The following is a 72,089-nucleotide window of genomic DNA, read 5'->3' as shown; positions in this document are numbered from 1 at the left end:
TGGGGTGCCCCCTTGCCCCCGTATATAAAGGAGCAAGGGAGAGGCCGCCGGCCTAGGAGGAGGGCGCGCCAAGGGGGGAGTCCTACTCCCACCGGGAGTAGGACTCCTCCTTTCCTTGTTGGAGTAGGAGAAGGGAAGGGAGGAGGAGAAGGAAGGAAGGGGGCGCCCCCCTTCCCTAGTACAATTCGGACTAGTCCATGGGGAGGGGTGCGGCCAACCTTTGGGGCCTTTCTCTCCTTTCCCGTATGGCCCATTAAGGCCCAATACGACTTCCCGTAACTCTCCGGTACTCCGAAAAATACCCGAATCACTCGGAACCTTTCCGATGTCCGAATATAGTCGTCCAATATATCGATCTTTACGTCTCGACCATTTCGAGACTCCTCGTCATGTCCCTGATCTCATCCGGGACTCCGAACTCCTTCGGTACATCAAAACTCATAAACTCATAATAAACTGTCATCGTAACGTTAAGCGTGCGGACCCTACGGGTTCGAGAACTATGTAGACATGACCGAGACACGTCTCCGGTCAATAACCAATAGCGGGAACCTGGATGCTCATATTGGCTCCCACATATTCTACGAAGATCTTTATCGGTCAAACCGCATAACAACATACGTTGTTCCCTTTGTCATCGGTATGTTACTTGCCCGAGATTCGATCGTCGGTATCTCGATACCTAGTTCAATCTCGTTACCGGCAAGTCTCTTTACTCGTTCCGTAATACATCATCCCGCAACTAACTCATTAGTTACAATGCTTGCAAGGCTTATAGTGATGTGTATTACTGAGTGGGCCCAGAGATACCTCTCCGACAATCGGAGTGACAAATCCTAATCTCGAAATACGCCAACCCAACAAGTACCTTTCATAATCACCCAGTTACGTTGTGACGTTTGGTAGCACACAAAGTGTTCCTCCGGTAAACGGGAGTTGCATAATCTCATAGTCATAGGAACATGTATAAGTCATGTAGAAAGCAATAGCAACATACTAAACGATCGAGTGCTAAGCTAACGTAATGGGTCAAGTCAATCACATCATTCTCCTAATGATGTGATCCCGTTAATCAAAGGACAACTCATGTCTATGGCTAGGAAACATAACCATCTTTGATCAACGAGCTAGTCAAGTAGAGGCATACTAGTGACACTCTGTTTGTCTATGTATTCACACATGTATCAAGTTTCCGGTTAATAAAATTCTAGCATGAATAATAAACATTTATTATGATATAAGGAAATAAATAATAACTTTATTATTGCCTCTAGGGCATATTTCCTTCAGCCATAACCACGAATCATCATCACTCTTGGTGAGCCAACACTCCGATTGAGATTGATCAAGGTTGAGGGTATGGAGCCTGTTCCGCGTGCGATTCACACGCGCTAGCACATTTCGGAGGTTGTCGAAGATCGTCATCACTCCATTCTCAATATGCACCTTCCATCCATTCTCGTCAAGTTTTCCGACAAAGATGATGTTGCGAAGCCATGGGATGTAGTATACTCCGGTGAGTATGCGATGTTCTCCTCTGAGACCCTCGAAGAGGACAGAACCTTGCCCGCAAATCTCCATATTTGAACCATCACCGAACTTGAGCGAGCCTTGAACATCATATTCCAGCTCGAGGAACTTCTCCTTGCACCCCGTCATGTGGTTACTGGCACCCGTGTCTAGATACCATGACACGTTCTGGTTTCCGGATAACTTTGGTATTACTTTTTTCTCATGAAGTAACACCTTCCGGTTTGGTTTCACAACCACTGTTTGGACGAGATCACAAACTTCGGCCATCAGAAGACCTAGACCTTCGTCTTCCCGCTTCGCCAAATTTGCCTTGATATCCCGCTTGTTAGGCTCCACAAGATCACAAACTTAGGCCATCAGAAGACCTGGACTTTTGTCTTCCTCCTTCGCCAAATTTGCGTTGATCTCCCGCTTGTTAGGCTCCGGACAATCCTTCGCAAAGTGACCCATCTCGTTGCAGTTATATCACTTGACCTCGGACATATCCAAGTTCCGTGGCTTCCGCTCTTTAGATCGGTCCGCCTTACCATGACCTTGTGGCTTGCCTTTTCCTTTGCCTTTTCCGGTTTGTCCGCCGCTCTTTGTGTTGCTTGAGCCTTCGCCAACGTTGCGCCTTCCTTTGCTACTTGGGGACTTCCAATCTGCGCGTGAGTACATGAGTTGGTCACCACCTCCTCCTTTGCCTTTCTGACAACCACGAGCATTCTCTTCCCATGTCCGCAAGCGTCTGATCGCCTCCGTTATGGTCATGTCGTCGATGTCGTAAAGCTGCTCGAGCGTGCCGATGATGTACGTGAATTTATCAGTCATCGAACTGAAAAACTTCTCCACAATCTCGGTTTCGTCGAGGTTTGCACCAAGCGCGTGGATCTCTCCCACCAAAGTAGTCAGACGCATAGCATAGTCGTTCACCGATTCAGTTTCCTCCATCTGCAAGTTGTGACGCGGTTATTCACCGATTCAACACTTGTGCCCGAGCCTTTGTGACGCGATCTTCTCCGATCCTCATCTCCTTGAGCGTGTTCCACGCCTCTCTTGCCGTTTGGAACTCCGCCAATGTCATCAGCACGGAACCCGGCACAGACTGGGCTATGACGGCCATGGCACCTTCGTCGCACTCCTCGTCGACGTCGTCGTCCATGATGGCCTCCCACACTCGAAGGGTTCGGAGAATAATCTTCATCTTCACTGCCCACACGCCGTAGTTGGCGTCGGTGAGCATCGGCTACTGGATGGGGATGTTGCGATTCACGAGTATGTTGGTGCCGCCATTTCCGCCACCACTGGTTGCTGACTTGCCGCCCTTCTTCACCTTGTCACCGTTCTTGTTCGCCTTGGAACCGCCGTTGCTGGACTTGACTGACTCAGCGTCGCTGTCCCCTATCGTAGATCGTCGAGGCTCTAGATATCAATTGTTGGCTTTTGATCGCTAGACCAATATACCCGAGGCGTATGTGCAAGCTAGCCTCAACCAAGCAACCAAGTAGGCAGCTGGATTGATGAACAATAGCCACACTCGCTGTTTTCCTCTCGTCCGTGCGGCTGGAACCCTAGCCGCCGCCAGGGAGGCCGATCTTCGGGGGTCGCCGGATCCACGCGTGTGGATTGTTTTTTACTTCCTCGTAGTATAGGTTTTTAGGTTGTTCATTGTTTTTGCTTTGACGGCAACGATGACAGCGCTGAATAAAGATTCTTCGGATCCTTCCCTGACGAGGCCATCGGTCCTATGGTTGGGGATGGATTTGGAAACCGGTCTGTTCAAGCAAGGATGGCGTGGCGGCGGCGACATCCTCGTGGTGGACCAGTGTCCTCGGGCTCCACCGTCGCGACAGCGTTTGCTCCAGCGTCGGTGCGGAGCTTGGGAGGTAGTCAAGGAGCGGATGCAGATTGTGGTCTCCATCGACGAAATTTGGATGACGGAGCATGTGCTGGGCTCGTGGTTCGTGGATGGCAGGTATGGTTTCCTCCTTCGGCGTTTTAGTCGTGGTGGGGTGCCAGATCTGGAGTTCGATGGCGCGTCCGGGGTGTTGCCCCGGTCTGATTCGTTCAACGGCAAGGGCTTCACTTTTGGTGAGCCACCTTGGAGGTCCGCAAAGCTGCATATCAGCGATGGAGCTTCGTCGAGATCGGGTGAGGAGGCAGGTGACGGGCGTTGGTGTCAAGCTCAGAGATGTTCTACTATCTTTTCAGTTTTGTCATGTCGGTCTTTATGTGACTTGTACTTTGTTCGTTATGATATGAATGAGACACGTATTATCATGCAAAAAAAACAATAGCCACACACACATATAAGTTCACGGCTTGGGCTAGCTTTAGCTGATCGAGTCGATCGTCTCGACGGAACACTCGTAAACTCAGCGAACAGAAAAAACTGATCGGGAGATTTTGTTGATGGCCACAAGTGCCTGTCGCACCCGTTGGTTTTCTTTATTGCTTCGGTTGTACAGATTACAGGGGTTGGGTGCACTTATATACACGTACAAGCCCAAGGGATCAATTCTACTCGGTATGCTATTCATATTCTACTCGGACATGTATACCTTCTGTGCACACGGACATCGGGTTTACTCCTAATACTGCCTTGAATACAAACAGTTCTCAGGTTCTTCGTTTCAGCATTCACCTATGGTTACCAGATGCAAATATCCATCCTTTTTCTATGAATTACTCCCAAAATTGCAATTTGCAGTCCGCAACTTGAGCTATTATTTGTTTATTTTTTACTGCTTGCTTCCTAGCTATTGATCAGTACATGAATATCGTCATGCTATCATTCAGCAGCCGGCTCAGTAACACCATATATGTATTCTTTCTTGATCAAGTAACTTCATATTTGTACTCATCTTCGATAGGTAACATCATTCTGCGGCCGCTTGAAGATAAACAAGCATTTAACTCTTTATCCAGTTAATAAACTATTGTTTGTTTGTTTTTTCTTGCACAAAGCTCTACATAGGAGGTGCATTGAAAAACTATATGATGATGATCCTGAGCGTGATGATCTGTTGGTGAGTTAGAATAATTCTTACAGATCGAAGTTAGCACCTATCATATGTGGGTTTAAACAAATATGAAATTATGAGAAAAGACAAAAATGCTCATTGTTAAAAATTATTTGTGTATTTTTAAGTAATATGATTGGTGTCGCGGATATAAATTGTCTTCTTAGGCTGAGTTGAGTTGTCGAATTTCATTCCAGGCGCTTCTTCTCATAAGTTTACGCTTTCAGTTCGAATTTAAAACATATACATGAGGTGGTACTAAAGCATTGGTCGCTTCTGGTCATACGTCAATTTTCGTTCAGATTGTTGGGCACCGAGAAAGGGAACGAAACAGCCCATCCAGAAAAGGCCAAGCGAACGAAACAGCCCATGAGCCGTCCCTTACACCCACGTAAAAACGTTTCGTAACCCTCAAAAAGAAAACGTAAAAATGTTTCGTTTTGTATAAGAACCGGAAACACCTACGGTCCACGCACCGGTTGGATCCTGCCTTTTCGATTGGCTTGATTCACATAACATTGGATCGATTGTGATCTCTCGTCTTAGGTCCACTGCAACCGAGGTGAGAGCGCTCGCAATCGTCGGCAAGACTGGCAGCGGCGGACAAGGAGCTATTTAATGGATTCATCACCTGCCGCAGCACGGCCGTACGTGGAGACGGACATGGAGCAGGACGAGGGCCATCGAGATTGAGGCGTCGACTAGCACAGCAGAACCTGCCACCATGGTTGAAGTTGACGATGATAATGGCAAGGATGTAGATGCAGGTGGGACTGGACGCGGAGAACGAGCTCTGTGCAAGCTGCCCACATGGATTAGCATCTAGCATGACGATGACCTGCCGCTGGGACCAGTCGGGACCGGACCGAAGTGCCCAGCGGGCCTGTCCCCCTGAACCGGACCGGCGAGGCGAAAGCTCGGTCAGGGTGAGGGATCTAGCGACAGCGAGGGAGCGCTAGCTGCGTGTGTGTAGCTCGGTCAGGGTGAGGGATCTAGCGATGGCGAGGGAGCGCTAGCTGCGTGCGTGTGTGTGCGCCTTTGTGCGTGCTTGCGTGCGTTTGTGCCATGCCCTGTCCTAAAGAGCAACTCCTCCGGATGCTTGCTGCAGACAAAGAGGCAGTCCATCTATGGTAGCGTCTCATCCTGTGGAACTCCGCCGCCCGGCGGCACCGTCACCACATACTATGTACGTACATCGTTGCTTCAAATTTCAGATTACTAATCAGCTTGTACTGCAATACCAACTGTACGTACATCATTGCAAATTTAGACATCATCTGTGGGGGACGACCATGACGAGATCAACTTATTGTTCCTGCGGGAACAAGACGGGGCACACCAACGTATATGTGCTCACTGATGTGTTTGTCGGCACCCGAGATGCCCTTGGAACGAACACATGTGAACTGAGAGATTGCTTTAGGAAGAAGGAAGAAGCAGTTGTTTTGCCTGCACAAACTTCACAACTTTTCTGTTCTATTTCTCTGCTATTTATTCAGACTCGCAGAACAGGAACCGAGCTTCATGGCTTCTGACTCTGCGTCGTCGTGATCAACAACGCCGATGGCTTCTGACGGTGCTCGGGTATGCGGTGGTTCACTCAGGGGGTTGCCGGTGGTCGCAACGACGAGGAACGGCAGCCGCGGCGACTGTGCTTTGTCGGACCTGCTTGGAGACTCGGTCAAAAACCGGATCGGACCGAGAGTTTGTCGGGCCTAATTTTCATAACCAGACCGACCAGTTTTCTCATCAGTCAAGGATGCCATCGAGTGCATGCCATCGACGGCTAGCTGTGGACGACCGCCTCACCGCCTCCAGAAAAATATGGATGCAAGGGATTCCGCTACAAACATTGCGGAGTCTGTGCGGTTGCGGTGCCATGACATCTACAATACGTGGAAGAAGCTCTCGGTGTTATTTACAGATGATGTTAGAGGTTTACAGACCGGAAGTTTCAACCTCCTTTTTAAAAAAGAAAAAAAATCTACTTTTGACTGGTCAATCTGGTTTGTTGACCACTAGGCGGCTTCATGTTGTGCTACAGTGCACTACAGAGGTACATAGGTTCATCTTTATATTTTGAAGTTCAATATTGACTCCTTGATCCCGTTCTTAGGGTTCACGACTGACAATTGATTTTAGGCTATGGAACTAAAATGCCTACTCTGTGACTGAATATTTATTAATATCTTAAAAAGAGAACAATTCAGAACTTAGATTTACAATATATTTGATGAATCTGTCTTCTATACTTGAAATTACAGTGTATAATTCGTTTGGATACTATATATTTGATGGAGCCGTCTAAGTTGGATCGTTGGATTTGAAATACAGTGTATGGTTTCCTTCCAACTTGCTAATTCAAATTTACTTATTTTAAACTCTATAATAATAACAATTATAAACATCATAATAATTTAGACAATATCTTCCAAGGTATGTTTTTTTAATCTTCTTATGTTAGTTTGATGTGAGATGGGATGTAAATACAGGCCTCTAAATAATTTAGCAGAGTTGTTATTTACACATCCGTAGGATATCATTGTCAAGGGTGGGATGAAGTATAAGCGGTGCCAATGTAGGATCCATTTTTAAATTGAGGACGTGGACCGATGGAGAGGGTTCTTCAGGGTAAGGGTGCTTGATATTTTTTGGAAAAAGATATGGCGTCGGCAATCGGCGCATTGTGCAACCACACAAGTGTCATCTATTCTCGTCAAGGAGTGAAGATGTACAACCCACTGCTTATGTAGTGATGACATCATAAATGTGCCGTATGCTCGTCTTGTTGTAGAGTTGTTCTATTTTTTTCTCCGTTGCAACGCACGGGCATTTGTGCTAGTCATATATATATATATATATATATATATATATATATATATATATATATATATATATATATATATATATAGGACGGCAGTATGGGACCCCTAGGTGCCCAGGCACCTTGCGTAGATGCCGTTGGATCGTATCATGTTTTTGTTATTGAGATGGCTGGCGAATTACTGGGTTTAACCCGTTAATAAATGAGGCTATATTTGGAAAAGATACCTCCATTGATATGAAAAACTTTCCTTAGTTTTGTTGCTGCTTCATACCTACGTACGCCAATCAAGAACATTCCAAAAAAGAACGCATGCATACCTCCATATGGGAAGAATCATACCCGTGTAGGTGACTTTATTACCTTCCAATTGTTTAGTCATGGCGTTCCTTGTATGGAAAGGATTAAAGCAGCCACATTTATACGTGTCATCAATTGTCCGTTCGTGAAATAATTTAGTAGCAAAATGGTACCTTATTTTTTATTCGTCACCCTAAAAAAAAGTAGTAAAAGAGGGAGTGATTTTAGCGTTAGGTATATTATGGATTATGGAACAATATACTCAGTACAATATTGCCGATGGGGGTATGCAAAAAAAATGTGTACAATTAGTCAACTTTATTTGTGAACGTGATTTAAAGTATGCTTCCAAAGTTTTTTTTTGTTTTCTCTCAAGATCTAATTCATGATCGATAACTGTATCCACACACACACACACACACACACACACACACACACACACACACACTCAGTCAGGTATTGCGCTTTGTATTGAGTATATTTTTACTAACTAGATGTCCACCAATTCTTAGTTATGGGTATATTTTTATCATTTTTCACAAAAAGTTGTACCTTGTCACATGTTTATGTGTCCATTAATTTATATGGGTATATTTTTACTAACTAGATGTCCATCAATTCTTAGTTATGGGTAGCTTATACATAAGATTTTTAAATAGCCATGCATGACAACATTTTTACATAGGCAAAGCAAATAACGACAGTCTTACATGGCAACGTTTGTTTTTAGCACAATCTAAAATTCTTGTACCTTAATTTGTAGACGTGGATTTGTTTAGGTATATGAAGACTTTTTCTTTTGCCATTGTTGTCCAATTTAGAAGAGTGGTAATAATTTAGTGAATGTGACTACTTCATAAATTTCACGTACCAAATAAAACAATAAATCTCACTGAGTAACTCCTAAATTTCAAAGTTCATAGACCCGCAAATAACCCACATATATATACATACCTTTTCGGTTTACTTATTTGTGATTTCACATACTATGTACATACCTAGGAATATCTAGAAATGTAGTTCATAGACCCGCAAATAACCCACATATATATACATACCTTTTTGGTTTACTTATTTGTGATTTCACATACTATGTACATACCTAGGAATATCTAGAAATGAATATCTAGAAATGTGGGTATTCTATACCTATGAAAGTGTAAGGTATCGTGAGATAATCAGGCTGATAAATGTGGGTTCAGTGTGTACATACTCACAATACCATATGTCCTAATTAATATGCATCTTTTATGGTTAAGCATGTATGTAAGTGTATCGCTGAGCTTCTACCAAGAATTAGAGTTTAAAAAAAACGACCATACTATTCGATTCTCATGTATCTTTTTAATTTGGCCATTTATATACACAACCATATTACATTCCAATAATTCGCAAAAAAAGAGGTATTACATTCCAATTTACACGAAATAAGAAGGCATTTGCTACTGTATTTGTAAATACACATACAAGATCCACAAAGAGAAACAAAATTTATTAAATCACATGTATCTCCATGTAGTTCTCTTGCATGTTGTTTTAGTCCTTGGCGTCGTCACATTAAGCCTTCGCCGTCAACCACAACATCTTTTAAATATGTGTGGTGGCTCAATGTGCTGCAGAACATTCTTCGTGTCGATCTATCCGAAAAGAACCACAAAAAATCAACTAAGGATCAAACGGCATGCATAAATAAAGTATCCAATTGATGAACGGAAGGAAGCCTTGAACACAATGGTAAAAACAAGAGACAATATCGTGATATATTGAAGTAGTCTGGCCATCATAGGCATGAGAAGAAATGAGACATATATTGATGGCTACATGAAATCGTGATCATTGTGGTCTGCACAGGAAGCCATCTTGCCACGACCAACCCTGGTAATTTTTTCTTCTAGTAGCACACTTTTGTAACCTTGGCATGGATATACCTACAGTTGCAAAAGAAAACAATCGGCAACCACGATGGTGACAACAGCTACCACGGCCAAGATAAACGATGGAAGGATCAAATCACCTGGCTATGCTCATGTCGAAGAAGCGCGATGGATCGATGATGACCTGGGTATGCTCTTGGAGAAGATGAAAGAAGGAGTGGAGAAATCACATGGGTATGCTCATGATGAATGAGGGAGAGTGAATCACATATAGTCACGTATAGGTATGTAAAATGCGAGCTAGTGATATGATTTCGTCCAGCTTTAATTCCTCGGCCAAATTATGGCAAGTGCATGGGCCCCTTTTTTTGGCATTTGATTTCGTCCAACTTTTATTCCTCGGCCAAATTATGGCAAGTGCATGGGTCCTTATTTTTGGTAAACATTCAAATTCGAGTGCATATGTATTTTTGGAAACAATCGAATTATATAGAAACAGAGTAATGAGAAATATTATGGAAGGTCCTAATTCATGCGCATGCAATATACTTGGAGGGTGAGAATCGTGCCTGGATGATGGTTTTAACGGGTACGGGCAATTGTAAACCCGACATGCATTGATAGGATGATGAGTTGATCGAACGGCTGATGTCCTAGGTGCCCCAGTTATTTTACCTATATATATATATATATATATATATATATATATATATATATATATATATATAGCACGGATTGACTTTGTCGGGTTCACCGTCACAATGCGCTTTCTTCTCATATTATAATACGCTTTTACGATTTGTATGGACAAAATTGTAATATAAACGAGGTGGTACTAATAGTTCGTCCGTCCGTCCTCGTTTTAAGTGGTCAACAGAGAAAAACGTTTCGTTCTTGGGCTGGGCTTGACGTTTTCATAAGCAGCCCGGACTCAACCGTCGTTGGAATTTCTGCCCCGCACGAGAACGCGAGGGTTTCCTCCGCCGCTGCCGCGGCTCTATATCCCTCCACTCCACGGCGCCCGTCCTCGCTCCGCAGTCGCCAAATTCGGACGAGATCGGCAGAATCCACTCTCGGGCGATGTTTCTCTCTCTGTAAGTCGCTGCCGCGACCCATGGAAACTCCGACGAACGGAGTACATGCCGGCAGCCTGCGGGCCGGCGGATCAGCGCCGGCCGCCTCCACCTTCACCTCCTCCTCCATGACCTACGCAGCCGGACGCCCGAGGTGATCGCGTGCTATGAGTGCGTGTTGGTGTGTGCTTAGCCTGCTGCTGCGTGCGTACCGGCTCGCGTGCGTGTGCCTGTGTGCTGATGGAAAGTATGGCTTGCTAGCCAGAACATCTTCGTGACACTGATTGTTTTGCCGCTGCTTAGTACTTCCCTATACAGTAGATAAAAGATGATTTGTGTGTTCTAAATTCTTGCAAAGTGAACTGACTATTTGTTATCTCTTCTCTCTAGATCAGAGAAGATGTTATTGTTTTTTCAGAAAAAGGAAATTAGTATTTGAACGCCATCCTACAACATGAGTACTAGATTTTGTATGAACAGATCATAAATAACCTGGAAGTAGCACGCTCCCTTGCTGTTGTAATTCTCAGCGTGTACTTTTGCTACTGTACTATTGCTTGACAATCTGGTCTGGATTTATGATAGGTAGTAACTATGTGATTTGTATTTATATGTTGTTAGTTTGATCCAACTGGAACTTCTTACTGTTCAAGAATGATGCTTCGTGATGTAAAGATGTTCTGTTTAAGTGGGAGCCGTGAAGGGCCTAATCTGTGCAATCTTAAGTTTCAGAAATATGGTAGTAGTCCATATAGAGTACAAGAGCTGACCAATGTGGTGGTGTGGAGCAGACTGACAATGGAAATACCCAGGCTCATGCTTTTATTCTCTGTCCAGTAGATGAAATTATCACATGATGGTTGATGCAGAGGAGTGGAAGGTGTATGGAGTTTCAATTAGATTGGGTGGCCACCGGCGTCCATGAGACTCCAGAGCAACATGGCAGACTGTTAGCACATCTGCTCACATCATTGACATTCGTCATGAGTCACCCATAGGCCCACTCAGAGTAACTCCATATCCTTAAATTCCAAGCCTCAGATGATTTGCATTAATATATTATCTCTAATACCTTGGCCCAAACATTGATGGTACATGCAAAATTTATAAAGCTAGATTTGTTGTGAGTGCATAGCATATTGAAATAAATTTGGATGAACTAACTTGAGTTCTTCCATCAAGTTTTATTATATCAAATCTTCAATAAAAAATTTACAACAAAAACGACATGTAAATATTGACAAGCCTGATGTTGTGTGCCCGCAACACTTCTGCCGCTGATTATGATGATGAATTCTTCGCTTAAATGGAAGTTTTTCAGTGTGAACTTTTGATGAACTATCTTCATGATGATGATGCTAGATGTTATATGATTTGTTATGTTAATGAAAATCTTTTATACCTAGCTGACTACCCATTATGTTATACTCCCTCCATTCCTTTATATAAGGTGTATTTGTTTTTTCAAAAGTCAAACGAGTGCATGTTTGACCAAGCTTTTAGAAAAATATATACATATTCACAATATGAAATTTATATAATTTGATCCATCATGAAAAGTAGTTTCATGTTTTATCTATTAGGTATAGCAGATGTTATTATTTTATTCTATAATCTTGGTCAAACATTTAAATGGTTGACTTCCACGGAAATCAATACACCTTATATTCTGGAACGGACTATGATTTATTTATTTTCTCCAGTTGCAATGCACGGGCTATTACCAATAATTTTCATTATCAAATGCAGTGTTAATGAAAGGGTGTTCCTTTATCATGGTTAAAGGTTGCATGTCTTCTGATAAGTGCCTTGATATCTTTTCGGTCTCTACTTGAATGTTGCGTAATTAATTTTTTAGTGCCCAACAATCTTTGCACTGATTCTTGCAAGGGATCCTCGAGGAAGCTAAGTAAATGACTATTCTCAGTGGAGACGACACCATAGATGTTGTTTTGAAGTAAGCTCCTGCTCACCATTCTTTTGTAGTTCCTTCAGAAGAAATGATTCCATTCTTTTACTTGAGACTGCAAGAGTTGTTTTTACCCATTCATCTTAGTTTAATACAAAGTAGATGCCAGGACAGAAATATATACTTGAAACCCAATGAGGTCAATGATGTGCGAGATTCTTTGTTCAGAGGATGGCTCAAAGACCAATTACATCAAACTAAGAAGGTTTAACCAAAATGATGCAAGTTTGAATTGCCTCTCGCTTAAACTTTCTTAATTATGCATTCATCATTTTTGAGATGTTAAGCTCTGATGATCACACTACTTGATTATCCTATTCCAGGATCCGTTGAGGAAGCCATTAAGAAATTAAGGGAGAACAATATAAAGGCCTTTGTGTTCGATCTACAGATTAACAGATTTTTACCTGTAGAATTCGTGGTAGATTTTCACCTAATGTTGTTGAAAAATCTAAATCTTTACATGGTTGTTTTGATGCAGTGGTCGGCTTTTTCCTGAAGGGATTGAGATTACCAAGATTCGGATCAGATCCCTGCTTTGTCAGCGCAGGAGAACTGCTCAAGCACGTAGGCACGGCGTGCCTGACGCGAATTACACCCGAACTGCCCTCCTTTGACATAAAAGGTACCCGATTCCCTCGACAAAAATCCTGACTAAATCGCAAGTTTCCTTGCTTGAAAATTGATGCATCTGAGGTTTTCAATCTCGCCGACTTCGCTGGAGTGGCGTGCGCCCATGCTCAAGTAGAGGTACGAATTTGCAATATTAATTGTTTTTAGGTGCTTCTACATGAATCCACCATTAGTACCAACTTAGCCACCACACTTTCCCTACTGTAGCAGCCTTCAAAGCACCACTGTATGTGGGCTCTCTCAATGTCATTTCATTGGCTGAGTTGATCTCACAGGCTAACATCAATTTAGATTGCACATTTATCAGTTGGATTATATCATAGACTGAAGTTCAGACCATTATAATGTATGTTGCTTCTTTGAAAGTTAGACTTCATAAAGAAGCAATTTCATCCGACCACAGTAGCTCTGAAAAAATGCATAACGGATTTGTGGGTTCACCTTCATGGATGGTGCTTTTCTTGTGATAGTGTCATAACTGATAAATAAATAAATCTACATTGCTTCACATGCTAGATGATTTTGGTGGCCTACTGTGTGACGTATACTTGACTGGTGAGGGCTTAAAATGGGGCCTTGGTTTCAAAACTCTGTTTGTGCACAATCTATATCCTCTATTGTGAAGGAACTGGATGGAGCAAGGTCCACATGCCTTAAATTTCTTAAAGATCTCCTGCACTTGCTTAATTTACCCAGTGGAGTAAACAAAAGCTGGGTCCAGTACTACTGCATGCCTAATGCAGAACTTCTTTTATGCACAACCCCAGTGCGGGAGTGTGAATTGGTGATCCCACTACATTGGTTAACTGAGTGCAATGGTAATACCGTCTGAATTGCCTCACCCTCTTTATACTGTCTGATTTCACTTAGTCATTGTTGCATTTACCATAAGATTAACTTCTTATACTGATATGCTATTTTTTCTTCCTTAAGAAATATTGTAACGGCCATATCTTTTCTTATGTTCCATTGTTATTGATCTGTTTTTCATAATTTTAATTCTTATTTTTCAATTATTATCTCTATGTATGCCAAAAGCTGGATTCGTGACAAGTTTATTTGGGAGAATAGTTATGCCCAAATTTAATAAAGTTTTGCTGAACATACAGTATCACATAAATCCTTCTATCATCTTATTTCCAAATGTTCAATTTTATGAGAGGAATTAGCACGGCGGCCAAGTTAAGGCGTATTTCCATGCCGGTGGGCCGAGCTCGACGGCAATCCGGCACAGGCGGTGTCCACCAACAGCTCCTCTTCCAAGGACAAAGTGGGCCACGCACAACAGACCTGCATGCAGATTTTCGTTTTCATGTCATTTATTTGCTTATAATTTATACTTGGTCTTAATACTAGCTTTTTGTTTGTAATAGTTCATGGGGTAAAATTTCTTCATGACGTTGGTTCGTTTGCATAGCCAAATTATTATGATTATATTTTATTACTCTCTGTCGTCGGATAGAAATATATTACTTTAATGTCTTTGTCCTCATTTTGCTCTCTTGAACCAGAGTTTCTTCACATCATGTACCTCTTTGGTGAAGCTTTCCCTTCTTTTACTCTTACATAAGCTATGGAACTGAGCTACCTACGCATAGAAACCAAACGTTACGGCTAGGAATATTGCTGAAGAGTCGTGTATATGGAGTGTTGTAGGTGCCATGGGATAGATGCGTATAGTTGGTTCTCATTTTGTTTCAATCAAGTGGCATCACATAGTGTATGTCCTTGCATGCTATATAATGTTTAGTCACAACAAGTGGGGTAATGTTTTGTTCATATCTAATGTAGAAATGTAGAATCGTGCTATTTGAGAGGTATAAATAGATTGTTTTATACTCCCTCTGTTTGGAATTACTTATCGCAGAAATGAATGTATCTAGACGTATTTTAGTTCTAGATACATCCATTTTCGAGACAAGTAATTCCGAACGGAGGGAGTAGGTGTTAAGTACATATTTAATTATTTCCTATATGTTGCAATGCAGCCCATCTGATATGATGATTTTTAGGTTGTATGTTTTTTTTCCCGTTGCAACGCACGGGCATATTTACTAGGTTAAAGATAAAGTTGTTCACCCGGTTAGTTGACTAGGATTGACGTTGCATGTTTCGAACTAGCACCACAAAGAATTATATTGTTAATTGAACCATCATTTTGGTCATCAGCAAACTTATTCTCTAATTGGCATTTGTGCCACAATGAATCATATATATGTATATATAATATAATAATAATAAAGCACGGGTTGAGCATGGCGGGTTCACCGTCGCGGCGTTTTTGCAAAGAAGTCCCTGTTTTTTTTTATAATTAACCCGCGCTATAGTTTTAAGTGGTGAACAGAGGGAAAACGTTTCGTGTGTTGGCTTGGGACTCGGCTTGGCCTTCAGGGAAAAAATATAGCACGGCGGCCTGTCCTCTATGAGTACGCACAACAGCACGGGTCCTCTTCCCGGGGACGGCACGGCAGCGCCGCCATGAATCAAGCCGCCACGCGCGGCCGGTCTACCTCTCCCGCTACTCTCCAGCAGCGCGGCCGTTGCCCTTTTCTTCCCCTCCTCACCCGCCCCAACTCCTCACCCCCAGCCTCCTCGGCCTCAACGCGGACGTCTCCGATTTGGATAGGATTCGATGGCGTGTTCACACCGCCACGCGCGGCCGGTGCCCTGTTCTTCGCCTCCTCACCCCCGGCCTCCTCCGCCTCGAGGAGGACGGCTCCGATTTGGAGCTCAAGTACTGCCTCCCCGACACCTCCGTCCCCAACTACGTCGTCCCGTCAGACGAGGACGAGGTGCGTACTCTGCTTTTTTCTATTGGCTACAAGGACAAATTTAAGATCTCGAATTAAAGGATTCTAAGGTTGAATAGAAGGGGGAACAGAAAGAATGGGTAGCAATTTGTTCGGGGATTTTATTTTTTGTGCCAACCTCTAATATCCCCTTCTCTGCCATGGATTTGGATGCTTTGCAGATTTGGATTGGGGCGCAACAGAGATGAGGAAGGACAAAGCAAGAATAGCTCCAGTGAGAGTGAACGAATATGAACACCACAACCCTCTCAGGTGGGATTGCCATATTCTATGCTCATATTCAAAGTATCATCTAATGTTTGGCCAAAGGCTCCATATATAATTTGATCTTTGATTTCTAGATCGCTAACCACATGTGCCATTTAATTTCCGAGTATCTATTATTTTTTCCTGTTCTTCAGATCTTTGAGAGGTAGTCTGATTTGCCGTGGTTTTTGCAGGGGATGTTGGCTGATCAGGATACCCAATTCTCAAACAAGCATGCTGAGATGCTCAAGATATGGAAGTTCGTCCACAAGCTCGACCACCAGGTTTTTTTGGTTCATGTTCAATGGGAGGCGAATAGTGTAGAGAGGGTATCTGATGCAAGTCCAAGGTAAACATTTGTTTCTTTTATTGTGTTTAGGTGAACATGTAAAAGGTGCAGATGGACATGATGAAGCCGTGAATTGTCACACAAGTCACTGAGCTTCTTGGGTTCGAAAAACTACCTAACTGCTATTATCCTGAATTTAGTTTTATCTGAACTAAGAGGACCACCTGTGCTTCTCTAACAAAGAATTACTCATTTGGTATTCTTTTGCACTGTTGATTTTAGTTCAAATTGGTGTGAGTGCGACCTCTTTGTCATGTTGGATAAGGCTTTCTGTATCACATGGATGTGACCTGTAGTATGGTGTAGAAAAGTGATGAAAGGTATTAGTTGGAATTAATTTGGCAGCAATAGTTTATCAAGTTTTTGCCAAGCCAGCTATTTGTGGAATTTCTGCAGCTGTACTTTGTGCCATCTCCCTCATGCAGATATATATACTAGCAGACTAGCACGTAAATTATTTACATCAAAACTGAGACATATCTATATATGATGGAGGCATTTCTTTCTTTATATTCAGCAGTACCTCTTGCTACTATAAAGAAAGTAGAAACATGGTTGATAAATAATCACATTGTTCTGCCCATTTTTCATTTCACAATCCATTACAATTGTTATGTCCTTGCAATCATACCACTACACATGACGCTTCCTAGATCTGGAACCCAACCAAAGAACAATCAAGTTTGATTCGTGCTGTTATTGGGCCTCGCTGCGACCCTGATGTTTTTGGGCCAAGTTGGGCAGAATCTACTCATGCTTATAAAACAAGTTTGTTAACAGATTAAACAGTCCCACCTAGCTTCTTACAGCTAATTCTATCAAGTTTAAAAAAAATAATTCTATCAATTTATATATGCCTATAAGTATGAGAATTAACAAGCAGCTTGAGAATAAACTAACGGAGGGTGAGCTGTGTTTAGGAAAAAGTATCACCTGGTTGGCGTAATAAATAAAAGGAGTTGGGGATTGTTGGCTGCCAAATGAAAAATCTCAGGAGGCCTAAATAAAAGGGATCGTGGGCTGCGAATCAAAAAACCCTGGTTAGTATAAATAAAGGAAATTGTGGGCTCTGAAATGAAAAATTCCGGTTGACATAAATAAAGGGATTGTGGGCTACGAAACGAATAATCTCAATTGAGCACGATTGTTGTATGCTACACGAAAAATAAAAGCGACTATGGTCTGTGAAACAAAAAATAAGCAAAGGCCTCCCGGTTGGCATAAATAAAATGCTATGAAACGAAGAAAATAAATAAATGGGCATGGTTGAACAATTTCAGTATTTTATACTAATACTATTTTCATTTAAAGGCTGAATTTTGTCACCCCGTTGCAACACACGGGCATATGTCCTAGAAGATATTTGGAATGCAGAGTTCATGAAAACAAATGTTAGTCCTTTTTCTTCTTCTGAAAAGCTCTCTTCATTCTTTTTCTCGTCTATTCTTACTGCTTGAGAATTGTTGCAGTCCGTACCATGTATCCACCGTTTCCTAAGGAGAGTGTTCCTATGCTAAAAGTTGTTGTTTTGTCATTGCAGATTTGTGCGGTCTAAATAGTACTGTATTTTAGTTTTCTGGAAGGATGCAAAAGTCATACTGGGCTTCCTGTGTATACTGATTGCTAAATGATGCAATAGTATTTGTGCGGTGGGGGAGTGTCATTCCCTGTGTTTACCAATTGGTCTCACCCTCTTAAGAGATCTAACCCTTGTCACCGTAAGGAAAAAAGCAAAGAGTATTATGACGCCATAAAGTTTGAATTCAGAGAAGTATATGCTGAAGAACACCAGAATTAGTCTTCATGAACCATCATCGCCTTGTTGATGATGCTTCACATGTAAGTTTTCTGGTCCTTTGACAAGGTCTTCCAATTATTCAGAAGCGATGTCAAATGGTATGTACCATTTTTATTTTAATTTTCTTGATGAATTGTTAAGTTGAGCACGGATGCTTGCGTTTCCATTTGGGAAAAAGAGAGGAGAAAGTGATGGATTGGAGCTTTGGCGGAACAATATTACTATCTAGAAAATTCATGGCAACTGGGCCAATGGTTGAACATATAAATCGTTTTGAAGTGAATTATTTTGTGACTCTCAGCCTCAGTACTACCTTGTCGATTTATACTTAGAGGACCAGAGAGCAAAATCCAAAGCAAAGCCCTACACATGCCTGCCCATCTGGCGCATGGCTGTGATTTGAGCAATTTTAGGCCATTAAGCATTCATGCAGCACCTGCTCAAAAGGAGCAACTGCATTTTGTCTATAATGCATGTTTGACTGAAATTCCTGTTTCTATTTTATTCAGAGCGCCCACAAATTAAACAACCTATGAAATGGCCAGAAGGGACCGGATATCCTACTTGGTATGTGGTTTTAGAAGCGACTTAGGTTCCAGCTTGCTGTGAACTTTATAATTTATCACTGCTATAATGCTAACTACTTGACTCGATACTGAAAGATTGGAGCTGTAGTATTTGCAGAGGAATTCCGAACAGGCTTCATTAATTCAGTAAAGGCCTATGTAGAAACATCTATGACTTCACTAGAGAGTGGATCTGCACTCGAGGAGCAGCTCGAGCAGCTCTGCGCACATGCCTAGACCTACTTTCCTGTCGGCGTTGTTGATATGTGTGTTCTGTATCATTCTTTACGTCTAGCGTGTGATGTAATCCATTTTCAGACTTTTCACCAGTGGAAGCATATATTTTACGAGCTGAATCAATAGATGTTCATTGAGCTTATTTTCATGTAAAAGCGCATGTACATTCTCAGCAAAAACAAGAAAGTGTGTGTGTGCCCGACCTTCTCCCGCTGCGACCTGGACCAGGAAGCACGTCAAACAGAAATGTCAATCTTTACACCAGCATTAAGCCCCTAGAAAAAGTCTATCACCTGTATCTTTGCATATCACCGAGACGGAGCCAGAAGACAATTTTTTTAATCTTTAGGTGTTATAACTCCTTGTGACAAGTATATGCGAGTATCATCGTTGTGTAGAGATAGAAATATTCACATTAGCAAACCTTTAACTTAAGGTGTGACTGGTACCCAATTACTCTTGGTCTCACTATTTTATATTTTTGCTGGACATTTTACATCTCTTTTGATTACTAAACTTCTTATTTTCTACTCTCTGTTCTGGTGTCAGCTGAAACAAGAACACGAGGTACATCATTTTGCTTCTAACCTCACGCAATTAAGGGAATTTCTTTCTTTCTTTAAGCATCACCAGATTTTCGCTCTTTGTTTCAAGAATATGGTCCTCGGTACTTGTGATTATGTTAAATATTGTTTTGCTACTTGCGAAGTTGTTTAAGTGGTCAATTGTTTTTCAGGTTTCTAGGCATTTTTCTTTAGTACCCGTTGCAACGCACGGGCATTTGTGCTAATATATATATATATATATATATATATATATATATATATATATATAAAATAAAGCACGGATTGACTCCGTGGGTTCACCGTGACAATGCGCTTTTTTCCTGTGAGTTTACGCTTTCAGTTTGAATTTAAAACATATACACGAGGTGGTACTAAAGCGTAAGGAAAAAACGAACCTTTTTCGTCGTTCGAGGCAGGCTGTATTATTGTTTTGCTACTTGCGAAGTTGTTTAAGTGGTCAATTGTTTTTCAGGTTTCTAGGCATTTTTCTTTAGTAGCCGTTGCAACGCACGGACATTTGTACTAGTCTATCCCTAATATATATATATATATATATATATATATATATATATATATATATATATATATATATATATATATAATAAAGCACGGATTGACTCCGTGGGTTCACCGTCACAATACGCTTTTTTCTGTGAATTTACGCTTTCAGTTTGAATTTAAAACATATACACGAGGTGGTACTAAAGCGTAAGCAAAAAAACGAACCGGTTTTTCGTCGTTCGAGGCAGGCTGTATTATTTCCGCCCGGAATTCGTAGCGACAACCTGCGTGGCCCATCTAGTCTGGCAAAGACCAAAAAAATTGTGCGGTACGTGGGGATCGAAGCTAAATCCTATATATATCTCCCTAATAATAAAGCACGGATTGACTTTGTCGGGTTCACCGTCACAATACGCTTCTTCCCGTAAGTTTACGCTTTCATCGCTTGAGATTTTTTAATATCCAATGTGATACTAATTCGCTGATCATCAATAGATTTAAGGGTGACGCGTCTGGCCCGGCTGGGCCAAATTCGACCGCGTCCTGTTCGTAAAAGTGTGGATTTTTTGTCTATCCTCGAACTGACGGAAGCCTCGGCAGCCAACAAAAGACTCCCGGCCCAAACCGTGTCCCTCTCCCAAGTGCCAACATGTCGCCCAATCATCCTCTGATTGCTGCCTCCGCGTGCGCTCCAGGCGATGCAGGCCGAGGCAGCCGTCGCCTCCTTCATGCTCCCCTCCGGCCCACGCCCGCTCCTCACTCCGGCAAGTACTCCTCAGCCCCCGTTCCCCCGCCACCTCGCCATCCAGGTTTCCGAGATCGAGGCGACCGTGGTGTCCCGTGCCGCCAAGTCCGAGTTGATCTCTGACCGGGAGTCGGAGACCTCCGTGCTCCGGGATAAGGTTGCCGCCCTCGAGGCCACGCTTAGCGGTTCTTCCTTGCCGAGCTGCCGGAAGCTTTGACGGATGCTGCAGTTGCTGCCACTGGCTAGTCACGTCTCCAACACCGCTGCCGTGGCATATCCTGAGATTCCCGACGAATAGGACTTGGCGAAAGTCCTGGCCTCGGGTCGGTGACTCGCTGGTACTTGGCACAAGGTCGAGGGCCCGTGGCCGTGGAGCAGCAAGGGGGCTTCGGTGGACTTGAAGGTTTTGCTAGAAGGCACAGCACGCGGGCAGCCGAGGTCATGGTGATGGTCGGAGCAGCAGCAAGGTGGAGGGAAGCAGCTGACAAAGGTGGCAGGGGACTCATGGCAGAGGCCGGTCGCAGTGGAGGCCTCTGGCAGGAAGACTCAAGGCGAGCTCGGGCGTGGCAATAGAAAAAGGACCAGCGTCCATGGTGGACACAGGAGCAGGGAGGAAGGAGGAGGCTCGTCGGATTGAGGCCGGGGTCCACGGCAAGGTGCAGGCTACGGCGTGGGGCTTGACAGCTGCAGCCATGGTCCAGGCTCGGGAGCAAGGGCACGACGACGCGTCTGGGCATGGCGCAGGCGAGGAGAGAAGGATGGAGAGGAGCCTTCAGTGTTCATCTGAATCATCTCGGCAGCAAAGCTCACATGGCGACGGAGGCGCACGTGGTGTTTGCATGTTGCTCATCCCATGGCCTCGAGTTAATTGCACAGAAGTACCACAATTCGGGCATCACATGCAGATTGGTACCACGATTGCTAATTTTTGCATGTCAGTACCACGATTGCTTCAGGGTTTTTCAAATAAGGCTAAAACGCGTATTTATACGTATTGACGCTCGATCCGACAGCTCAGGCCCACCCGTCAGGTGCCACGCTGGCCAATCGGCGCGTGCCCGCGCGCTGACTAGGACGAGCCGGTGCGCTGCTGGCCTCGAACCCGGTCCGGTCGCACCAGCTCGCCCCCGCCGCACCATTCCCCTCCCCTTCTCCTCTCCTCACTCGTTTCTCCGTCGCCGCCGCCTGCGTCCCGACTGCCGGCCGCCGCACCGCCCCGCCGACGCCATGGTTTTGGAGGACGAAAGCAGCGACGACCAGTCTAGCCTCCCATACATGCATTCTTCCTCCACAAACGGTCTCAACGAGGTCAGTACAGTGAGTTTAGGGTTAGGGTTACAGATTTGGGATTTCTTGATTTGGTTGATTTTGGTAGGTTTTGATTTGCCCATTGTCTTTGTGTGAGCTTCTGCAGGTCCCTTTCAGCATTGAAGATCCAGATTACAAGGGGCTTGAGCTGGATGTGATGTCTCCATGTGAGAAGCACGGCATGGCATCTGAGAGGCTTGTTGCCTTTGAAGGAACAGACACAGGCAGGCGGTTTTTAGCATGTGCACAACCGGTATGGATTGTAGGCATAGTGATTTTTTTTCTTACTTTGTCAGTGCCATATTGAACTCTGTTTGCTGGAGTACTCTCCTTGCTGTCAACATTTTGGTTCATAGTGGCATTAGAGTAGCTTATTTAGGTCAAGCATGAGTATATTTTGCTGGAGTACAATGGCATAGTAATTTTGATTAATAGTGGTACTAGAGTAGCTTAAAAATGATAACTAACCTAGGCATAGTGATTTTTTTTCTGTTTGCTGGAGTACTCTGTTTGCTGGAGCCATATTGAACTCTATTTGCTGGAGTACTCTCCTTGCTGTCAACATTTTGGTTCATAGTGGCATTAGAGTAGCTTATTTAGGTCAAGCATGAGCCATATTGAACTGTGTTGGTGTTGTTCTTGTTTTTGCAGGCAGGTAGCAATTGTGGCTTTGTTGAATGGGTTGATCACCAGTGGCCCCCAACAATGCAGTATGCATTGTTGAAGCTATGGGCAATGGTTGAAGATGCCAAAACTGCTAGGGTGAATGACAATCTTGAAAGTTCTTTCACTATCCACCATCTGACAGAAGAGAAGAACAAGCTGGATGCCAACTATGACAAGCTAGTCCAAGATGTGCATGAGCTGATGAACTTCCAGGAAGATAAGGTGGTGGATTTCAGACATCTGCAGTCTGCCATTACATATCAGCAGGAGGTAAGAAAAGAACTGATTGATGATATGAAGGCACAGATGGCAAGTGAGATGGCAAAGAAAGATGAAGAGACCCAGAAACTTACTCTCAAGTATGAGCTGCTGCTCAACCTGACAAGAGCTCAAGCAACAGTCATTCAGAACTTGAAGCTGAACAAAATGAAAGAGAAGCAAGTGCTTACTGAAGCTAGTATGAATTTGGAGCTGAAGAATGCAAAGCTAACAAAGTGTCAGGAGAAGCTCACCCAAGAGAAGCTAGAGTTGAAGCTTGAGGTTGCTGATCTGCTTAAGGGAAATGAAAAGCATATTGAAGAGAAGTGGCAGTTAGAGTTTCAGAATGAAAAGTTGAAGGAGAAGTTCAGGGAGATTCAGGCCATCTTGGAGAAGTGAAGAAGATGAAAATGAGATTAGTGGCATTGCTGACCTTTTGGGAATGATGGTTGTGTAATGACCTAGCATCTAGGAACTAAGGTTGTGTACTGTATGCTTGTACTAATGGTGAACTATGGCTGTGTATGTATGTAGTAGTTATGCTATTCATCCTTTTGTGAGAAAAGGATGAACTATGCATTTGAAGTTGAACTCCTCTATGTATTGTGAACAATGGTTATGTATGGCTATAATGAGTTGAACTCCAGTTTCTTATTATGTATGGATATGCTGATTATGTAGAAGGATATGTTGATGATGATACATTATGACAATGTTGCAGCAAACCACTCATGTCATACAAAATAAAAGAGGAACAAGACTGACTAAATCTCATTGCATCAGAAGATAACTTCACCGATCCATTACAACTTGGCTTAAACTAGAGCAACTAAACCAGACAGGACATTGCATTTATATTGGCTACAACTAAACCAACTAACTAACTTAATATCTTGCCTGCAACTAACCCAAGCACAAATATAGTGAAAAGAAACAACACATTGTGAAATTTGGCCCTAATCCCTACAATCTCTGCATTCTTCTCTCTGAGTTGAGTTTGCAGAGACAGAAACATGGCCTCCCTTGTGCCATCATCTTCACTTGGAGTCAGCATTGGAAATTGATCTTCCTCTCTGGCAACAGTTGCACCTTTAAGCCTCCATACTTCATCACGTAGATCCCCAATGAGCTCACTCCAGAATGTGGGCAATGGATCATCATGCCATTGCACAAATCCACAGCCACCGTGCTATTAAGATGCAGAAACAAATTTCCAAAAATATATCATTTCACATACTATTGCACAGAAGAAAAAGGAAGGAAATTAGGCAAAAAAACAACACTCACCATAGCATCCACGCAGCTATAGTACCTCCTACCAGGGTTCTGCCTGCTCCAGGAGATCCATCTTGGCGCCTTCCTCGGAGGTGAGCAGTGGCACATCACTGGAGGCTCGTATGCCATTGGGAGCTCGCGGTAGCGCACCGGCGAGCGCGCCTCCTCCCCCCTCCTCCCTGCAGCTCGACGAAATCCGGGAGCGGACCCGGCACTGGACAACCACGACATCTCTCTCTCCACCGCCGGCCCCTCAGCGCCTCCACGCTGAGATTTCTCCTTCTTCTCCTTTGCTGCGCTCCAAATGGACACTGCGTGGACGAACCCTAGTTTCGTTCCCAAATCTGAGATCTTGTGCTGTCACTTTAATAGTAGGAGAGGTACCTGTCCCACATGTCAGAATCCCCAAATGTGGTACTGCATGTTATGTGATGCCCCAATATTGGTACTGGCATGCAACAAATAGCAGCAGTATTGGTACTGACATGCAACAAATAGCAGCATGTTATGTGTCAAATGCATGCCTTGCCCATGTTTTTTTTGGTATTGCAGTAAGCCACTCCCAAGCTTCCTCACTTTCAGCTCTAAGATCATTCATTGCAATATTAAATTTGTGTTCATTGTAGGCATAGCTAGCATTATCCATGCACTTCTTAAGATCTTCACCCCTAAACCCAGCATTTTGGAAATTTGCATATAAATGCCTAAGGCAGAATCTTTGGTTGCAATTTGGAAAGACAGCATTCACTGCATTCAATAACCCCTGACACAAACAATTTAACAAGTCTAAGCTACAAGGTAAATAAATATGTGTTGGAAATATGCCCTAGAGGCAATAATAAATGGTTATTATTATATTTCTTGGTTCATGGTAATTGTCTATTATTCATGCTATAATTGTATTGTCCGGAAATCGTAATACATGTGTGAATACATAGACCACAACCTGTCCCTAGTAAGCCTCTAGTTGACTAGCTCGTTGATCAACAGATAGTCATAGTTTCCTGACTATGGACATTGGATGTCATTGATAACGGGATCACATCATTAGGAGAATGATGTGATGGACAAGACCCAACTTAAGCATAGCATAAAAGATCGTGTAGTTTCGTTTGCTAGAGCTTTCCAATGTCAAGTATCTTTTCCTTAGACCATGAGATCGTGCAACTCCCGGATACCGTAGGAGTGCTTTGGGTGTGCCAAACATCACAACGTAACTGGGTGACTATAAAGGTGCATTACGGGTATCTCCGAAAGTGTCTGTTGGGTTGGCACGGATCGAGACTGGGATTTGTCACTCCGTGTGACGGAGAGGTATCTCTGGGCCCACTCGGTAATGCATCATCATAATGAGCTCAATGTGACTAAGGCGTTAGTCACGGGATCATGCATTGCGGTACGAGTAAAGAGACTTGCCGGTAACGAGATTGAACAAGGTATTGGGATACCGACGATCGAATCTCGGGCAAGTAACATACCGATTGACAAAGGGAATTGCATACGGATTGATTGAATCCTCGACACCGTGGTTCATCCGATGATATCATCGTGGAACATGTGGGAGCCAACATGGGTATCCAGATCCCGCTGTTGGTTATTGACCGGAGAGGCGTCTCGGTCATGTCTGCATGTCTCCCGAACCCGTAGGGTCTACACACTTAAGGTCCGGTGACGCTAGGGTTGTAGAGATATATGTATGCGGAAACCCGAAAGTTGTTCGGAGTCCCGGATGAGATCCCGGACGTCACGAGAGGTTCCGGAATGGTCCGGAGGTAAAGATTTATATATGGGAAGTCTTATTTTGGTCGCCGGAAAAGTTTCGCGCTTTATCGGTATTGTACCGGGAGTGCCGAAAGGGGTCCGGGGGTCCACCAGCCCCGGGGGGCCACATGGGCTGTAAGGGGTGCGCCTTTGCCTATATGGGCCAAGGGCACCAGCCCCAAGAGGCCCATGCGCAAGAGATAAGAAAAAAAGGGAGAGTCCTAAAGGGGGAAGGCACCTCCGAGGTGCCTTGGGGGGGAAGGACTCCCCCCTGGCCGCACCCTTCCTTGGAGGAAGGGGCAAGGCTGCGCCCCCCCCCCTCTCCCTTGGCCCTATATATAGTGGGGGGAAGGGAGGGCAGCAACATCTAAGCCTTGGGCGCCTCCCTCCTCCCCTGCAACACCTCTCTCTCTCTCTCTCTCGCAGAAGCTTGGCGAAGCCCTGCCGGAGACCCGCTACATCCACCACCACGCCGTCGTGCTGTTGGATCTCCATCAACCTCTCCTCCCCCCTTGCTGGATCAAGAAGGAGGAGACGTCGCTGCACCGTACGTGTGTTGAACGCGGAGGTGCCGTCCGTTCGGCACTCGGTCATCGGTGATTTGGATCACGGCGAGTACGACTCCGTCATCCACGTTCATTGGAACGCTTCCGCTCGCGATCTACAAGGGTATGTAGATGCACTCCTTTCCCCTCGTTGCTAGTAGACTCCATAGATGCATCTTGGTGAGCGTAGGAAAATTTTAAATTATGCTACGATTCCCAACAGTGGCATCATGAGTCAGGTCTATGCGTAGTTACTATGCACGAGTAGAACACAAAGTAGTTGTGGGCGTTGAGTTTGCCAATTCTTCTTGCCGCTACTAGTCTTTTCTTGTTTCGGCGGCATTGTAGGATGAAGCGGCCCGGACCGACCTTACACGTACTCTTACGTGAGACAGGTTCCACCGACTGACATGCACTAGATGCATAAGGTGGCTAGCGGGTGTCTGTCTCTCCTACTTTAGTCGGAACAGATTCGATGAAAAGGGTCCTTATGAAGGGTAAATAGAAATTGGCAAATCACGTTGTGGTCATACGTAGGTAAGAAACGTTCTTGCTAGAAACCTACAAACCACGTAAAAAGTTGCAACAACAATTAAAGGACGTCTAACTTGTTTTTGCAGCAAGTGCTATGTGATGTGATATGGCCAGAAGATGTGATGAATGATATATGTGATGTATGAGATTGATCATATTCTTGTAAGGAATCACGACTTGCATGTCGATGAGTATGACAACCGGCAGGAGCCATAGGAGTTGTCTTTATTATTTTGCATGACCTGCGAGTCATTGAATAACGCCATGTAAATTACTTTACTTTGTTGCTAAACGAGTTGGCCATAGAAGTAGAAGTAATCGTTGGCGTGACAACTTCATGAAGACACAATGATGGAGATCATGATGATGGAGATCATGGTATCATGCCGGTGACAAAGATGATCATGGTGCCCCGAAGATGGAGATCAAAGGAGCATGATGATATTGGCCATATCATGTCACTATTTGATTGCATGTGATGTTTATCATGTTTTTGCATCTTATTTGCTTAGAACGACGGTAGCAAGTAGGATGATCCCTTATAATAATTTCAAGAAAGTGTTCACCCTAACTGTGCACCGTTGCGAAGGTTCGTCGTTTCGAAGCACCACGTGATGATCGGGTGTGATAGATTCTTACGTTCGAATACAACGGGTGTTGACGAGCCTAGCATGTACAGACATGGCCTCGGAACACACGCAATACACTTAGGTTGACTTGACGAGCCTAGCATGTACAGACATGGCCTCGGAACACGGAGGACCGAAAGGTCGAGCATGAGTCGTATAGAAGATACGATCAACATGGAGATGTTCACCGATCTTGACTAGTCCGTCTCACGTGATGATCGGACACGGCCTAGTTGAACTCGGATCATGTTTCACTTAGATGACTAGAGGGATGTCTATCTGAGTGGGAGTTCATAATCAGATGAACTTCATTATCATGAACATAGTCAAAAAGTATTTGCAAATTATGTCATGGCTTGCGCTTTAGTTCTACTGGTTAAGATATGTTCCTAGAGAAAATTTAGTTGAAAGTTGGTAGTAGCAATTATGCGGACTGGGTCCGTAAACTGAGGATTGTCCTCATTGCTGCACAGAAGGCTTATGTCCTTAATGCACCGCTCGGTGTGCTGAACCTCAGCGTCGTCTGTAGATGTTACAGAACATCTGACATACACGTTTTGATAACTACGTGATAGTTCGGTGCGGTTTAGAATTGTGGCACCAAAGACGTTTCTGAAACGTCGCAGAACATGTGAGATGTTCTGAAGACTGAAATTGGGATTTCAGACTAGTGCCCACGTCAAGAGGTATGAGACCTCTGACAAGTTTCTTAAGCCTGCAAACTAAGGGAGAAAAGCTCAATCGTTGAGCGTGTGCTCAGATTGTCTGAGTGCCACAATCGCTTGAATCGAGTGGGAGTTAATCTCCCAGATGAGATAGTGATAGTTCTCCATAGTCACTGCCACCAAGCTAGTAGAGCTTCGTGATGAACTATAACATATCAAGGATAGTTATGATGATCCTTGAGCTATTCGCGATGTTTGACACCGCGAGAGTAGAAATCAAGAAGGAGCATCAATTGTTGATGGTTAGTAAAACCACTAGTTTAAGAAGGGCAAGGGCAAAAGGGATACTTCATGAAACAGCAAGTCGTTTGCTGCTCTAGTGAAGAATCCCAAGGTTGAACCCAAACCCGAGACTAAGTGCTTCTGTAATGAGAGGAACGGTCACTGAAGCAGTACTACCCTAGATACTTGGTAGATGAGAAGGCAGGCAAGGTCGACAAAGTATATTGGATATACGTTATATGAATGTGTACTTTACTAGTACTCCTAGCAGCACCAGGGTATTAGATACTGGTTCGGTTGCTAAGTGTTAGTAACTCGAAATAAAAGCTGCGGAATAAATGGAGACTAGCTAAAGGTGAGATGACGATATGTGTTGGAAGTGTTTCCAAGGTTGATTTGATCAAGCATCGCATGCTCCCTCTACCATCGAGATTTGGTGTTTGCGTTGAACATGATTGGATTATGTTTACCGCAAAACGGTTATTCATTAAGGAGAATAATGGTTACTCTGTTTATTTGAATAATACCTTCAATGGTCTTGCACCTAAAATGAATCTCGATCGTAGTGATACACATGTTCATGCCAAAAAGATATAAGATAGTAATGATAGTACCACATACTTGTGGCACTGCCACTTGAGTCATATTGGTGTAGAACGCATGAAGAAGCTCCATGTAGGTGGATCTTTGGACTCACTCATTTTTGAAAAGATTGAGACATGCGAACCATGTCTATTGGTATATATGCATGAAGAAACTCCATGCAGATGGATCGTTTGGACTCACTTGATTTTGAATCACTTGAGACATGCAAATCATACCACATGGGCAAGATGACTGAAAGTCCTCGTTTTCAGTAAGATGGAACAAGAGAGCAACTTATTGGAAGTAATACATTTTGATGTATGCAGACCAATGAGTGCTGAGGCATGCAGTGGATATCGTTATGTTCTTACTTCACAGATGATTTGAGTAGATGCTGAGTGTATTTACTTGATGAAACACAAGTCTGAATTATTGAAAGGTTCAAGTAATTTCAGAGTGAAGTTGAAGATCGTCGTGACAAGAGGATAAAATGTCTGTGATATGATCATAGAGATGAGTATCTGAGTTACGAGTTTGGCACACAATTGAGACATTGTGGAAAGTGTTTTCACAATTAATACCGCCTGGAACACCATAGTGTGATGGTGTGTCCGAACATCATAACTGCACCCTATTGGATATGGTGCATACCATGATGTCTCTTATCGAATTACCACTATCGTTTATGGGTTAGGCATTAGAGACAACCGCATTCACTTTAAATAGGGCACCACACAATTCCGTTGAGACGACACCGTTTAGAGAAACCTAAATTGTCGTTTGTTAAAAAATTTGGGGTTGCGATGCTTATGTGAAAAAGTTTCAGGCTGATAAGCTCGAACCCAAAGCGGATAAATGCGTCTTCATAGAATACCCAAAAACAGTTGGGTATACCTCCTATTTCAGATCTGGAAGCAAAAGTAATTGCTTCTAGAAACAGGTCCTTTCTCGAGGAAAAGTTTCTCTCGAAAGAATTGAGTGGGAGGATGGTGGAGACTTGATAAGGTTATTGAACCGTCGCTTCAACTAGTGTGTAGCAGGGCACAGGAAGTTGTTCCTGTGGCACCTACACCAATTGAAGTGGAAGCTTATGATAGTGATCATGAAACTTCGGATCAAGTCACTACCAAACCTCGTAGGATGACGAGGATGCGCACTACTTCAGAGTAATGCGTGATCCTGTCTTGGAAGTCATGTTGCTAGACAACTATGAACCTACGAGCTATGGAGAAGCGATGGTGGGCCCATATTCCGACGAATGGCTCGAGGCCATGAAATCCGAGATAGAATCCATGTATCAGAACAAAGCATGGACTTTGGTGAACTTGCCCGATGATTGGCAAGCCATTGAGATAAATGGATCTTTAAGAAGAAGACGGACGTGGACGGTAATGTTACCGTCTATGAAGCTCGACTTGTGGCAAAGAGTATTTTCACAAGTTCAAGGAGTTGACTACGATGAGTTTTTCTCATCTGTAGCGATGCTTAGGTCCGTCGGAATCATGTTAGCATTAGCTACATTTATGAAATCTGGCAGATGGATGTCAAAACAAGTTTCCTTACCAGTTTTCGTAAGGAAAGGTTGTATGTGATACAATCAGAAAGGTTTTGTCGATCCTAAGGATGCTAAAAGGTATGCTAGCTCCAGCGATCCTTCCATGGATCAGAGCAAGCATCTCGGAGTCAGAATATACGCTTTGATGGGGTGATCAAAGTTTTTGGGTTTATACAAAGTTTGTTAGAAATTTGTATTTACAATAAAGTGAGTGGGAGCGCTACAACATTTCTGATAAGTATATGTGAATGACATATTGATGATCCGAAATGATGGAAAGCATAAAGGGTTGTTTGAAAGGAGTTTTTCAAAGGAAGACCTGGATAAAGCTACTTACATATTGGGCATCAAGATCCATAGAGATAGATCAAGACGCCCGATGATACTTTCAAAAGACAGCACACCTTGACATGATTTTGAAAGAGTTCAAAATAGATCAGCAAAGAAGGAGTTCTTGGCTGTGTTACAAGGTGTGAGTATTGAGTGAGACTCAAGACCTAACCACAGCAGAAGATAGAGAAAGGACGAAGGTCGTCCCCTATGCTTTAGACATAGGCTCTATAGTATGCTATGTTGTGTACCGCACATGTAGTGTGCCTTGCCATGAGTTGGTCAAGAGGGTACAATGGTGATCCGGGAAAGGATCTCATGACAACGGTCGAACTTATCCTTAGTACCTAGTGGATTAAGGAATTTTCTCGATTATGGAGGTGGAAAGGAGTTTGTCATAAAGGGTTACGTCGATGCGAACTTTGACACTAATCTGGATGACTCTGAGTAGTAAACCGGATTCGTATAGTAGAGCAATTATTTGAAATGGCTCCAAATAGCGCGTGGTAGCATCCACAAGATGACATAGATATTCGTAAAGCACACGGTTCTGAAAGGTTCAGACCCGTTGACTAATAACCTCTCTCACAAGCATAACATGACCAAACCAGAACACATTGAGTGATAATCACATAGTGATGTGAACTAGATCGTTGACTCTAGTAAACTCTTTAGATGTTGGTCACATGGTGATGTGACCAGTGAGTGTTAATCACATGGTGATGTGAACTAGATTATTGACTCTAGTGCAAGTGGGAGACTGTTGGAAATATGCCCTAGAGGCAATAATAAATGGTTATTATTATATTTCTTTGTTCATGGTAATTGTCTATTATTCATGCTATAATTGTATTGTCCGGAAATCGTAATACATGTGTGAATACATAGACCACAACCTGTCCCTAGTAAGCCTCTAGTTGACTAGCTCGTTGATCAACAGATAGTCATGGTTTCCTGACTATGGACATTGGATGTCATTGATAACGGGATCACATCATTAGGAGAATGATGTGATGGACAAGACCCAACTTAAGCATAGCATAAAAGATCGTGTAGTTTCGTTTGCTAGAGCTTTTCCAATGTCAAGTATCTTTTCCTTAGACCATGAGATCGTGCAACTCCCGGATACCGTAGGAGTGCTTTGGGTGTGCCAAACGTCACAACGTAACTGGGTGACTATAAAGGTGCATTACGGGTATCTCCGAAAGTGTCTGTTGGGTTGGCACGGATCGAGACTGGGATTTGTCACTCCGTGTGACGGAGAGGTATCTCTGGGCCCACTCGGTAATGCATCATCATAATGAGCTCAATGTGACTAAGGCGTTAGTCACGGGATCATGCATTGCGGTACGAGTAAAGAGACTTGCCGGTAACGAGATTGAACAAGGTATTGGGATACCGACGATCGAATCTCGGGCAAGTAACATACCGATTGACAAAGGGAATTGCATACGGATTGATTGAATCCTCGACACCGTGGTTCATCCGATGATATCATCGTGGAACATGTGGGAGCCAACATGGGTATCCAGATCCCGCTGTTGGTTATTGACCGGAGAGGCGTCTCGGTCATGTCTGCATGTCTCCCGAACCCGTAGGGTCTACACACTTAAGGTCCGGTGATGCTAGGGTTGTAGAGATATATGTATGCGGAAACCCGAAAGTTGTTCGGAGTCCCGGATGAGATCCCGGACGTCACGAGAGGTTCCGGAATGGTCCGGAGGTAAAGATTTATATATGGGAAGTCTTATTTTGGTCGCCGGAAAAGTTTCGCGCTTTATCGGTATTGTACCGGGAGTGCCGAAAGGGGTCCGGGGGTCCACCAAGGGGGTCCACCAGCCCCGGGGGGGCCACATGGGCTGTAAGGGGTGCGCCTTGGCCTATATGGGCCAAGGGCACCAGCCCCAAGAGGCCCATGCGCAAGAGATAAGAAAAAAAGGGAGAGTCCTAAAGGGGGAAGGCACCTCCGAGGTGCCTTGGGGGGGAAGGACTCCCCCCTGGCCGCACCCTTCCTTGGAGGAAGGGGCAAGGCTGCGCCCCCCTCTCCCTTGGCCCTATATATAGTGGGGGGAAGGGAGGGCAGCAACATCTAAGCCTTGGGCGCCTCCCTCCTCCCCTGCAACACCTCCCTCTCTCTCGCAGAAGCTTGGCGAAGCCCTGCCGGAGACCCGCTACATCCACCACCACGCCGTCGTGCTGTTGGATCTCCATCAACCTCTCCTCCCCCCTTGCTGGATCAAGAAGGAGGAGACGTTGCTGCACCGTACGTGTGTTGAACGCGGAGGTGCCGTCCGTTCGGCACTCGGTCATCGGTGATTTGGATCACGGCGAGTACGACTCCGTCATCCACGTTCATTGGAACGCTTCCGCTCGCGATCTACAAGGGTATGTAGATGCACTCCTTTCCCCTCATTGCTAGTAGACTCCATAGATGCATCTTGGTGAGTGTAGAAAAATTTTAAATTATGCTACGATTCCCAACAATATGCACCAATGAAACTCTTAGCTACTATTAACACTTGTGCAAAACAAAATGAAATGTGCAAACACATACCTTTTGTCTATCTGACATTATAGTATAAGGTCCAAACTTGCCCACTTCTCCACCTAGGAAATTTTTCAGTTGGTGTAGAAACCAACACCAACTAGGTGTGTCCTCTTGTCCAACTATGCCAAATGCCAGTGGATATATGTTGTTGTTGCCATCTCTACCAGTGGCAGCAAGGAGTTGAGCTCCTGTAGTGAGCTTAATGAAGCATCCATCAACACCTGCATAATCAACATTTCCAAACATTAAATACATTCAAGTGATATACAATATGGAGTACTCTACAATATGTAAATGGTGCACAAGGTTCAGGAACTAACCAATGAATGGCCTACACCCATTGAGAAACCCCTCCCTTGCTCCATTCAGGCAAAAGAACATGGCATGGAATCTTGGGCCTGGGTGGGGTATTTTTGCATTTGGTACTGGAGTAACAGTAGTGACTATTACTCTACTCCCAGGGTTTGTATCCATGACAGTCTGAGCATAGTCTTTAAGCCTAGGATATTGCTTCTTGTGATCTCCTAAGACAGCTTCAATAGCTATGTTCTTTGCCCTATATGCCATGCACTTGGGCACATCTACACCATATTTTTCCATGCATGCATCAATTATTGTCTGAATACCAGTAGTTATATCAGATCTGAAGAGATGCTCATATTTCTGTGCTAGCCACTTAGCACTAACCCTGGTGGTCTCAGTGGTACTAGGGCAAGTGTGCTCTAGTCTCATCTTCTTAATTACAAAGGTTTTCTCCCCTTTTATAACTGTTGCCACCATAAAGAACTGGCAATGTTTATCTGGACACTGAACAATTATCCTCTGATCTGAATTCCTGTGATACTTAAAATTCCTGGCCTGACTGATGTGCAAATTCAACAAAGCATCTCTGAATTGATGCTGATCCCTAAAACACAACTTCATACACAGTTGCTCATGTGGTTGCTCCATTTTCTCATTGTACCACTTCCTAGCAGGCCTTTTCTTTGCCCTACTTTTCTTTGGTAGGACAAAAGAGGCTGGCTCAAAACCATCATCATCACTCTCCCTCAACAACCCCTTCTCTTCTTCATCTGATGAGGATGGTCTGAAATCAGGTTCAACCTCTGGTAGCTTACTAGAATGTGACCTAGTTGTTGGTCCTCTTCTAACTGGTAGCTTCTGCTTCTTCTTCACAGGTTCAACTATAGTTTCTTTTTCTTCTTCTTCAAAAGTCCTATCTTCCTCTACCTCAAATGGTTCCTCAACTTTAGTGTCACCCTCATAATGCAGCATTTCTTCCTCTTCTGATTGCTCATCATCTGATTCTTCCTCTTGTACTTCTAGCTCTCTCTGTCTCTTTCCCTCTTCCACCTCTACATCTTCATCATCATCCATGTAATGATGGTCATTTCCAATTTGAGCATCCTCATCAGAGGCATTAGCATCACTGTCCTCATATGCCTCAAATCCTTAATATCCCTCTTCTTCTTCTTCCAAAACTGCTTTCAACTTGGCTGTTGCATTCTTGCTTTCTTGTGTGCAAACACCAGCAGGATGAGGTGTGCTAGAGTTGCTACATTGACTCTCAAAAACTACTCCTTGCTGATCAATAGCTAAGATAGGAGGCTCACTCAGATCGAAAACAACAGGCTCTTGGTACACCGCAGTGGACAACTCTGGCATTTGACATTTCTGCAACTCAAAATCAGTAACAGGGGGTGGACAAGCCCTGACTAGCAAATCAAGCACCAATTTGTCCTGGATCTTCCTCTTTATCTTCGGTAATTCTGCATGACTGTCTACCAAATCCAGCCCTTTCTCTCCTAAAGATGGATTTTCAATGTGAAACAAACAATCATATGCATTAAATCCTTGGGTTTCCATCACTGCAACCAAATTCAGATAAGTAATATCTGAACCACACAGCTTCATCTCCAATGGTTCTCTTGCATCAAAATGGATCCTTACTTGCCAAATGTCTTCATCCAAACTACAGAACAAATTAAATTTCATGTATTCATTATAATTACTCTTAATTTGGAGAGCAACTGTACAGTATAGAACAATTTAGAGTAACCTGTAAGTCTAATATTTACAGTACAGAACAATGTACTTTACTATTTCAGCACAATAGCAAAATCAAGGAAAAAGAAAAGGTCATAATCCCAAATTGTTACTGTAATTGAACTAATTTGAGAGTGCAATACACTGAGTTACTAGTTACTGTAATTGTCCTATACTAGTCACTACAATTGGACAAACCCTAATCCCCAACTGGATAAACAAGAAGATGAACAAACCCTAAAAATCCCCAATTGGATAAACCAGAGCAGGAGGAGGACAAGGTTACTTACAACACGCCGCCAAGTCCATGAGTCAACTCATGGCTGCTGCTAGGGTTCGCCACCCACTGCTGCGCCAACCGCAACCGCTGCTCCATGCTGAGTAACATCGACTCCTCCTCGTCGTCGGTCGAGTACGCGGAGCTGGAGTCGTCGCCGCCATCGCCGTCGACGCCAGCCATTCCGCTAGGAGGCCAGAACGGCATCTCGCCGCCGCCGTGGACGCCCTCGCCGCCGCCTGCCGGAGTCGCCGACGCCATAGACTACGGTTCGAGCGAGTGAGGAGAGGAGGTGCGGCGGGGGCGAGCTGGTGCGACCGGCCCGGGTTCGAGGCCAGCAGCGCACCGGCTCGTCCTAGTCAGCGCGCGGGCACGCGCCGATTGGCCAGCGTGGCACCTGACGGGCGGGCCCGAGCTGTCGGATCGAGCGTCAATACGTATAAATACGCGTTTTAGCCTTATTTGAAAAAACCTGAAGCAATCGTGGTACTGACATGCAAAAATTAGCAATCGTGGTACCAATCTGCATGTGATGCCCGAATTATGGTACTTCTGTGCAATTAACTCCATGGCCTCCCTCCAGGCATATGCTCTCGTGGCCACATGAGCCCCTGGGCGGCGTAAATACACGGCGTGCGTGCATGGAGTATGCACCAAGTACAAGTTTGATGGAGTAGCAGCTCCTTGACTAATCTTTGTCCAAAGTTTCAAAGCAATGATCGGTACGGCAGATAAAATTTGAAGCACAATGCTAAAGTTTCAAATTTTCAATGATCAGTATGGTAGGCGGACAGGCTTTATGAGTGCAAGTGGGCTGGAAAAACACAAAACGGTGTGCTAAATATAGTCCCGTGGAGCAGATGAATATTTTGCATCCCATGGTTTGCCTCCTAGCTACATCATGTGCGACGCACCCATCCCCGCGTCGCCAACCCTAGGCGACACGGGGGGCGACCACGCCACCGGCCCTAGGCCCCCTCCCCTTGCCTCCTCCGTCCTGCCACCGCCCGAGGTCTCACCGACGAAGCCTGGCTTATGATGGCGGCGGCGGGGCCTTATCCCTCGTGCGGTGGTCGTGTTTTTTCCGGGCGGCGGCGGCGCATCGTTCGACGCAGATCCGGCGGCAAGGAGCGGCGGGATCCCTAGGGCATGCGTGACGGCGGAGTCAGCGGAGGCGCAACCTCCCCGCGGCGGAGTCGCCCCTGTGGCGGCGGCCGAGATCGCCGATCTGGTCTTGCCCAGATGGGCTTGGGCGGGCCGGCGGTTCCGGTGTGCATCTACAGGCGAGCGCGGTGGGTTTAGAGTACAGGAAGGATAATTCAAGGAAGGATTGAGAATTGTTGGGAAAATTAGGGACAGAAATATAAGAAAGGTAATTCAAGGAAGGATTAAGAATTGAGGACAAGTCAATAATATAGACTGAGAGAAATAATAATGAAGGAAGGAACGGGAATTGATTGAAAAATCAAATAATATAGACTGAGAGAAATAATAAAGGAAGGAACGAGAATTGAGGAAAAATTGTGCCAAATTTCCATGATATCCGTACGTGGAGGCTAATCTTCTGTTTAAGTGGTGGGCTAATTAAACAGGTTCCTAAACTAGGAGAGCCACCCATGCCTATAGGTGGGGATTCGGCTTGCCTGCTCTATACGTGGTGGCTGCTATTTAGACAGATTCCTAAGACTGAATAATAATATTGAAAGCCCCGACGTAATGCCGGGAATGAATATATGTTCAAACTTCAAGAAGAAAGTTATATCCACGACTACATTGGATGTTTTTTTCTCCATTGCGTCTTTGGTATGACCGAGTCGACCAACACATGCCGGTCACTGACATGCTCTTCTGCTAGACATCGTCACGTAGAAGCCTGCCTCGCTCAGCCCAGTGCCACCGGTCACAACGGATGAGGAGTCGAACTCAAATGTCATGGTGTGTCCAACACGAACTACTCCATTTTCCCTACTATATTAGCCGAATGATAATAAATCTTTGCCCAACGTTCTTAGTCTAGCCGAACACGAAGGATGCTAAACCATCCAGTTCTTGGGCCTGGCCAACCTTGCTTAGTAACAATTGGCAGTGTGGCTATCGACAACGAGGGTGAAAAAGTGGATAAGCGGAAACTTGATTCAGGTGTCATGTTCAAATAGAGGACGCCGGCCTAAGAGTGAGGTCTTAGTCATGTTTATTTGGTTAGGGGCATGGAGGTGAGGTCTTACGCCATGCTCAATTGGTTGAGTTAGGACTTCTGGTGTTTATTTTCTCCCGTTGCAACGCACAGGCATTTTTGCTAGTCTCTCCCTAATAATAAAGTACGGATTGACTTTGTCGGGTTCACCGTCACAATACGCTTCTTCTCGTGAATTTACGCTTTCAGTTTGAAGTTATTTTCTTCCGCTCCTTTTCGAGGTGGTACTAAAATTCCCGTCCGCTTTTTCCTATCCCCGTATTGGGCTGCCGCAGCAGTACATGTGTTCCGGCCTCGGCCCGCTCTGTTGCAAAAGGATTCGTGTTTTATTTTTACCTGGAGTGGGCTACCCAACGACAGTGCGTGCGATTGACTCACCTATACAAAAGCCACATGTTCTCCTTTCAGTTAATAATCCCGGCCTCGGCCCGCTCTGTTGCAAAAAGATTCGTGTTTTATTTTTACCTGGAGTGGGCTACCCAACGACAGTGCGTGCAATTGACTCACCTATACAAAAGCCACATGTTCTCCTTTCAGTTAATAATCCCACATTGCTCTTTTACATCTAATCTCATCGGTTTATATATGCATGCCCTGGTGATCGAAACAAGCGGCCATGAAAATTGATAAGCAGAGATGAAGAGGATGATGCAAAAGAATTATCTCCACAAGAAAAGGAAAAGTAGGAAGGGCGAAGGAAGGAAGAACACAGCGGAGGACCGAGGCGCAGCGGGAACACGCTCGATGGAGGTGTCGATGCGGGCGTCGTCGGCAATATGCCCAGGCTGATGCGGCAGAGAACAGATGGGGCGCCGGTTACGAGGGAGAGCTTGAGCGCGGAGGCAAGCCGGTCGGCCGCGAGCTGATGCGGCATAGGACCGAGGCGCAGCGATGGGGCCGTCGCCGGCAGAGGACCCCGAGGCGCAGCGGGAACACGCTCGATGGCAACAGAAGGGGGGCGGGGCTAGAGATTCACCAGCAGGTCGGACTACTGGAGCAAGACCGGCGTCGCCTTTCTGAAGCAAGATTTGGGCAACAGCCTCCACCATCTATCTCTCCCTCGGCGGCTCTCTCTTATCTCTCCTTGAAGCAACAACATGTGGATGAGGGACATCAGAATGCCCCAAGCGAGGCGTACATGTGATGGGGCTGTGTACATGGCGGCCGCTCGACCTCCGATTTAATAATTAATGAATGATGGGTACAGGCCGGCGGAGAAGTTTACTCACGGGAAAGATAGAAAAGTTTTCTTATTGAGAATTGGCACGGAAAGATGTGTGCATGCAGTTTTTGTACTATCTGTTTTAGACAAAGAGCATATATGTTGTCTACATGAAAAGTTTGTGTTTAGATGAATGGTTGGATGGTTAGATGGACGGTGGTATTTCCAGCTCATTAGGGTTTAAATCCTGATACTCGCATTATTTTTAGATTTATTTTAGGATTTCCGGTGATGCGCTTTTAGTGGGAGAGACGTTCCCATTGAAGACGAGACGCCTACGGTGACTTCGTAAATCTCAAGATGCTCATAGGGGTAGGTGTGCATCTGTATGTTCATAGGGGTGAGTGTATGCGCGCATGTATGAGCGCTTCGTCTGTATTGTGTTCAAAAATAGTGCAACAAGAAGCAATATAATCTTGTAAACCAAACAACTAACATTGTCCTAACAAAATTAAGATAGTAAAAACACACTCGCTTTCGAATATAAAAAAATTATAGAAATAATCCCACTTGGATCCATCACAACTCTTTCTGCTAATATAAAAAAATGAGGACACTGAGAATCATACCATCATGAACGGTGGTGAACATGAAAATCGTCGGTGGCGGCGAACATGAAAAGTTGCAACATGTGAGTAGACGGAGCTTATTCCCAGTGCAACGCACGAGCACATTAAGTTAATCCATGCAAAGGTGTAAGTGGAACTTTAAAAAAAAAGACACAGCATAGACGCCGACGTCACGTACATACACTCGGCCGTATAAAAGTACACACGCATATCATACATCTATAAGCACCAAGAGATTAAACCGGTAGGTTTTGAAACTGATGAAGTCACGACAAGCACCTCACTATATACGAGAATGTCGGTTCCAACTGAACCAGTTGGATTGCATGAGGGAAGGGTCTCGCTTCAATTGCTTGAGGGTAGCAGTACATTTTTTTTGCGTTGAAGTGTAGTACATGGAGTTAAACATGTCTAGAACTAAACTTTAGTAGCAGGGACAACAACATTATCTGAAAATACTGTCTAGATGGTCATAGAATGCCAAACAGTAAGAAAAATTGTAAAGAAAAGTGAACCAAAAGGAAGGGGCAAATTGTTTTGTAATGTGAGAGGTCCAATTGAACTCTGTAGTGGTTATCTTATTTCTATTGGTTCTGTGCTAACTTTGCTTATGTATGCGAGTTACTCTGAAGCAACACGATAAACAAGGTACATTCATTTTGGTCATGAAAATAAGGTCTACCTATAGCATAATCTAATTTGTGTATCTTATTCCCTACATTCATATTTAGTTTGGTCCATAAGTTTTTGGAGATCTTCTATTTGAAACAACCAACCCGTTCTTCTTTCAAGAATGTAGAATTTGTACAAGTATACTTATTTTCAATATATGTTGAAGAATTTGGTACCAACAGAATTTTTCGCAACTAACAGGTGCACATTTGTCATGGTTGAATTTCTTTTATTATTGAAAACCTAATATTAGAAGTGTATACCAAGAGTCGTGGTTAGAAGTTGAATGCTAAGGGATGAAATAATTGATTTGGGTCATAATAAATCAAATCAAATGTGATGATTTTTTTTCTCCCGTTGCAACGCACGAGCTCTTTTGCTAGTCTCTCCCTAATTAATAATAAAGCATGGATTGACTTTGTCGGGTTCACCGTCACAATACCCGTGAATTTACGCTTTCAGTTTTTTTTCTTCAACACGTCTATATTTATTTTCTATATCCAAGGTGGTACTAATCTCATCCGCAAAAAAAAGTTGTTTTCCTTACGTTTATTTGTTTTCCGTGCGTTTATTAGATTGGGCTATTGCGATGCGTCTCAATTGGGCTGGGCGAGACCGAGTATTTATTTGTTTGTTTTCTTGTTATTTCATCAATCGATCTCCTTCTTTCTTTCGTCCGCAAAGGACACCCGGTCTCCTTCCTCTTCTTCTTTGATACAACCCTGTCTTCTTTCTCTTTTTAGTCCAATCTTCCACTTTTCAATCCTTTTTGTGATACAAATAAATACATCTATTCCATCGAACAAGCCCTCCCAAGGAGAGGACCAGCGTCGTCCCCGGCCTCTGGCGACCGGCCGGCGAGCCCAACGCCGGAGCACCACCAACACCCGCAGCCCCCAGCGCCCAGCCTTCCTACACGCTCAAGAGCAGGAGACGAACGCCCGCTCGGGAGGAGAACCCGAGTGCGCCCGCGCCACCCTGAGCCGCCACCGGGGGAAGCTCCCGCCGCTCGCCGGCGACGTGCAGGATCCCGCGACCCCAACGCCGCCGCTCTGCCTGCCTCCTCTCTCTCTATTTCTTCCTTCCCTTCTTCTCTGGTTCTCTCTCTCATATTTCTCTCTCTTCACTGTCCCGTAGCAGGAACAGCCGCTGGCGCTCGTCCCCGACCAACTCCGGTGCCCTGGCCTCACCGCCAAAGCTGGGAGCCATCCCCACCGGCCGGATCTGATGCGCAGCCACCTCGCTGTTGCGCCGCCATCACCCCTGCAACGGATCATCCCGCCCTCCACCTCTTTTTCGTCGGGGAGACGACGAACTCGTCCTCGAGCGTTGACCGCGCGCCCGCGTTCGTGGGCTGCATCCACGGGCGATCGATCACCGCCTCATGTACGCCGCCGGGCGTCGGACTAATTTTCATAAGCTTCATTCATATGTGACATCAGGAAGCTTCAAAAAACAGGAGAAGTGCAAGAAAACGTCGCCCCAAACAAATCGCAACTTGCCAGCCTCCGCAACAGCCGTCAGAACCATGGCTCACAGACGCCTGCTCCGCGGATCGGCGGATCCTTCCCTGGTGCCATGCTTCAGCGGCTTGTGCTGCTCGGTATCCCTCGTCCAAATAATCGGTATGTCTGTTCAAAAAAAAAATCGGTATGTGTCCTTCCTGCGGCTACACCTTCAGGATTTTCACCGCCACCATGCTTCGGAGGCTTGCTGTTGTTCTTGTCCTCTTTGCTGCTGTGCGCAAGCGCACCTACGCATATATGGTTCTGGCCCAGGGAGCACAACTCTCTAACTCTGGCCCTTCTGTCGTTGATCTAGGTATGCACCCCCGATGCTATTACAGCTAATCTCTGATAAAGAAGTTTTTGGTCCTGATGCAACTCATTGACGAACGCAATTAGGCTTGTAGACTGGCTTCCAATCTCCATTGATTCTCATTCATGCACTGACTGCTATTCTAAACAATTATTATTAGATATTAATATTAATGGAGCATCAATGTTTTTTGAAAAAAATTAATAAGCAGATAACTCAAGGCTTTCATTTTTTATGTAGATAAGCAGCAGGAGTATTTCATAGATCACGGACCCCATGTAGTCTGACGTTCAAGGAGGGAATCTGGCTCAGGATGCCTGTGTCCATATTGTACTTTTGATATCTGACTTTCATATTGTACTATGATGATCGTGGATCTTGTGTGCATATTGTACTTTTGATGAGCTACACTTTTAAGGAATCTGATTTCAGGAGTCTGATGGTCAGGTAAGTGTTAATGTGTTATTTAGTGTTAGTTTAGTGCAGCTGCTCCCCTGAGGCCCTGACTGGCTTCTTAGCTCCCTCTCCACTTACCTGTCAGCTGGGCGTGTTGATTCGATCTGTTGATCTGGAAAAATTGACACACTAGGACGTACACAAAAACTTTAAGGTTAGTTCGTACATGATTGAATCTTCTCCGTGCAAAAACTGACAATACACAAATTGTAGCAAAATCAATGAGGAGCTGAATCTGCAGTCTTCCCTTACCGCCCAGTAGTTCCCAATTTATTTTTGGATTTTTATTGTTATTTGGTAAGCATAGCACCTGATTTACAGTGAAGTGCATCTATCAATTTAATTGTTTGACCGTTAATACACAGTACATCCGTGTCCATGTCGTCAACGTGTTGCTCGCCGACCGTACTGTTCTCGAGATCCGCCTTGAAGACGGTGGATCGGGCCTTCAGCACACATCGTTCGTTAGCATCTCCGCCTGATGCTTCTATAGGAAGAGAGACCCCCATACTTATATTTTTAATCCACATGGATAGTACAATTTTTTTTAATCCACATGGATAGTTCTGTAGAAAAATTGTTATTTTGTAGTCTTCTTAACTTGGCTAATGAATATCCACTCTTCATATGACAAGAAGTGCATGAACTTGGCTAATGTTTAGGGGCATAAGCATGATCATGTCAAAAGTGCATACAAGCATCATGTAATTATGTTCTTACAGAGATAACATTCAGTTTAGTAATCTCTCTTGGCTGAGGGATTTGACTACCCTTCATCAGAGCGTGTTAGAGCTATGGATACTGAACTCGCAAGATTCCTTTTTTGTATGTCCGCAGGGAAGTGTTGACTACTTGAACATGCTGGAAAGTGTTGACTACTTGGAGGTAGTTGCTTAATGCATACAAAACTGCTCAAACCACTCTTATTTATTTTTTGTTGAGGTGACCTGAATTGCTCGATTGTTCATTTATTGCTATATGATTCCTTAAATCTTTGAATTTATTTTCCGGATGTACAGTAAATAGTCTAATTGAAACTCTGTTCTGCTAGATGTTAAGCTTAAATGGATTTGAAATCATTCATATGACTGTACTTAGGTTAGGTATTTTCTAAAATTCTTAGTTGGATTAAAAATACATTGTAAGGTCATTGTAAATGATGTGTATGCTTCCAAATGTTCATATAAGGAAGATGTTGTCTCCATATTACCAATTCTTTCTGGTGTGAGATTTAACAGAGGACATGTTAAAAATTCGAATTACATGTGTCTTTAGGATAGTTGAATCATGACATACTCTAATATCTACACAAAATATGTAATCGTGTAGATGCAATAGGTGCGGGGAGTAGCTCGCAAAGGGTGACCATCATGTAGAATCTATACTTTGTATTGTCCCTCATTTTCCTGCTCTTTTGATCACACAATTTAGTAGAAATTCGTAATGGGTGTATCCTGCCAAATTGGCCTAATAAATTTAACTAAAGACCGTGACACATGTAGCAACGTTTGTATATTCAGAAAAGGGTAACAATAAGCATATGCTGATATGAAATTCTTTTTGCAGTAACTTGCAAGTAACAGATGTTTTGACAACAATAACTGCTACCAATGAGGACCACTGGCAAGATATAGCACAACAACCTGGTCCCTGTTCCGTAAAGGTTGGCCTGATCCCTGTTGAAATCAATTTGGCGTGGTACATTAGTTGTATTGTTCACCCTGCATGTTTTTTTTCACTTTCCTAAAGTATGTTTGAGTATAGCTTATGGTTTATTTATAAGCTTGTGAGTTAATTAAAGCTCACTTGGTGGTTCTAACTAATTATACTAAAATATGACCATGACCGAAAGATAGATGGAGGTTCAGATGCAGAGTGAAAGCCTGCACCAACAAGTTGTAGTTGTATATGGAACCTGGCGACTTGATGGTGAGCACTAACCTTCACTCCGCAAGAATCCTTTTTGACACTTACTCTGTAGAAAATACCTTTCAGTTTAATATATTCTGCTATTGTGGTTAATAGATCAATGAACAATCATTTGAATTGTGCTCCATGATATTCAAGCTACTATTGTAAGAAATTGAAAGATGTTCATGTTTTGCCGCCCTCGTGTTTGTCTTGACACGCTGGCGCTACTGTTAGTTGCTTTCCACGCAAATAAGAACATAATACATCAACACTCTTCTTAGTGTTGGTGTTGAAATACAGGACTTTGATGTGGGATGTAGCCATGCTTATTGGACTAGGCATCTAAGAATTTTTTTCCCGTTGCAACGCACGGGTATTTTTGCTATCTTTCCCTAATAATAAAGCACGGATTGACTTTGTCGGGTTCACCGTCACAATACGCTTCTTCCCGTGATTTTACGCTTTCAGTTTGAATTTAAAACATATTCGAGGTGGTACTAAATTTTCGCTCTATCTATTTCGCCGCGTCTGATTTTTTTCCGTAAGTGGCTGATTCGCTGAAAAAATATGGTTGACGCCGCTGGGATTTGATCCATGGTCTTGCCATGTATAGATTGCAGCGCAGCAGACCACTAAGGCTAGGCTCCTAAGCTTGCTAATTTGGGCGTCTGGAACCTTAAGAATAAAGGACAGGCGTACTCGGGCCGAGATCAACAGGCACGGTCGTGATGGGCATGTACGAGTGCGGCGGCCCACTGGACGGACAAGGGACCAGGCTGGAAGTTGTTTTTCATATTTGTTTACTTGTCAAATAGTCCCACCTTGCTATTTTACATTAATTTTTACCAGTTTATATACAATTTTTAGGTTGTCAGGCATCAAGAAGCTGCTTTGGAAATTAAGCAAAGAAATAAAGAAAGGAAATAGACATTCTTTGCATGAGAAATAAAGAAGGAAGATGGTAATTATGTGGAGCCGGCAAGAAAGGTAATATGTATTGAATAAGAAATAAAGAAGGAAGAAAATCGATGGTAATTATGTGGGTGCCATATTAATCGCATGAGTAATTAGCAGGCCTAGCAAAAAAGGAAAAAATAATTGCATGAAAAATAAAGAAGGAAGGAGAAAGAGAGAGGAAGGAAATGGACGGTAATTATGTGGGCATCATGATATAAGGAAAGAAAGAGAAAGAAAAACTAATTAACAGGAGGTGCGGGAATCAATGGCAGGTTGCCATGCCATCTTATGAGTAAAAATGATGTGGCATTTTTTAATCCTCACTAAATTCATGTCATTTTTTTCTTCCATTATGTTTTCCTTGCTCTTATAATCTTTACTAAATTTGCGCCAAATTTGTAGCACATTGAACATTATGTTTGCACATACAATCCTCACTAAATTTATGTCAAATGTTTCAACCGTTCTAACCCACAGGCATATATAGTATTTTTAATATATAAATGGAGGTATAATATTATTGGTCCTCCCATTTCGTATGTCCATGGTGTTTCCTCATATTGAGCTAGGCTATTCTACTAATCGTCTGTCTTGGGCCACTTGGCCTCTGCCACGTTCGCCCGCGTAATGTTCCACCAGTAAAAAGAACCGGTGCCCTCCCAACATGTCCGTGCGACCTGGCCCAACAAATCAAACCCACCACCCCTTTTAGGAGATGAGGCAAAAAATAGTTGACCGTTACTGGAATAAAACTCACAACCTCCAGTGTGTTTTGGCGTTGATCGTGTTACCCTACAGAAAAGTGTTGATCATTTTAAAATAAAATTAAATTTAGTTTTTGTTTGGGTCCTTCACGGATTGGTACTAAACTAATATGATGTAAAACCAGATAACATAAACACAAGGCACAAGTATTTCATTGTGTAGATGTGGGTCATGTGGCCGGGATCTCAAACGCGAGCGTTCGCTGGTCTGTCCATGCAGGTGATGCAATTCTTTATTGGTTCCAAGCTTACGTGGAATGTTCACCGTGTAGTGGACATCGTTACCGACAATGATGACAAAGAAAAGAAGTGGTAACAGGGATGGGGGCGCTAGGGGTGATAATTTATTTCTCCCGTTGCACTTTTGCTAGTCTTAATAAAGCACGGATTGACTTTGTCGGATTCACCGTCACAATGCGCTTTCTTTGAATTTACGCTTTTAGTTTAAATTTAAAATATATATCCGAGGTGGTACTAATCTATCGCGGGAGCCAACGATCGATCGCTAGCTCGCCACGCAGGATTGACTGCCAGATGGGCCTTTGCTACTAGATGGGCCGGCCAGACTGTGTCCAACTTTACGTTTACCTTGTGTCCATGCCCAAAATATGCCGCCGGCCCCGACTCCTCCAACGCTCGCCGCCATGGCCGAGGATACGGTACACGAGCACGGAGGCGGATGGGATAGTGTGGTAATTGGCGCCTCCCAGCAGCAGAGAGCGCGAGAGATTTAGTAGCTGACCATCACGCCAAGGGATGCAAGCAACAACGTCACCCAAGTGCCCATGACGGCGAGTGGGATGAGAAAGGGGCTACAAAAGCGTCGGAGTTGGAGGCGCGGTGGCTGGGAAAAGAGCCAGCGGGAGACGGAGAGGCTCACCGGAGGACACGCGCGGCGGCGCGGTCGCGTGTGAGGCGGCCGGCTACAGGAGCGTGCAGGCGGCGCTCGGGCACTGGCGACGCCATGGTCTTCTGGCGAGGCGGGCGAGCACGTACATGAAGGCCGCGGGGGGCACGCTGCCTGGGCGAGAGGGGAGGCGCGAAGGAGGCGGTCGTCGCCGGTGGCGGGGCCGGATGCGTCAGATGCGCGCGCTTGCCTGCAGTCAACGCAGACAGACATAGCGGCCATCCATGGCAGCGAGCGGCTCCGGGGGCGGCGACGGGGTTGGGTGGTTCAAGCGGCCGCTTCTGCAGCTACATGGGAGACGTCCAGGAGTGATTTAGTAGGATGTCGACCCTAAACTATGGAAAGCAAGCATCCAATGGAGAAGTGTTGTTCTGAAAAATGGGTTCATAACTTTTCATATGCTAAACTGAAACCATGCATATTTGAATAGCAGGATTAGAGGGGTTTTTTATTCAGAATCTAGAGTTTGTCCGGCATTGCATCATCAAGTAAAAGATTGTAGTTTGTATTCCTCATGTCTGCTGCACTTGCAGGGTCAGAGTTGGTTGCCATCCCCTGGACAGGGCGCTCTAGGGCGTGTTGGCGTGCTTGAGTAGACGAAACACTGATGTTAGCTGCAAGGTGGAGAAGGAATACCCCATGGATGGATTTTGGTAGCTCTGATGACAACAGTTTCAACTTAGTAAGTCATATGCTGATATTCATATGACTGTGATCTCGGAAATAAAAGTTCATAGGAAAGTAACAGAAACCTTCACTGAACATAGAGTTGTGTTGTATCTGTACCGAGAAAAGTTTGTAGAGTATGAAAATATGTTTCGAGACGAAACAAATTATGATTATTAGTCATAGCAGTTGTAGGAACAGATGAAAATTGTATTGCCGGTTTTAGCAGGTGTGCTGGTGCTCACATGCTTATCCATTGTGATATGGGTTTGCAGGTCCAAAGGCACAGCATACTATGCTCATGCATATGTGACATAAACCAATTCTACATTATGCAGCTCACAAACACTACAAAATTACTAGGGCTAGGAGATTTGTGCACTTATGAAGGTTTTTGGACACGAAGGTTTTGAATTTTCACTATTAAGCTTCAAAGATGTTACATCTATTAACCTGTACTCATATTAGGCCAACGTTGTCCAATATTGCTGGGGGATTTTCCCTTTTTTTACAAATCATAATCAGTCTGTAACCTGGGCGTGTACGAAAGTTGTCTGCACTTTTTTCTGTTTAATCTGGGCGTCCAATCTTTGTAAGCTGGGCTTTACCTGTACTTTATCATACGGAAACCAATTAAATGAAAACTGTTTGATTCAATGTTTGCCAGTCTGTGTTTAATTCTCTGTTTGCTCCCTGTTTGATTCAAATCCATGAACAAGTAAGTTCTTTTTCTCCCTGTTTGATTCAAGTCTGAAATATTCATAGATGCTACACTTCAGTCAGTAAATGAACAAAAAACTAGGACTGAACTTTTAGTCAGTTTTGTGTCAACGAGTAAATCTGTGTGCTCGAGATTACAATTACTTTGAATAGAGAAATTAAGAAAAATATGTGGAATCATCACCACCCCTTAATTGATCTGGTGGCGGGATGTAGAAATTCAATCTACTTGGTGGAGACGTACTGGCATGTGATGTCGTCCAACTAATAGCCGTTATATGCCTTCCATTGTGTTTTAATTTTTTCTCTTGCATTGCCTGGACTACCTGATAGAAGCTCCTATCAGCTAATATTACAACCAGAGCGGCAGACATGTCCATGTTTGGTGCTGCCAGCAGCAAGCAATACAGGGTAGGTTTTGTAAGTGCTAACATTGTAAATTAATAGGATTTATCATTTTTTTTGTATTAAGGAGTTCTATTCTTTTGCTTCATACAAAGATTATTGTACTATTAATTAGTCTATAGTGGAAAAGTCAAAGAGTATCATACTCAGGGTCAGTTAAGTAGTTGGAATATTTGTAACCATGCACTAACCTGAAAGTTAGGCATACTAATTAAGCTTTATTGGTTTTTAAGGCAGTTCAAAGGGATATCTTCCTAGGTAGTCAAATGTACAATGCACAATATAAAAATGTAGTTATGTTTCTCATCTCCTCCCAATTGCACAATCATTCTTTGTTATTAATTTCACCACAACAGAATTATTGTAATAGTTTGCATCTTCATGATTTTATATATTTACTTGTGTGGTTACTCTGGTTAACAAAGTAATTTGCTAGATGCGCTTAGAAATATTACTGTTATATATGGTGTGTGACTTGCATGGTTTCATTTGGTACATTTTCATTACTACTAAACTTAGACATATGTACATGTTCATTGAGGTCGAATGGTCATTATCGAATTTGAAATTATCAAATATGCGGAAGGTATGTTTCAACCGCTGAGGTGTATCCCTAGCAGGATCTTCCTAGGTAGTCAAATGTACAATGTATACAAAATTGAAGGGCGAAATTAAAGGAAAGTGGCATCAACCACAAACCTCGGTAAGATCGGAAGGTGAAGATTTTGATGGAGAAACGAAAGAGAGGGGCCGAAATTAAAGGACTATGGCATGTTAAACCACAAACCTCGATAAGATTGGAAGGAGAAGATGGAAGATGAAAGTGGCAACACGAATGAGTCGCTTGACGCATAAGAGGATTTTGTTCTCCCGTTGCAACGCACGGCCTTTTTTGCTAGTCTTTCCCTAATAATAAAGCACGGATTGACTTTGTCGGGTTCACCGTCACAATACGCTTTCTTCTCGTGTCAGAATACGCTTTTACAATTTGTCCAGGGTTCACCCTCACAATATGCTTTCTTCTCGTGTCAGAATACGCTTTTATAATTTGTATGGACAAAATCCTAATATAAACGAGGTGGTACTAATATAAATATAAACACGATTCAACGAGCCCTGTCTCACGCACGATAACTCCAGACGCCCTCCGCCGCCACGCCCCCATCCCTCCAACTCCGCTGCGCACGGGAGCAGGGGGAACCTGCGACGGCGGTGGCATGATCTCCGGCAAGCGGCGGGTTCGAGCGGTGGGGCCGGGATCTGGTGGCGGCGGCGAGCTCCTATAGATCGGCGGCCTGTCCTCTCCTCTGCGTACGCACAAGGCACAATAGCACGTGGTCCTCTCCCTACACGGCACGGCACCGCCGCCACGCGCGGCCAGTCTTCCTCTCCAGCTACCCTCGAGCAGCGCCGTCGTTGCCCTGTTCTTCTTCGCCTCCTCACCCGCCCCAACTCCTCACCCCCAGCCCTCTCCACCTCGAGGCGGACGTCTCTGATTTGGATAGGAGTCGATGGCGTGTTCACGATGGAATACTGCTCCAACACGTAGCTATGGGTCCAACCCGAATATCAGATCAATCTCCCAGCCATAAGAAGAAACCCTAGAGTGGAAGCACAAGTAAATCGCATTGCAAGTTTGTAAGACGAGATTGTTGTGCGGGAACTGTCCAATCTCGCCTCCACCTACTTCGCCGGAAGACCATCTGCAATCCGACGTTGCTCTACACATCGCCGGAACTCCGAGTGCCGGTTCTCCATGAGGTATTGCATACTGAAGACACAAGGAGAATTGGAATCATGCTATTTGTTTTTCTAGAAACCTACAGTTAATGAAGCAAACATAAACTGAACCTTAGTGTGCTACTTCCTGATCTTCAGCTAATTTTTCATTGATTGATTCATTGTTGTGTTTAGTTAGTCTATCCACAAGCTAGAGGGACTAGGTTAATTAAGAACAATGTCTAAGGTAATGATTCACTATGTACAGGTTGCCACCATGTCATATTTGGTTGGCTTAGAGTGACAAGTATTTCAAGGGTAATCAAGTTGATAAGCACCAGCTTAAATTCAACCAAAAATTTTATGGCGTGATCTCAAATCTGTGAGCACACGAACCACGGAACTTCACCCAGCCATTCTGGATTTTTTAATTGAGAGACAACTAATTTCTCATTGTTTGATTCATCATGCTTACTCGCTCTGTCCTAGAGAGACTAACATTGTTCTCCGATCTGGTTGATTCACTTCAGTTAAATTTTCCAGTAGCTTCAGCTCTGTACATTGGCATGAAAAGGTGTTTGCCGTTTAGACGAATTAACTGTTGGATACTCCATGAAAGAGGTAGGCCCATCGCATGATTAGGAAGAATAAGGTGTATGCTATACTTGAACAGATTCCGTTAAGGAGACCATTTAGCATGGTCTGCTGGTTATAGCCTTCTGTCTTGAACTGTAGGCAGAAGTGAATTTGCTGCTTTGTGCACTCAGGAAGCTGATTTCGTGTCGTGAACTCTACAGTTGCATATATTTAGTCCCTCTACACAAGCAGGCACAAACGTCCTTTTGATTTATTTATTTTTGAATTAGGCCGCATAAGTAGGCAGCAGTTACAATCAATGGTGATGCAGATTGAAGTACAGGCAAGATTGCACCTTTAGTAACATCAGTATCAACTATCAAGTATGTTTAATCTCATTTATCCGTAAGCTTAATATGTTGTATACTTGTATGGTGATGCAGAGTTGAAGTACACTGCAATCTGCACTGGGATGTCCGTAAGCTTAATCTCATTTATCCGTAAGCTTAATATCTTACAAATATTGCATATTTTATTTCAAATAAATGCTGGATTTTTTTTCACAAAATTTGCCGCACACACGGCCTAACACGGCAAGATTGCACCTTTAGTAATCAGTACCATATAAGTATCAAGTGCAGTTTCTTTCAAAAAGAAGTATCAAGTGTAGTTAATCTCACTTCGATGCTTAATATATTGTAATGGTGATGCAGATTGAAGGAGGTCGTCCTTGTGATCACTGGAAACATGTTTGTGATTGAGGCACACAGCAAAATGGCTCACACTCACCACCATTACTCGAAGGACCATCTCCATATACGAGTTGCTTTACCTGAAAGCAGATTTCTGAAGATATATATTTTTTCGTATTTGTTTTATATTTTTGGACAACTGGTTGTTTATATTGGTGGAGATCCAGTGCTTTACAGAGCCCGCATATAAAGGTAATGTGTATTGCTATTTTTCTTACTTAGTAGCATTAGAATCTCCCCATCTCTTTATACGGAGGTGATGGCGAAGGAGGAAGAGTTGTGTCAGGCCCAGCTCAAGCTAGATGAAGAAGAGGAGGCCAGAAAGAGAGAATCAGCAAGGCAGAAGCCTTTTGATCTCAAGGCACGATTCTGCGGGTTGGTGAGCTACTAACAAAGACACACCTCTATTCTGAATTTCTACTTGAAAAAGATGGACCATCAGCTACGGAATATGTTCGCTGTTGACATTGGTGGTGGTGTCTTTTGGTTCAACATGAAGTTGTTTAAGTGAAAAATGCAGTGGAACATGTGGAACAAAGGACGTGGTATGGAAAGGAAAGCAAAGCAAAGCCTAAACAGTACAATGATGCAGGTTCAGATTTCATATGTTATCTTCCCTGCCTCAGGAATATGAAATGGTTGTCTTCTAGATTATGAACGTGTCTTTATTTGTCATGTATTGTCGACGCACTGTGTAGTCTGTACTAATTCTACTGAGACTGCTTGATCTCTTATCATTCACACTTCAGAATTTTCTAATTATCTTATTATTAGTAGTATCATCCTTCCAACGTACTGATTCACAAATCTTAGCTAATTAGGAAGGAACTACATGTTTATCCATTCTTTTTCAGATATGGTGCTCTTGTAGGCAAAGTAGATGCATAATTCTTTTGGAAGGAAGGGCAGGCACACTAGATAATGATGTATTATGTTTCTGGCCCAGAACAGGCAGCCCCCATCATCCACAACCTTGATTCCACAATATACCCCGCTGATATGATCTAGAGGAGCGAGGAGCTGGGCAAGGAGTCACTGCCGGTTCACATGACCAAGAAGGGGTACGCGATTTTGGGAAGAGATGCAGGAAGACTGGAAGAAGATTGACTTCAGTCGCTTCGGCATCGCCGGCAGCGCCGACGGGATCCTGCTTTATTCCGAAGAACTGATTTTATATGATTCTGAACCTAGCCGTCCAACATCATATCTGTCCAGCTATACAAGCTTGTATGCAGCCAAGTTAGTTGCTTTATTATGGACTCAACGAGGAAGAGCACTACCACTTTTTCAGAATTTGATTTTGTGAACCTTCATGTTGCACTATCACATATTGCACATGAGTTGATTCAGGTTTCCAGAGTTCAGACCACAACAATCAATCGGTCTGAAGGTGCTCCTGTTTTATATCAGATCGTGAGGAATGGGGACCCTTTTCGGATATTTGACTACTATATTTGCATGCCGGAGTTCGCCGCCGTCTGCTGTGCTGTGATTTTTGGGTATGATGCTAGATTACGTGGTTGCATAGTTCCTTCTTTTTCTTCTTCAAATTCAATATTCTTGGGTCATGGTGTGCTCATGCTGATTTGCAGCCCGGATGATAGTCCGTGGGAGGGAGGTTAGTTGATCTAGCTGTATTTAGTAGCTATTTCAATAATGTTATAGAATCTTTGCTAAACACCTTTGGTGTTGATTGTTCTTGAACTGAAGAAATTTACAATGTAGACTTGGCATAATTCACTTCCTAGATGAAAAAAGAAGTTGCATGTCCTTTAGTCAGCAAATCAAGTTGAGCGATGCAGCATGTTGCGAAAAAGTCGCAGGTATGTCCTGCACTGCACGCATGTGAGGCGAATGGTTTTTCTTGATGCCATTGTCGTCCAGTACATGGTGTTTATCAGTACTACTCCCTCCGTAAACTAATATAAGAGCGTTTAGAATACTAAAATAGTTATCTAAACGCTCTTATATTAGTTTACAGAGGGAGTACTATTTTGTTCTTGTCTTAATTGAGTCTCATGCAAACTGATAAGCGGATGGTAAACACCTCTCTCTATATTGAAATATGTGTTGATTGATTTATACATGGTTTTTGATTTTATCATATGAATAGCTTTAAGAATTTGGCAACAAGTCCAGTGGAATCTCATTTCTTTAAGGACACCAGCGTCTAAATGCACAGTTGGTTTATTGAGTTTGTAGAGCCTATTTCTTTCAGGCGCTGCTTGAATTAGCCGGGAAAAAGTGTAGTTGGTATGTTATTTCGAATGCAATTTCAAGTAGTAGTACACAATGAATAACTTCACCAACCAAGTAACCCTGAGATAGTTTAAAACATTTGAAGCGGTCTTTCTTCTCATGGTAGGACATTAAAAGTCTATTATATTGTTTCAGGAACTGTTTCAAGGAAAAGATAAATACTTTGATGTCCAAAAGGCTTTATCAGCGAACATTAGCGTGACTTTAATGGGACAATATCCATGGTTTTGCTAATATTGATGACTTCTTTTCGGAAAATACATGTACTCTTCATATAGGCAATTTTAAAATATTACACATCATATATCAATCTAATGTAAGATATCGAAATGTATAACAACTAGATTATGCTAAAAGTGTGACCACCATAACTGGTGGGGCAAAGAAAAGTGACAACATATAAGCATTTGTTTCTCCCGTTGCAACGCACGGGCCCTTTTGCTAGTAATAATAAAGCACGGATTGAGTTTGTCAGGTTCACCGTCATGACTCTTTTGCGAAAAAGTCCTTCCGTTTTTTTGGAAATCAACCCGCAGTCTAATAATAAGTGATTTGCAGGAGAATAACGATTCGATCGTTCGGGCCAACAGGACTGTCTTCGGCCTCAAAGGATAGACGCACGGTATGGAAAAAACAAACAAGGAGAGATCGGGCATGACTCCTCCATAGAGCCACGATGGATCTCGCCTCCACCAAGTTACATATTACGAGGAAACAAAATCATCGTCACACATCCGATTCCTTCCTCCTCCGCACGCACGAAGCCGCCGCCGCTGCTTCTCACCTCGCCGCTAGATCGGAATCGAAGTCGTTGCTCAAATCAAGAGAGAGAGAGAGAGAGAGAGAGAGAGAGAGAGAGAGAGAGAGAGAGAGAGATCGGATCATAGGCGGACGAGCCGCCGGCGAGGAATCCACGTCGGGTGGCTATCCGTGGCCTCTCAAGCCCTCTCTTACTCCCCCCTCCTCCACCTCCCACCGCCCGGGCGCCGTCACCTCACCTTCCACAGGCCCCCTCGACCCTCGGCTAGACACCACGGCCGGGTCGCCGCCCCTCCCACCGCGAGGAAGACGACGACAGAGCAAGGCGGCGGCGCTGGGCTGCACGTCGAGCCTCCCTCAGTGGCCTCCGTCCTCCATACCGATGCTCCGTCCCCCGTTTCAATCGGCTCTGCTGCAACTTCGCCTGAAGACCGGTGCTCTGCCTTGACCTGCTCTGCTTCGGTCTAGATCGATACAAATAGAGGGAGCACATTTAAAGAGTCATCGCTGCAGAGTTTGACACCACATTTTCTTTGGATGATTGTTCGCCTCTCTGAATCTAGCTTTTTTTAACGTGACCACTTCAATTGAATTGCTTATTTGCATTACATACAGTGACCAAAACTAATGCTTTGATATTGTCGCCTCCGCCGAGTTCGCCGGAAGAACATCCGCCGCCAGAGCGTGCTACACCTGAGCCGGAAGAACATCTGCTGTCCGAACGTGCTACACCACAGGTATGTATCAGCTTTTGCCAAATTATTCTGTAAAATTTCCGTCTACAATCATAAAAAGTACCATTCTCCTTGGTCTGGTCTGAAAGATTAATATCTGTGTACATAGTTTTCAGTGATTGAAAATATTTGAGATGGGCTGATCTTTTGGTCCGTTTGGTGTCAATGAATAAATGTTTTTTACAAAAAATCAGCACTCCAGATTACAATTGCTTCATATATAATACCAAATATATATTATGTGCTTCCTGCTACAACACAGTGAACACACTTCAGACTTTCAGAGGTCCTTTTCCTCGGGGCGTGAGCTGGTGATTTATGTTTTTGTAGCCCCCTAATTTTGATGTTTTAAAGTCACAGAGTTAGTGAAGTTTGGTAGCTTATAGCTAGACAAGTGAGCTTAAAAGTACACTTACTGTTCTGGTGATACAAAAGCTTTAGTTTCTGCTCTTTTTGTCTATGCCCTTTACTCGGTTCTGCCAAGTATGTATATATAGAAAATATTTATTCTACAGAAATTGTTAATTGTTACTGTAGCTTTCATGCCTACCAGACCAAATCATAGGTAGGTGCTTTGTTTGTGAAGTGAAATAATTCAAACTGTTATAGTAGGAGGATTATCCTAACATAAGAGCCTTTATTTGTTTCATAGAAATCATGTACAGTTGGTTTAGACAACACTTAACTTGTTATTAAGATCAAGTTCAGTTGCTTTTGCATTCTTAGATCGATTTGAGTTTCTACACCAAGCCTAGAGCTTAAATGTTAAAAGGCACATTCTGATTTTATAAGGAGCATTCTAACTGTTATTTTAAAAACAGATTCTGCTATTTTCTGAAACGAAATATGAGAAATCAAACCGTATGGTTCTCCAATCTTATGGTACTAAATTCGGATATATCAAAAGTGCTATTATGTTAGCTGCATTTAGTTTACATGAGCATGCCAGGCTAGATGATATTATAGTCCTTTAGCTGTTGCTATTCACTATTCTCGGCCACATCTTATAAAAACGTAGATAAGCTAACACCTCTGTACCAAATCATATAATTATCCACATCATTTCAAGAAACTCAAGCTTTTCCCATGTCTCAAGTTATCTGGGAAGATTGCTGTAACTGTTTTGAGTGTGTGCTCTTGGCAGTAACTTCTGAAAATACTGAAATACTGATAGTGATATATGTTTTTTCTGCACCAGATGTGGAAACTAAAAGGTGTATATAATGCAGAGGAGGCAATGTTCAGTTCCTAGGTGCGTAGGTGCAGCCCTGGCCCCAATAGCCTTGGACGGCCTGAACGGCGCGGATGAGTGCTTCTCCCTAGGGAGGGCCATGTCGCCATCGGCGAGACCCGGCCTGAGCCGGCAGACTTCTGGTCTCATTATTTATTTTGTGTTCATCAAAGTTTATTTATTTTGCACCATATCGTAGTATGATCGTGGGACACAGGCAGAGATGACCATGATGCTAGCTGATAGCACCTCTTAACTTCAGAAGTATACATGCCTTCTCTCTAATTAAAAGAGAGTTTCTTACCAACTATTGAGCCTACCAGTTATATAGATTTATGACTCTAAAGCCACTACTCAACTTCAGGTGGTACTCTGCTGTAGAATAAACCTCCATAATTCTCCATCTAAGATACTGAAGTTTATTGATGATTCTTTATTTCAGGATATGTGGAAAAGGTATTTGCACTACATTTCAAGGCAGATAGTAGATTACATGGCTAAGCAGCCCACCTATATTACTAATTGTTTATTTTGTTATTTAAATTAAAATGGTTTATGTATTCTGTCGAAGCATTCACATGCCTTATTAATTTCAGGAAAACCAATTTATTATTTAATGGTTCATGTATTGTTATGTCTAAAATGAAAATTCCAAACAAAATCATAGTCATATGTTGTATTTATATGATGAATATAGATGTTCCAATCGCTATATTTAAACTAAAATTTTCAGAATAAATTGTGGTCTCTAAGCTTGTGTCATGTGGTCCGATCAACTTAACGTATCAATTAATTAGCATGTCTAAATCTTAAGCGCTACCAGCAATCAGTTTTATTTGATTTGAATTAACAAGGCACGGGTCCTTTTGTACATATCTATAATCATGATAGACATTATGTTCTCGATGGTTTTATTTGATGGCCACAGTTTTGTTACCCCGTTGCAACGCACGGGTCCTTTTGCTAGTCTTTCCCTAATTTAATAATAAAGCACGGATTGACTCCGTGGGTTCACCGTCACAATATGCTTCTTTCCGTGAATTTACGCTTTCAGTTTTTTCGACCTATATTATTTTCTACATCCGAGGTGATACTATTTTACCTGCCTATCTTTATCTTTACATAATATTAAAAGACAGAGGCACATTTGATCTAGGTCGGTCATTCATTTTTGGCTAGATTTTAGTTGACCGGTTCAATCGTGTTCTGCCTCAACCCATCGAAGACATAAATGTTCGTGTCTGTTTCGTACACACACGCACGCGAACCTTCACATTGCTTCCCCGGATTTCTTGGAAACGAATCTACCCATCCAGTTGTTTTTTTTGCTCGTGCTCCCTTACAACACGGTCTATCGGTTTGGAATCAAACACAATAACCATCGCCGCCGCCTTTTCTGTCGTCTCCCATAAGTATTGGCTCGTGCGAGAGAGAAGAGGTGGGGAGGGGTGGATCCGTGGAGCGGAGGAGCAGCCGAATCGTACGCAAGCAAGGGTGATCCCACGGGATAATTCATCCGGGTACAAGTCACGTCGAGGCGATTTCTCAAAAAAAGTCACATCGACTCAACTCGATCGAGAGAGTCATCGTGCTCCGACGGCTGCCGTTAGGAACCAATTTAGCCCATCGATTCGCTGACGATCGATCGCAAGGCAGGCCGACGAGGAAGGAAGGGCAAACGCGTTATTTTTGGCTGGTCGCTTCGAGGAGGCGCGAGGCCACGCTACAGCTTCTATCGCCATCCCCGTCGTCCGCGCCGGCAACCCTCCCTGAAGTGCCTCAATAACGACCCTCCCCACCGGGCCGCACATCCTGTCGCTCCTTGCCGGTCTGTACCGTCGCGACCTCCTGCGCAACGGCGCCCCTCCTGACAAGGCAACGACGCCCACCTCCCACCTTGACCTTCAATGGCGTTGGCGGAGTCCCGCACTGAGACCTGCGCGGAAGTGGGTAAGCAGCTGCCCGCCAAGGTCGCACTAGCACCACCCTGACCACACCTGCGCGAAAGCAGCGCTGAAGTGGTCGCCCATCACCGTGGCCTTGGGAAGGAGAAGGGAAGGTGGGAGATGGAGGCAGGGGATCGTGCTCAGAGGTGTCGCCGAGGTGGCCAGAGCAGATGAAGATGAACCATGCCCCACATCGATTGGGAGGTTTGATGGGATGGACACAGATGACCGCCGATCTTAGTTGGAGGCGTTGGCTGGTGAAGCCGCTCAGAAGCCAGAGCGATGGCAACATCTGCCAAGGAAGATAACGATCATGAGAGAACTAGGTGATGCTGTCGTAGTGGGCACCTGCCACTATATATGCTGTCGACGATACGTGTCTGACTCTTATCATCAGAACAGGCCACATGCAAATCCAACGGAAGACACTAGAAACACACACGTGTAGGCTCTTTGCAAAAGAGAAATCCCTCCTTTGTTTTGTACATTTGATACATGAGAAGGTTGATTCAAATACTCCCAGAAATAGTCTCACCTCGCTTCCCTATAACCAATCTATCTCATTTATAATTTTATATACGCCTTTAATTTCCTGTGTATCAGAAAATCTTCTAGGAGATCACACAGATAAATGAGGAAGTAAAGAGAGGCTAATTAGAGAAGAAATAAAGAAGGAAAGATCTAATTACACAAGAAGTAAAGAAGAAAAAAAGGCTAACGATTCTATATGTGGGATGGGCTATATGCGCTGTTCCATATACTTTAACGGCAGAAAAATAAGGAAGTGATGCGCTGCATAAGACATTGACGTTGGTGATTATGACCCTGATCGATGAACGGAAAAAAAAAGGAAAAGGACGTGGCTCGCGGGTGCCCGGGCGCCCGATCGCAGCCCCGAGCGCTCTTCCAGAAAAGGAAGGAGCCACCCGCGCGCGCGATTAGACAGCCAGAAACGGAAAATCAGCCACCCGCGCGCGAAAACAATCACACTCTGCTGTCCCCCGCGTGATTAGGAAGATGCTCTGCTACGTCAGTTCGCATGCATTAATTTGAGTTTCAAAAAATTTAAAAAGCCATAACTTTTGATTCGAGTATCGAAATTCAGATCCGTTTTCACCATTGGGTTTCTTGCGACGAGTTTTTCAAAACTAAATCCCATATGGATAGGTTTTGATGAACTTTTTTTTTGAGCAACTCTGTGTGGTATATAGGCAACTTTAGTGTTATCAGTAAGCAACTCTTCTTGTTTGTCTAATATGACTTCTTATCATCTTGGTTTGTGTAAAAACCAAGCAACTGACCTAACAAACCAAGCATCTGTCCTAGTAAACCAAGCAACTGTCCTAGTAAACCAAGCAACTGTCATAACAAAAACAATCCATTGTCCTAATAAATCAAGCAACTGTCCTAACAATACTAAGCAACTATCCTAACAAAACCAAGCAACTGTCCTGGCAAATCCATGCAACTACATTATCAAAACACACAATGCATAATGTCTAAACAAACCAAGCAACTTTTTTACCTAACAAAACCAAGCAACCATCTTAACAAAAAACAAACAATTTCAATAACAAAACCAAGCAACTGTCCTGGCAAATCCATGCAACCATCCTATCAAAAAATAGGTTGTCATTACCAAAGTTGGCTGCCGAAGATGCTTAGTTGCCCATATACGGTCAAAAATATTATTTGCCGTGATTTCTAAGTGGTATATGACATACTTGCTTGATAAATTCATTAGTACATATAATTTAATAAAAGTTGCTTATGTTTAAAACTAAAGTTGCCTCGTTTAGGATCAAAGTTGCTTCTTTTTTAAAAATTATCAAAACGTGCTCATATGGGATCTAGTTTTGAAGATCTCGTCACGAGAAACCTAACGGTGAAAACGGATCTTTGTTTCGACGCTCGGTTGAAAAGTTATTACTTTTTTTTAAATGAAACGGAATAAAGAGTGTGTCAGCACATGCATGCGCGTTAGTATCTCTTCCGTAATTATGGGACGCGGTCCCTTTAGCTGTCGCTATAATCCCATCTGACGGCTGGAGCGCGTGCGCTCGCGCGAGCGAACGAGCGCAGCTGCACGAGTCAGACTTTAGGAAAGGAAAAATATAAGAGGACCAGAATATTTTGCTGTTGATCGTTTTTAATGAAGTTTGATGATTGTTTATGTCCTTTACAGACTGCTACTATTTTTTTATCTAACTTTACAGACTGCTCTATACTACGACGTAAAAGCCGGAAAGGAAACGGACATCGGTCCAGTTAGGATTACAGAATGTTGAAATAACATGTATACACATGCTACCACACACGGGAAGCATATATACCTGAACGTGCTATGAAGTATACAATGAAGATTTACATACGAAAGCAGAATACAAAACAATTTATTTTCAGGCGCAGCTGATCTCACCTAGATACACAACTGCGTAATAAACCTTTGTTGCCAAAACATAGACATTTAGAAGTCATGGCCATAGAGTCTGATCTTCGTGAAGTTGTTGTTCCGGACAAGAAAATATGTGCCATGCTTAACGTCCCTGAAGGTGGACGTGCTTCAATCATGTTATGGTTTAAGGATCAGCATTGCGCATACATATGATCAAAGAGAAGAACATGCACGTTCCTCATTGGTGGGTTACCTCAACAAATCTAATTTGGCTGTAGTGGTTAGTGTTTTGCTTTTATTTTATTTAAAAAAAGTGTGCGTATTTGAAGGAAACTTTCAAAATGGGTTGCTTTAGCCAATCGAGATAAAAAGTTATGATGCATATATTGATAACTTTAACAATAACACGTACATTCAACTGGACGTAACCGGTAATTCCTCATTCTGATGTTTACTCATTAGCGAAGCACAACCCGCAAGTCCAACAATGAAGGCATTTCCCCCCTCAAAAGAAAAGATCAATGCATCATTTATCGGGCTTTCTTTTTGCAAAGATGGCCGGCTTAGAACATAGTGATTGAATTAGGAGTGTTGGAGGAGTCCGATGAATTTTATCCCGTTGCAACGCACGGGCTATTTTCCTAGTCTTTCCCTAATAATAAAGCACGGATTGACTCCGTGGGTTCACCGTCACAATACGTTTTCTTCTCATGTCGTAATACGCTTTGTGTCCAGGATTAACAAAGAAACATTTTCTCCTGCCGTCCATACGACGCCCGACTCCAAAGTCCAAACACAACTCCTCCTTCCCCATCGTCTTTTATGCCAACGAATCCTAACCTCCTCTTGAAACAGACCCACACAAATCCTTCCTCCCTCGCATGTCCGTCGTCGCCTCCACTGCCGCCAGCACTGGCCACCTCGCCCCAGGCGCGGGACAGATCTAGGAATTAGGAGGGGATGGACGGAGTATAGCGAACATGCCGACGGGGATGTGCTCTCTCCTCCCGCTACCAAAGACCGTGGGCGGGGCGCCCGACCTCTAGACGACTCCGACGATAATCACGGACGGATGTGCATCCTGGCATCTCAACTGAAGATGCGGCCGATTCATCTCTTTGTGAAGAGGATTAGCTCCACGACGCCCTCACCGAGCAGCCGATCAGGAAACCAGCCCCGCCTCCCTGCTTCTTCCCTTCTCTCTGGTTATCCTGAGATGGCCCGGCTGGGTGCCGACCAGACGACAGCTCCCCCGCCCAGGCCCTCCACCGGCTCAAGATCCGGGGCCCTCTGCTCCTCGACGTCCCACATAGAGCGCTAAATCCAGCAAAACAGCCCCGCCGCGTTGCCGCTCCCATCTTCCTGCATCTTCCCGAGATGGCCCGGCTGGGCACTGCCCCATCGACCAAGCGTGTGCTGTCCATAGAAGCCGGCTCCTCCACCCAAGCCTTCCTCTGCAAGGTCAGTGAGGACACCCTTCGTCTGAACCGATCGTGATAATCATGCGCACGTACACACATACATGTTTTCCCCACTGATTTAATTCGAATTCAGTTGTCTGTCTCCATCTCCAAACGGAGCAGAGCCGTCCAGCACACAACATGATTTGCAGATCCAAGGAGGAGGGTGAGGAAGCCGCCGGCGGATAGGATGAACATCGCAGGGTACGAGCATGCTAGCCGCCCGTCTCGACGTTATATGATCTGATAATCTTCTTTTGGTTTTCTTATGTCCGCGGCGACACTATGGTGGATTGGAATCATGCCAAAAGCAGAAGAAGAGGAGGTCTGTTCGCCATCAAGCCAACCTTGCACTGCTGCACCACGTCTCGCAACAGTTCCCGGCCCCCGCTGCCTCTTCCGCACACGTCTATCCCCTTGAATCAGCGTACCTTTTTTGTTTTCTTAAGAAAAAGACTGATTCATCTACAACTTGGATCAGAGCAAATTATTTGTCTACGAACCGGAGAAGAGGATCCAGCGATGGATGCTTTCAGATTTGGCTTCGACCCAAACTGGCCGCAGGCTTTCAAGTCTTGGGGCTCGGCTCGGTAGATCAAGGTCGAGAGAGGAGTGACCTGGGATAGCAGTCAGACGGCGGTGATGTCTAGGTGACATGAGTGCGATGGCAGCTGGGCATCGTCCGCATTGACCTGAAGGCAAGCGACCGCTCAGCTGTTAATTCACCGTTTGTCTCAGCACCATTATATTTTTGTGATTCTCAATTTGTCTCATGATTGATCCATTCATAATTAGTAGTACACTTTATCTTCTGTTTCATGTGTTTTATGGGTGGAAGGGTTTGGATGACCGATGAGCATCTGGATGGAGGATAAATGTTAGCCGCAGGCCTGCTCCCATGCTTTGCCATTGCTATTGTCTCCCTGCATCGCCGTCTACGTCTCTGACCGTGCGCCAATACATGGAGACCCAGTCCTTCGAGCACACACCAGCCCTGACCCGCGTGTCCCATCGTTGCCCGGGCTCCCATGCCTTGCAGCCATGGAGGTAATATCCTCAAAGCGCCAGCCCGGCCCCAACCCGCGTGGACACTGGTCAAAATATCATCTTAGCTACTGGTCTAATAAAGCAATGATCATTGGCTCTCTCTTGTGAAAATTTCACTTTGATCAGCTAACACACGAGTCAAACGTAAATGCTAGAAGTCTATCATAATATTATCTCTGAACTCATATGCCTTCCATGTATAGTATGCCGATGATATATGTCAATGATAGCAATAGTGAACTTGTACAATTTTTAATGTGCACTTTATTTAGATTCATGACCTCTGAACATAATTGTAACATGTATTTTGATGATGCTCAGCTCCATTTGTCGGCAAACTTCAAATCAATGATGGGGAATACAATTTTCTGTGATAGTTGGGACTAATCCGTTTTCTTCTGATGTGCAATTCAAGTTGATGTCACAGTTCAGTAACTCGCATTGAAGTAGTGTTCATTTGTTAAGGAGATGAAATCTTAGCTCTTACACTAGCTCACGTACACATTAAAAACATTAAGTGGTAAATAGCTTACATACACCAGTCAGTTATGCATTGTACCTTCAGATTCTGAGATAAAGAGAATCTCTAGCTATATATCTATGTCTTTACACGCGAAGCACGAAATCATGGGTGGGCGAAGCACCAGGATGTTTGTCAATGACTATGCCATCGGGAAGAAGCCCACCTCTGTTGACTCGCCGGTCCTAACATAGAGAAGCAAGACACACCACCTTGCTAAGGATGCCCGCCTCACACTAATGTGTGCAAATGTACCCTCCTAGGCAGAATTGGGATGCCCGCTTCACTCCGATGCGTGCTCGAGTGGTCCCTAGGCCAATCGTTGGGTGGAGGAGGAGTATGAGGCTGAGGGCGACATCGGCGCCTGGTCGGTGCCTTGAGACCTTCTCAAATGCATTTGGCATCCTGTAGGCCACGTCCTCACCGAGGCTGCTGCACCTTGCCACCGTGTTGGGCCTTCATTGTGACGGTGGACAGCCGGACTTCCTGGTGGAGTTGAGGCGGATTCGATATTAGGCAATGAGCCCACATTGCATGTGGATGTACACGATGTAGGACATGAACCGAACACACTGAGGAAGTAAAACACATATAGTTCCTGTCTTTTTCCTTTTCACTACTTTGACAACATTATTTTTTGAGAACCGACAACATTTAAACATTGGTATCACCCGTTGCAACGCACGGGCAATTTTCCTATCTCTCCCTAATAATAAAGCACGGATCGACTTTGTCGGGTTCACCGTCACAATACGCTTTCTTCTCATGTCATAATACGCTTTTACAATTTGTATGAAGAAAATCGTAATATAAACGAGGTGGTACTAATCTATATCTATTCATCCGTACGTGCGGTAACTTTCGTACGTCGTTCGTGAGGAGAGAAAATTCATCGTCATTGTCCCAAAAAGAAGCCCACTACGTCCCAACCGGCTAGCATGGGCCTCGGCCCATCAAACGAATCCGGTCTAAAAAACATTACGAGAAAGATGGATCGAACGGGCAACCTACCGCTTATATCAGAAGAGGGCATCCAATGGGCTAACCCATGACATTGTAAAAAGGAGAGCGTTTGATCGTTGATTACATAATCCCACCTCGCCCCCTTACATTGATTTAAACCAATTTAAATACAACTACGAGTCGACTGGGATCAATAGCAAGGGTGGTAAAACGAATTAAAATTAAGGAAGATGATGAATGATCAATGAGGAAGAAGATATGCCTGGTGGTGAAATCTCAAAAGGAGGACGTTGGATGGGGGATGATAATGAGGAAAAAGATATTCCGCTGCTGCGAGGAGCGGTCCTGCGGACGCCATGGCCGCCGCCGAGCCCCTTGTGAGGGATGGCTGCCGTGGTTGCGGGGCTACACTCAAAGTTAATGACGGAGGGGGGATCCCTAATGCTGGGCGACCCCTCTGTCTATGCCCAGCTGCAACAAGGTTCAAGGGAAAACGGCTTGAATTAGTGCTACACATGATAAAAGACGATTTGTCCGCCGACCGTCTCCTCCGCTCAGCGCCGCCCCCGCTGGACTCTCCCACTCCCGCCTGGCGTGTCCGTCATCCGTGATCGGGCTCTTTGCTACCGGCACCGGCCATCAGTAAGGTCGCCGCCTCCCAACCTCACGCATCGATCATCCTCCACTCATTGCTCCCTTCATTGGCAGTTGCAGCCGTATGTTCTCGCTGTTCGTCATGGTGCAGTGTTGAAGATGTTCCGGGAGCCGCTGGCTGGCGCCGGAAGAAGCGTCTCGCCGGTGTACCACTCCATCGCCTATCAATGGCACCACCAACGTACGTTGATCGAGGTCGAGGTTCACAAAACATTGTGAAATCAAAGATAGAGTCGTGTGCTCAATTTTCACAAGCAGGATGTAGCAGAGCGTGAACTACATCCTGGTGAGGTGATGGCTATTCATGCAGGATGCAGCAGCAGCAGCATGCAGGGATGGATGAAAGTAAGTAGCAGACTAGCAGACTAGCACTTTGCACGTCTCATGATTCTCCCTGATTGGTGATGACAAATCTTTGACTGAATATTGCATCAGTAACGTATCCGTTCAGCAATCCTTCTGTTATTGCTGCTGCTCTGGCCTATGAAGATATCTGTCCATGCATATCTTCTTGATGAACAGACATAAAATCTTGGATGCCCATAGAAAACATGGGTAGTGGGAATCACCTCCTTTTACGTAACATATATGTACATACAAGTTTTTTTTGGCTTTTATATGCTTCAACTGTTGTGCCAACTGGGTGAGACTTCGCGGCGACGGCATGAGCGCAATTGGGGTGTCTGATAATAAGAAATCCCGACATATTTTATGCATGAAAAAATAATTCTAACTTGCACGAGCAGACAGGGCCAAGCGAAGGTTGCATTGACGTGTGAATTAGTATACAAGTCTCCTATATATGCTTCAAAGAAAAACTCTACAATACAATACAAACCTATATATATATATATATATATATATATATATATATATATATATATATATATATATATATATATATATATATATATATATATATATATATATATATATATATATATATATATATACTTGGCATCAGTGAGATCCATAGATTAGCTAGGTAAGTACAAAGATACGAATTTTCATGTAGCTCTGTGAGTTTGTGATGTTTTCCATATGTATTTCCTTAAGACAACAAAAGCATCCTACTTTTCAATCTATAAGTTAGTTTATGAGTTGATCCAGTGCCAAACACAGTTCAGTTGAACATGTTTGTTACAACATTTTTACGAGATAAGCGTGAATTTTGAAGAATTAATTGCCGGGGTAGATCGAAATATTATAGTATGTCTTATAAAAAACGTTTCTTGAAATTCAGAATAATTCTTTGAATGATCAATTTTTTTGACAACCAAGATATTTTTTTAAAAATGTGAACATTGCTTCAGTTTGTGAATAAATTTGAAAAAGGGTACATTTTCTTGCATTTGTAAATAAAATTTAAAAAATATGAGATGAGATGTGAACAAAATGTGGTCATAACCATTGGAGAATAAGATTTTTTTTCTCCCGCTGCAACGCACGGGCCCTTTTGCTAGTAATAATAAATCACGGATTGACTCCATGGGTTCACCGTCACACTACGCTTCTTCCCGTGATTTTACGCTTTCAGTTTGAATTTAAAACCTATTCGAAGTGGTACTAAATTTTGAGCTTCATACGCCCGTCTCGTACATCCGGCCCACCTTGACCTGTCCACGAAATCAAGTAATTCAAGCCTCTTCTTTTCACGTCTCACGCACATGGGCCAAGTTGGGCCGTCGCTCGAGGACTAAGTTGCTGCCAAAAAATTGCGGCAGCAAGAATCCAACTCGCAACCTGCGTTTGGATAAAATTACATGGTCCAACTGACCTATCTCATGGTTGTTGAAAACAACAGAGTCTCAGTTCTTTATATATAGTACCACCTCGCGTCTTTACCAGCAATAACACCGGTTTATATACATCTGCGAATTCAAATCAATAAGCCGCCTTGAGGATTAAAAAGGAGAAGAGGGTAAACAATGGGCCAATTCTTCCCTGGAAAGAACCAAGAGACTTGGAAAGGAAGCGGTCAGCTGCGTGGTTTAATGGAAGAATTAAGAAGGCCCTGAAAAGCTGTGGGCCAGATTTTCGTCCGCCGTCACTGGCTCAACTTTGCCGGCCCATCTACTGTATGAAAGAACGCAAAAGTTAGATGGCAGAAAGCAGGATCGAACTCACAACCTCTGGGCTAATACGCTGCAACCAGTACGTGCAAAACTTGCACATACTCAGAAGCTGGCTGCAAGATGATTCGCGGGACGAGGTAGGCGGCGAGCGACAGAGGCCGAGGTCGGTCGAGCAGGGGCGCTGCGAGGCGAAGTGAGCAACAATGCATGCATGTTTGCTCTAAAAAAACAATTATGTTTCTTTTTTTTAAAGAAAATGGTCACAATAATGTAATCTGCTATTTAGTAGGATATCTGTAATCAAAAGAAGACATAGTTTTACATTGTTCTGTAGAGTTTTGCTGTTTTGGTATCTGAGTTGAGAATAAACAACGAGAATAGCTTCATTGGAATAGTTCTCCCTAGATTTTCTGATAATTCAACTCATCCAGTAGCTTGATAGTTGTCATTATTTTAGTATCTTATCTGTGTAACTTGATTATTAGGAGATTTATATTCATGATACTAGCGAATGGGTAGAAGTTAGGCAGAAGAACATAGAAATAGAACTAATATCCTAATTTTTTCAGAGGAACTAACGAGTTAGTATCTGAATAAATTACTTTAGATTAGCTACTACTTTTTAAAAAAGATGTCACTTTGAAATAGAGGCAGCTGTAGACCCATGGGAAGGTGTGTTATACTTTTTTTTTCTCCCGTTGCAACGCACAAGCATATTTCCTAGTATTAGTTAACAGGAAGAACTAATATCACGACTGGAAACTACACATTTTTCTGGTCAAACTACATATAAAAATTATTTTAATCCAAGTTATTGTTACAAAGTTATAGTACAATCATGTTTAACACATTCTTTGTAAATAGGCCCGAGACTTGAACGGGATGAAAACAGAGTGAACTGGGCCTATGACAGCTAAATATGGAATACTAACCAGCGTCCATGTGCGTGCGACAACGGGTACGTGTGTTGGGCCGAAGCCCAACAAAGAGAAAGAAGAGGGCACCTAGTATTGAACCGCGGGTTATTTGAAAAAAATACCAGTTTTTTGGTAAAACGTACTATGACAGATGAATAGGCAGAAGCACTCAATACTTTATTAGTGACTAGCAAACATGCCCGTACGTTGTAAAGGGAGAGTAAATATTTTTTATTAGAGCCGCAGTTTTCATTTTGATTCAATTTTGGTTCCGACTTGTAATACTGATCGCGTGCACCTATGGCCAGACTCAGATAGCTACCGGTTAGTGTTGTTTGACACTATGAAGGTCGCGTCTATAAATTAAATCTATTTAGTAAAGTATATATGTGTCACCGTCACATGCAGTGGATAAAACACAAATTAAGATCCTATGTAACGTTCATGACTATCATAAGAATTGTTTGGGTATTTTCAATATAAATCTTCACGTACTTTTGATGTTTATGAATTTTATAAGTGTATGCATATGCTATAAAAATTATTTGTGCATTCGCTATAAAAAAGTATAGTGTAGTCCATTGGTAAATACGTATACAGATTTCGCTAAAAAAAATACATACATAGGGTCTTCGATCGTGGGACATGTATAAAGAGAGAACTGGTGGAAGTACAACATACCCACGGATTGTAATTTATTCATTGTAATAATTTCCCTCACTCGCTCCTTGCCAGGCAACATAGAGCAACCCGTGCGACATGTTTATTTGCAATACGACTCGACGCCGGTATGAAGGAATGACGGATCATGCACCATTAATTTAGGTTGCACCATAAATAGCATTTTTAATAGTTAATAGATAAATATAACATTATATTCAGATTGCACATATTTTTCTAATCACATTTCATTTATAACAGGTTAAATTGAAGTTAGGGTTCAAAATATATGATTATTTTGAATATATATATATATATTTATTCTAGATGTACTGCGGGTTGATTAACACAAATGTTAGGGGCTATTATATAAAACTTCAGAAAATGGTTTGCTATGACTTAATGTTGGACTGCGGGTTGATTAGTATAAATGTTATGGAATTTTATGTAAAATAGTAAAACGATTCGTCCCGACTTAAAGATGGACTACGGGTTGATTTTAATAAACTGTGAGGAATTTTCTTTTTGCAAAAGGGCGCGACTGACGAACCAAAAGCGATGCATGCTTTATTATTAGGTGGAGATCTATACCTACTAATAAAAGAAATAGATATTCTTGGTCCGTCGTTGTTTTTACAGAAAAACCCTTCAATTTTTTAAGAGCCAACCCGCAATCCAGAAAAAAGCTCGCCCCAGAATTTCTGCTCCCTACATGGGCCGGCCAGTCCCTAGCGTGGGCCAAGGTGGGCCTGGTTCTCTTCTTTCAATTAGATGGAAAAACATATACGCACAAAGCACTTGAACTTGAGACCTCCACTACCGACCACAACAGAACAACCAACTCACCTATCATTTGTTGCGTGTGCAAAACCTGGTCGTTACCTAATTACGAGTTGCCTAGAAAATGGAAACTACCTAAAAAAAAAAAAAGGAATGCACGTGTCAACGAAAAAAAAATCCCGCTAAATGTGGACATGAAGATGCCAACAAAAGTGAAAGACCGGAAGGACGTGCAGGAAATTGACTCCAATTATATGGATTGTGGACATTATTTGAAAATTAAGTGGGATTTCAGGAAACCCAATAAAGGACCACATGCACGCCATATTTCTTTCTATGAAATGGAATTTTCATGACATAATTGGCCGCATTTCTTTCCATCAAATGGAATTTTCATGACATAACTGGCCGCATTTCTTTCCATTAAATGGAATTTTCTTCACGTAATTGGCTCCCTAATAAATGTTATTATGCTGAAATTTGTTAGATAGACCAACAATTAAGTCGCTTTAAATGGGGAGAAGACGTTGCACCCCATAAGAAAAAATAAAATTAAAAGGCAGCATGACAAATCCACACATTTTTTGGAACAAATAGAAAAGAATTCCCTCAAAAACCACAAACATACAATAAAATATAGTAGTATTTAGATGCATATATGGGAGTACATGATGCGTAGCATGCCTTAGAAATCGGTGTTGGGATATCGAAGTTATGTAATCGACTTTTGTTCCCAGTAACAAATTGGATAATTGAATTTTGTTGTGCTAAATTTTCATAGTCTGATTTTTAAAATATCTTTAGGACATATTAGTACCTGGTTTTTCGTTATTTAATTTTACATATTGTGTTTTCTAGACGCAAAGATATTCTTTTATTCCCGTTGCAACACACGGGCATATTTCCTAGTATAGACAAACTGGTTTTATCCGATAAAAAGGTTCCTTCATATACACAACCAATTTGCCAAATTGGATTTCCGCTAAAAAGGTTCCTTCATATACACAATCAATTTTGCAGATTGTCTATACTCTCTTTCATATATTTTAATATTATCATTTTACTACCAATTCAACTACCATTTCAGCAAT

The 72,089-nt window shown here is 43.5% G+C and overlaps 2 long non-coding RNA genes across 30 annotated transcripts; both read left to right on the top strand.

Annotated features, from left to right (window-relative positions):
* Nucleotides 1-11,620: 11,620 nt before the first annotated feature.
* Nucleotides 11,621-19,356, top strand: LOC123120006 (uncharacterized). 5 transcript variants are annotated; one of them, XR_006459244.1, is made up of 7 exons: nt 11,621-12,563; nt 13,057-16,000; nt 16,180-16,270; nt 16,459-18,004; nt 18,154-18,452; nt 18,921-18,978; nt 19,087-19,356. It is a non-coding gene; the product is annotated as an uncharacterized lncRNA (long non-coding RNA). The 5 variants fall into 5 exon arrangements; XR_006459246.1 differs by having other exon boundaries at nt 11,621-13,325; nt 13,725-16,000; XR_006459245.1 differs by having other exon boundaries at nt 11,621-16,000; nt 16,459-16,548; nt 16,644-18,004.
* A 22,254-nt stretch (nt 19,357-41,610) lies between these two features.
* LOC123120004 (uncharacterized) lies at nt 41,611-58,343 on the top strand. 25 transcript variants are annotated; one of them, XR_006459238.1, is made up of 6 exons: nt 41,611-44,106; nt 44,788-44,884; nt 45,078-45,150; nt 45,746-52,346; nt 52,560-56,353; nt 57,549-58,343. It is a non-coding gene; the product is annotated as an uncharacterized lncRNA (long non-coding RNA). The 25 variants fall into 25 exon arrangements; XR_006459236.1 differs by having other exon boundaries at nt 45,074-45,150; XR_006459237.1 differs by having other exon boundaries at nt 44,788-45,150; nt 45,746-45,914; nt 46,000-52,346.
* The last annotated feature ends 13,746 nt before the right edge of the window (nt 58,344-72,089 follow it).

The sequence above is a fragment of the Triticum aestivum genome, chromosome 5D, assembly GCF_018294505.1.
Source record: "Triticum aestivum cultivar Chinese Spring chromosome 5D, IWGSC CS RefSeq v2.1, whole genome shotgun sequence".
In the NCBI taxonomy this organism is placed as follows: Eukaryota; Viridiplantae; Streptophyta; class Magnoliopsida; order Poales; family Poaceae; genus Triticum; species Triticum aestivum.
Note: the sequence above shows the minus strand (reverse complement) of the source record. Positions and strands in the feature narration are given on the sequence as shown.